The 72,089-nt window shown below is 37.6% G+C and overlaps 4 protein-coding genes and 3 pseudogenes across 4 annotated transcripts; 1 reads left to right on the top strand and 6 right to left on the bottom strand.

The window, feature by feature from the left end:
• The first annotated feature begins 12,848 nt into the window (after positions 1–12,848).
• LOC129653770 (olfactory receptor 8D1-like) lies at positions 12,849–13,787 on the top strand. Its single transcript, XM_055583463.1, has one exon. It carries the CDS (start codon positions 12,849–12,851, stop codon positions 13,785–13,787), a length of 939 nt encoding a protein of 312 aa, XP_055439438.1.
• An 11,146-nt stretch (positions 13,788–24,933) lies between these two features.
• On the bottom strand, positions 24,934–44,232 carry LOC129652558 (olfactory receptor 8B3-like; annotated as a pseudogene).
• On the bottom strand, positions 36,358–37,841 carry LOC129652559 (olfactory receptor 8B3-like; annotated as a pseudogene).
• On the bottom strand, positions 42,393–44,252 carry LOC129652557 (olfactory receptor 8B3-like). Its single transcript, XM_055581284.1, has 2 exons — positions 44,119–44,252; positions 42,393–43,341 (listed from the first exon to the last, which is right to left on the bottom strand). The coding sequence occupies exon 2, from the start codon at positions 43,323–43,325 to the stop codon at positions 42,393–42,395; it is 933 nt and encodes a 310-aa protein (XP_055437259.1). The 5' UTR covers positions 43,326–43,341; positions 44,119–44,252.
• A 5,391-nt stretch (positions 44,253–49,643) lies between these two features.
• LOC129654185 (olfactory receptor 8B8-like) lies at positions 49,644–50,629 on the bottom strand (annotated as a pseudogene).
• Positions 50,630–52,524: 1,895 nt separating this feature from the next.
• On the bottom strand, positions 52,525–53,451 carry LOC129653769 (olfactory receptor 8B3-like). The gene has a single exon (XM_055583462.1). It carries the CDS (start codon positions 53,449–53,451, stop codon positions 52,525–52,527), a length of 927 nt encoding a protein of 308 aa, XP_055439437.1.
• Positions 53,452–66,577: 13,126 nt separating this feature from the next.
• On the bottom strand, positions 66,578–67,513 carry LOC129653768 (olfactory receptor 143-like). The gene has a single exon (XM_055583461.1). The coding sequence runs from the start codon at positions 67,508–67,510 to the stop codon at positions 66,578–66,580; it is 933 nt and encodes a 310-aa protein (XP_055439436.1). The 5' UTR covers positions 67,511–67,513.
• Positions 67,514–72,089: the final 4,576 nt, after the last annotated feature.

The raw sequence follows: 72,089 nt of genomic DNA, 5'->3' as shown, positions 1-72,089 counted from the left end.
CCTGAGCCTTTGCAGTAGCTTTGGTTCCAACATCCTAGAAAACCAGAGAATTAACCCTAGGGAGTATGAAATAGTGACAACTCACATACAGGAAACCACTTGAATATAAGACATGGCATCACCCAACTACCAGTAGCACCCTGAGCAAATTGCCTCATCTAAACAAGAAACAAAAGAAAAATACAGCCCAAGCATCAGCAGACAGGATTACCATCTCATTCAGCCTTGTACATCAGAGGAAAAACAAACAAACAAAAACTCAGCGCACATCTCACCAAGCTTACAGAAACCACTGGACAAACCTTAGGAGGGCAGAAAGGAAAAGGAAGAAAGAATTCTACCTAGAAACCTGAGAAAAGGACACCTCAAGCAAAATAAGTTAAATAAATAATGAAAAGGCAAAGAAATACTACACAAATGAAGGAACAAAGTAGAAACACAGAAGTCCAAGCAAATGAGGAGGAAATAGGCAACTACCTGAAAAAGAATTCAGAATAATGATAGTAAAGATGATTTTTTTTTTAAAATCTTGAAATAAAATGGAGAAAATGCAAGAATAAATTAACAAAGACCTAGAACAACTAAAGAATAAACATACAGAGACAAACAACACAGTTACTGATCAAAAATACTTTAGAAGGAATCAATAGAATATCTGAAGCAGACGAATGAATCAGTTAGCTGGAAGATTAAATGGTGGGAATAATTTCTGAAGATTAGAATAAAGTAAAAAGAATGAAAAGAACTGAGAATAGTCTCAAGGATTCTGGGACAATATCAAACACACCAACATTTGAATTATAAAGGTCCCAGAAGAAGAAGAAGAAAAAAAAAAAAAAAAGGGTACGAGAAAACTTTTGAAAAGATTATAGTTGAAAATTTGTCCAACATGGAAAAGGCAACAGTCAATCAAGTCCAAGAGGCACAAAGAGTCCCATACATGATAAATCCAAGGAGAAATATGACAAGACACATACTAATCAAACTAACAAAGACTGAACACAAAGAAAGAATATTAAAAGCAGAGAGGGAAAAGCAACAAGTAACATCAAGGAAATCCCATACTTTTTTTTTTTTTTTAAGTTTCTTTTTTTTTAATTTAATTTAATTTAATTTTTTTTATTTTTATTTTTTTAAATTTTATTTTATTTTTAAACTTTACATAATTGTATTATTTTTGCCAAATATCAAAATGAATCCGATACTTTTAACAGCTGGTCTTTTAGCCAAAACTTTACAGGCCAGAAGGGAATGGCAGGATATATTTAAAGAACTGAAAGGGAAAAGTCTACAACCAAGATTACTGTACACAGCAAGTATCTCATTCAAAATTGATGGATAAATCAAAATTTTTCAGACAAACAAAATTTAAGAGAATTCAGTACTACCAAACAAGCTTTATAAGAAGTGTTAAAGGGAATTATACAGTCAAGGAATACAAGAGTGGAAAAGGTCTACAAAATCAACCCCAAACAATTAAGAAAATAGCAATATGAGTGTCAGTCAGTTCAGTTCAGTAGCTCAGTCGTGTCCGACTCTTTGCGACCCCATGAATTGCAGCACGCCAGGACTCCCTGTCCATCACCAACTCAGGGAGTTCACTCAAACTCACATCCATCGAGTCGGTGATGCCATCCAGCCATCTCATTCTCTGTCATCCCCTTCTCCTGCCCCCAATCCCTCCAGCATCAGAGTCTTTTCCAATAAGTCAACTCTTCACATCAGGTGGCCAAAGTATTGGAGTTTCAGCTTCAGCATCTTTCCTTCCAAAGAACACCCAGGACTGATCTCCTTTAGAATGGACTGGTTGGATCTCCCTGCAGTACAAGGGACTCTCAAGAGTCTTCTCCAACACCACAGTTCAAAAGCATCAATTCTTCGGCACTCAGCTTGCTTCACAGTCCAACTCTCACATCCATACATGACTACTGGAAAAACCATAGCCTTGACTAGATGGACCTTTGTTGACAAAGTTATGTCTCTGCTTTTGAATATGCTATCTAGGTTGGTCATAACTTTCCTTCCAAGTAGTAAGCATACTTTAATTTCATGGGTGCAATCACCATCTGCAGTGATTTTCGAGCCCAAAAAAATAAAGTCTGACACTGTTTCCACTGTTTCCCCATCTATTTGCCATGAAGTGATGGGACCAGATGCCATGATCTTAGTTTTCTGAATGTTGAGCTTTAAGCCAACTTTTTCACTCTCCACTTTCACTTTCATCAAGAGGCTTTTGAGTTCCTCTTCACTTTCTGCCATAAGGGTGGTGTCATCTGCATATCTAAGGTTATTGACATTTCTCCTGGCATTCTTGATTCCAGCTTGTGCTTCTTCCAGCCCAGCATCTCTCATGATGTACTCTGCATATAAGTTAAATGAGCAGGGTGACAATATACAGCCTTGACATACTCCTTTTCCTATTTGGAACCAGTCTGTTGTTCCATGTCCAGTTCTAACTGTTGCTTGGTGACCTGCATATAGGTTTCTCAAGAGGCAGGTCAGGTGGTCTGGTATTCCCAACTCTTTCAGAATTTTCCACAGTTTATTGTGATCCACACAGTCAAAAGCTTTGGCATAGTCAATAATATATCAATAATTATTTTAAAAGTAATTGGATTAAATGCTCCAACCACAAGACACAGACTGGCTGTATGAATACACAAACAAGAACCATATTTATGCTGTCTACAAGAGACCCACTTCAGACCTAAAGACACATATAAACTGAAAGTGAGAGGATGTAAAAACATATTCCATGCAAATGGGAAGCAAAAGAAAGCTGGAGTAGCAATCCTCGTATCAGACAAAATAGACTTTAAAATAAAGAAGATTGCAAGAGATAAGGAAGAACACTGCATAATGATTAATCCAAGAGGAAGACATAGCAATTGTAAATATCCATGCACTCAACACAGGAGAACCTCAATACATAGGACAAACACTAACAGATATAGGGGAGAAATTGACAGTGATAGAAAAGTGTTTGAAGACCTTGACACCCCACTCACACTAATGGACCGATCATCAAAACAGAAAATGAATAAGGAAACATAAGTCTTAAATGATACATTAAATGAGATGGATCTCATTGGTATCTTCAGGACATGTCATGCAAATGTAGAAGAATACACCTTCTTCTAAAATGCACATGAAACATTCTCCAGGATAGACCACATCTTGGGTCACAAATCAAACCTCAATAAATTTAAGAAAATTGAAATAGTATCAAGCATCTTCTTGGATCACAACTCATGAAACTAGATATCAATTACAAGAAGAAAACTGTAAGAAACACAAACACATGGAGATAAAGCAACATGTTCCTAAATAACCAACAGGTTACTGAAGGAATCAAAAGGGAAATAAAAAATTTCTAGAAACAAATGACAATGACAACATGACAACTCAAAACTGCAAAAGCAGTTCTAAGAGGGAAGTTTATAGCAATACAATCCTACCTCAAGAAAACATTGACTAGACAACCTAAATTTATACCTAAAACAAGAACAAAAAGACCCCAAAGAAAAGAAGAAAAAATCCCCCAAAATTTGTAGAAGAAAAGAAATTATAAAAATATGAGCAGAAATAAATGAAAAAGAAATGAAATAAACAGTAGTAACAGCCATGAAATTAAAAGACGCTTACTCCTTGGAAGGAAAGTTATGACCAACCTAGATAGCATATTCAAAAGCAGAGACATTACTTTGCCAACCATAGTTTGTCTAGTCAAGGCTATGGTTTCTCCTGTGGTCATGTATGGATGTGAGAGTTGGACTGTGAAGAAGGCTGAGCACCGAAGAATTGATGCTTTTTTTAATTTTTTTTAATTTTATTTTTAAACTTTACATAATTGTATTAGTTTTGCCAAATATCAAAATGAATCCGCCACAGGTATACATGTAGAATTGATGCTTTTAAACTGTGGTGTTGGAGAAGACTCTTGAGAGTCCCTTGGACTGCAAGGAGATCCCACCAGTCCATTCTGAAGGAGATCAGCCCTGGGATTTCTTTGGAAGGAATGATGCTAAAGCTGAAACTCCAGTACTTTGGCCACCTCATGCAAAGAGTTGACTCATTGGAAAAGACTCTGATGCTGGGAGGGATTGGGGGCAGGAGGAGAAGGGGACGACAAAGGATGAGATGGCTGGATGGCATCGCTGACTCGATGGACGTGAGTCTGAGTGAACTCCGGGAGTTGGTGATGGACAGGGAGGCCTGGCGTGCTGCGATTCATGGGGTCGCAAAGAGTCGGACACGACTGAGCGACTGAACTGAACTGAAGTGAAAGATTAATAAAAATAAAAGCTGGTTCTTTGAGAAGATAAATAAAATTGACAAACCTTTAGCCAGTCTCATCAAGAAAAAAACAATGAAGAATCAAATCAACAAAATTAGAAATGAAAAAGGAGGTGTTACAACAGACAGTGGAGAAATACAAAGGATTATAAGAGACTATTATGAATGACTATATGGCAATAAACTGGATAAACTGAAAGAAACAGACAAATTCTTAGAAAAGTTCAATCTTCCAAAACTGAACCAGGAAGAAATGGAAATCATGAACAATCCAATTATAAGCACTGAAATTGAAGCTGTGATCAAAAATCTGCCAAAAAGCAAAAGCCTAGAATCAGGTGGCTTCACAGGAGAATTCTATCAAACATGTAGAGAATAGCTAATGCATATCCTTCTAAAACTCTTCCAAAAAATTACAGAGGAAGGAACACTTCCAAACTCATTCTATGAGACCACCATTACCATGATACCAAAACCAGGCAAAGACAACACACACACAAAAAAAACTACAGGCGAATATAACTGATGATCATAGATGCAAAAATCCTCAACAAAATTTTAGCAAACAGAATTCAGCAACACATCAAAAGGCTCATATACCATGATCAAGTTGGATTTATTCCAGGGATGCAAGGATTCCCCAGTAAAGGAAAATCAACCATTGTGATAAAGCATATTAACAAATTGAAAGATAAAAACCATATGATCATCTCAATAGGTGAAGAAAAAGCCTTTGACAAAATTCAGCACCCATTTATGATTAAAACTCTTCAAAAAATGGGCATAGAAGGAACTTATGTCAACATAATGAAGGCTATATCTGATTGGCCTACAGTAAATATTATTCTCAATGGTGAAAAACAGAAAACATTCCCACTAAAATCAGGAACAAGGCAATGGTGTCCACTTTCCCCACCATTATTCAGCATAGTTCTGGAAGTCCTAGCTACAGGAATCAGAGAAGAAAAAGAAGAAGAAAAAAAAAAGGAATCCAGATCAGAAAAGAAGAAATAAAATCCTGACTGTTTGCAGTTGACATGATATTGTACAGAGAAAACCTGAAAGATAGTGTCAGAAAAATATTAGAGCTAATCAGTGAATTTAGCAAAGTTACAGGATACAAAAATCAACACACAGAAATCACTTGCATTTCTATATAGTAAGAATGAAAATCTGAACGTGAAATTAAGGAATCAATTCCATTCACCATTGCAACAAAAAGAATTAAGTATCTAAGAATAAACTTACCTAAGGAGATAAAAGAACTGTACACAGAAAATTATAAGATGCTAATGCAAGAAATCAGAGATGACATAAACAAATGGAGAGATATTCCATGTTCCTGGGTAGGAAGCATTAATATTGTGAAAATGACTCTACTACCAAACACAATCTACAGATTCAATGTGATCCCTATCAAATTACCAAAGACAATTTTCACAGAACTAAAACAAAAAATTTCACAACCGACTCTTAGCGACCCTATGGACTGCAGCCTACCAGGCTCCGCCATCCATGGGATTTTCCAGGCAAGAGTACTGGAGTGGGGTGCCACTGCCTTCTCTGATATGGAAACATAAAAGACCCCAAATAGCCAAAGCAGTCTTGAGAAAGAAGAGCGGAGCTGGAGGAATCAAGCTTTCTGACTTCAGATTGTACTTCAAAGCTTCAGTCTTTAAGACAGTATGGTACTTGCACAAAAAGAGAAATATAGACCAATGGAAAAAGAAAGAAAGCCCAGAAATAAACCCATACACCTCAGTTCAGTTCAGTCACTCAGTAGTGTCGGACTATTTGCGAACCCATGGACTGCAGCAGGCCAGGCTTTCCTGTCCATCATCAACTCCCAGAGCTTATTCAACTCATGTCCATAGAGTCGGTCATGCCATCCAACCATCTCATCTTCTGTCGTCCACTTCACCACTCACCTTCAATCTTTCCCAGCATCAGGGTCTTTTCCAATGAGTCAGTTCTTCACACCAGGTGGCCAAAGTATTGGGGTTTCAGCTTCAGCATCAGTCCTTCCAATGAATATTCAGGACTGATCTCCTTTAGGATGGACTGGTTGGATCTCCTTGCAGTCCAAGGGACTCTCAAGAGTCTTCTCCAACACCACAATTCAAAAGCATCAATTCTTCGGTGCTCAACTTTCTTTATAGTCCAGCTCTCACATCCATTCTCACATCATTCACTATAAATAAACTAAAATTAAATTCCAAAAAATATCAAGTAAACCATAGGAGGTCAAGAAAGGGAATCAGAGGAAATAGGAAAAAATAAAACATAATAAAGTGGCAGACTTAGTCCTTTACATGCCAATAATCAATTTAATTACAAATGGTCTAATTCATGAATCACCTACTGAATCACTAAAAGAGCAACTCTGTCTGCAAGAAATCTTTTCAAACAGAGTGACATAAGCAGGTGAAAGTAGAAAGATAAAAATTATATGTCATGGAAACATTCTATTTAAAAATAAGGAGTGGATTTATTAATATCAGGTCAAATAGACTTCCAAGCAATAGACAAATTATCAACAAAAAACTAATAAAGTTCATCTAGCCCAGAAAGTAAGAAGTAAAACTTCTTAATAGCATGTGATAGTCTATGTAGAAAACCTAACGGAATCTATAAGAAGAGCTACTATAAATAGCAATCGACTTTAGTCAGATTGTAGGAAACAAAATCAACAAACAAAAATTTATTATTTTCAATACACTCTCAAAAAACAATAGAAAACCTAATTTCAAAACTACCATTTGCAAAAGCACAAATCTTATCAAATCCTTAGTTATAAAGTTGGCAAAGTATATGTAAGATCTTTATAAGCAAAACCTTGTTGAGAGAAATTAACGGAGACCTGAATATACTATGTTCCTGTAGCAGGAGACACATTATTAAGATGTCAGTTTTTCTCAAGTTTATTTACATATTCAATATAATCTCATTCAAAACCCCAGCAGGCATTTTGTGAAGAATAATAAGCTATTTATAAACTTCATAAGAAAATGCAAAAGTCCTAGAAAAAAAAAAAGCTTTGATAAAGAATGATGCTAGAGGATTTGTTATAAACTTCAAAATGCATTATGAAGTTACAAGTAACAATACAGTGTGATACAGGCATCAAGATAGATAAACAGATCAATGAAGAAGAATAAAAAATTCAAAAATAGACTCACACATAGTTGGCCAATTGATCTCAATAAATTTACAAGACAAGGCCATCGAATGGTGCTAGAAAAGCTGGACATATGATTCAAAACAAATAAAAAATGAAAAGAGAAGAAAAGAAACTATGGATACACACAAAGAAACCATGAGTGAATCTCAAAATAATTATGCTGAATAAAAGAAGTCAAGGTAAGAGTGTATACTAAATAGTTCTATAGGTTTAAAGTTCTTGAAAAGGCAAACTAATCTACAGTAACAGAAAGTGGATCCATGGTTACCTGGGAATGAATGGACGAAGGTTGGGGGGGAGAGATTACGAAGGATGGGGTGAATATGTTCATTCTCTTAATTTTGGTGATGATCTCATGGGTAAACATGTTGCGTTTAGCTAATTATACACTTTAAATGTGCAATTTATTGTATGTCAATTATACCTTGATAAAGCTGCTAACATTTTGAAAATGAAATCAACAGACAATTTATGGGAGCTTCTATTGGCTAAAAGACACATATTTGAAATCAGGACTGACCTAGGAAAGTGTATGTACATATGCTTTCCACAGACATGTGATATATAAGGAAAGGTCTTGGAGACCAGGTGACACCTTTTTAAATTATAGAAAAAAAAAATTCACCTATTTTTTTTCTCCATGTGTAATCCTTGAAAACATCTAGAAGAGTTAAGAACAATAAGATTTTTCTATGTTCAGAGATAATGGAATGAGTTTGACTGGATTATAGAAAGTTTTAAATGATAAGGAAAAATTTGATATTGTGTGGTTTTAATAAAGCAATGTAATTTTAACATGATTTCCAAAGTTTGATATTTGCTATCTGTTGTTGTTCAGTCACTCCACTGTGTCCGACTCTTTGCAACTCCATCCACTGCAGCACTCCAGGCTTCCCTATCCTTCACCATCTCCCAGAGCTTGCTCAAACTCATGTCCTTTGAGTTAGTGATGCCATCCAACCACATTATATTTGCTATGGAATCACTATTAATTTTCTTACCACTCATGGAAAAAAAGTTTGATGTTTGTTTTAAACATTCCAGAAATAGGAATGCCACTATACTGCCAACAAACGGGTACTTTTTAATTGCTTCTTCCCTATAGAGTCCATCCACTGGGATGACAATGCCCTAAGGGAAATTTACGCTTACATCATCTCCTTAAGGTCCATGTAGATGCAAATAAAATTTTTCTTCAATAACAGAGGACTGAAAGTCAGTAGGATTACTTTTCTTGCTCTGCTTAATTGGTTTTAAGCTGTTACTCGTTGATAACATTTCTTGAATCCTTATGTAACACCAATTCCATGGCTTTTCCAGATTCAGCAAGATTTGGAGCCATAAATGTTTGGTTGTAAAATTATCTTGTGTGTGTGTGTATGTGAGTGAGTGTGCACATACATGTACTATGTGAGACCAAAGTTAAAACTTATCATATGGGACCAACAATACTTTACCTATTGGTAATATTCAGGTAAGTCATGAAATTCTATCTACCTTTCTTTCACTTTCTTTCTTTAACAAGATATTGTAGTTGAAAACTAAATAATAATAATAAAATAATAATAAAAAATAAGATATTGTAGTTGAAATCAAATTTTGGAAGGCAGTTAAAAATTCTTATCACTGATGCTAATGGGTAAGACTAAACAGGCAGTTGTTGTCTGCTTCTTGACAGGTAGGCATGAAGCGTGTAACACATAGAGACCATTTCTCCTCTCACTTTTTCCATACCTGTTCTTCTGACTTCAAACTCTTGACTTCCCGAGTGCTGTCATATTAATAATATCTCTTATTTATATGCAACTTTGAAGTTTATAGAGAATTTTCACATGCATTAATAATGTAACATCACAAGATTTAGTCAGGTCAGGAATTCCTTTTACTAGAAGGCCACTGACATTAACCAATTGATATTATCCAACATCTCTGAGTTAACAATGGGTCAATTGATAAATAAAAATTCAAGCTCCTGACACTCAGTGTAATTCATAGACTGCTACATTAAGGGTGAAAAATCATGCCGTTCTCCACTCTCTGCTTTCCAACAGTGGATTCACAAAGCTAACCTTCAAAATGAAAGACAGGAAATCCTAGCTTTGTTTCTGACACCTCTATTCATTTATTCTGTCTGCTTATCTCTCCTGGTTACAATACTAAAATGAGAAACATATCCCAGAACTTAAATTAAGTTAGATGTTTCTAATTTAAAAAAAGACTCTTTCAAGGCTTAAACATCCCAATCTTCAAAAATTTTCAAACAACCCTATGCCTCAGAGACAGAATCACCCAATAATTCCTATTGTATTAGAAGATGTTAAAGGACTTTTGTATCTAATACTTGGTCAAGGAAAGAAATTTTGAACTATCTTTTGTTAATGTCACAATCCATACAGGTATATATGTTTTTAATATTTATCTGAAGTGTATCCAGTTTCTAACAACAGCACTGAATTAAATCTTATCCGAGTCTTGGTACTCCTTATTCAGATTTTTCTAAGAAAAGAGAGTAATGCAAAGAATGTAAATGTAACCAAAGAAATTTTTTAAAAAAGAAAGAAAACCTAGGTAACTTTCATGTAAATATAGGCTACTGTCTGAGAGTACTGCTTTATTTGAAGACTGAAAAAAAAAATTAGGGGTAGAAAGTTTGCCAAGGTCGCCGTGTTGGTAGAATTTGAAGGAAGAGAGAAAAGTGAACAGTTAAGTGCAGATCTCTGCTAGGTCCTAGGGTCTGTGTTGAATGTCTACAGAGCAACACTGTTGCTCTGTTGGAATACTGCTCTGGGTGAATTGCTGTAGGGAGTAGTCAAGAAGAGGTGATAAGAAATAGAAAAATAATGGAGAAAAGGCACTAAAAATTCTTAATGTCTAGTTCAAAATATCAGATATAACAATAAAAATGACCAAACCAAACTTTACTGATAACTTTTCACATACCAGGAACTGCTTTAAGGTGTTTGTACGCATCATACCTGATTGATCTCATCCAGTCCCTTGGCTTTTAATGTCATACATGCACTGATGATTCAGAAAATAGCATCCTAGGCAGACCTCGCCTCTGAACTCCAAACTCATATCTTCAGTTTCCTACTCAATATAGCCATTTGGTAATATAATAAGACATCCAAATTAAAATATTGAAAACAGAAAACTGCCTCTTAAACCTACTCTCTACCATGACCATTTTTTTTTCTTTTTTTATTTATTTATTTTTTTTAAATTTTATTTTATTTTTAAACTTTACATAACTGTATTAGTTTTGCCAAATATCAAAATGAATCCGCCACAGGTATACATGTGTTCCCCATCCTGAACCCTCCTCCCTCCTCCCTCCCCATTCCATCCCTCTGGGTCGTCCCAGTGCACCAGCCCCAAGCATCCAGTATCGTGCGTCGAACCTGGACTGGCAACTCTACCATGACCATTGATCCAACCTCAGGCCCATATCCTCCATCTTCTTTCTGCCACTCTTTCTCAGATGCCTGTATCCAACTTGTAATCCAGCCACAATTTTTCTGACTACTTCTCAATATCCCCATCATTACTAGTCTGGCCCAAGCTATCATCTCTCAACAGCACATTTTGTCTCCTATCTGATTTCCCTGAATCACTTTGTTCACTCTTCAGTGACCATTCTTGACATAGCAAACAGAGCCTGAAGGATCCTTTTAAAAATACATCAGAGCACAGAACACTCTGCCTTCTGCAAAGTCTCCAGCATTGCCCCATCATAGATGAGATGAGATTCACAGGTTTTACCAATACCTGTAGCCGGTGCATAGCTACATTTACAGCCTCCACTTGTCTTTCAGGCTCTGTATAGTCCAGCCTTCCTGGCCTCCTAGCGTTCCTCCAACACCCCAAGCATGCTCTCTGTCAGAGTCTTTACTCTGGGTATTCTCTCTGCACAGAACAATGTTTGGCTTCCAGATTTATCTAGACATACTTGACATATAACACTGTATAAGTTTTAGGTATACAATATGATGATCAATATATGTATATACTACAAAATTATCACACTAAGTTTAGTTAACACCTACCATTTCACCTAGTTACAATTTTTTCTTGTAATGAGAACTTTAAGATCCAGTCTATTAGCAACTTTCAAATGTACAATATAGTATTGTGAACTGTAGTCCACCATGCTGTATATCATATCCTCAGGGCTTTTATCTTATAATTGGAAGTTTGTATCTTCTGATGCCTTTAATTCATTTCACTCAGGATAATTTGTATTTAAATTTTTAATTTATTTTTAGCTGAAGGGTTATTGCTTTACAATATTGTATTGGTTTCTGCCATACATCAACATGAAGCAGCCATAAGTATACATATGTCCCCTCCCTCCTCTCCCTACCTCCCACCCCCACTCCATCCCAACCTATCCCACCACTCTTAGCTGTTATCCAGATACTGACATGGCTGCCCCACTTTGGCTCCCATTCATAGAGGGCAAAGAAAGACTGAAAAAAGAGTCAGGTCACTGCGGATTTGTAGGTGGCAGGTTTAATAAATGAAGGAACTTGTGAGGCTTGTCTCTGGTGGCCATATGGCAGTAGAGCTCCACACCTGCCCCCCAGAATCTTAAAGGTTTATTTAATGGAATAAGCTGTGAAAATATTATAGCTTTCAAATTGTGTGATTTAATGAAAATGTTTTCTTAACCTCTTTCTCAGTCTCTCAGTCAAGCAAAAGCAAAGAAAAAGTCAAGATATCTTGGAGGAAATAAGCACTTTGCAACTGGAATCAGAGAAGACCAAATTAAAGATGTTAAAGATGACAAAGCCAAGAGGAGAAATGCAAGAGATACCAGCAAGAGACCAGTTATACTCCGCCTTGAGACATTGGAAGAGAGAATAGATTGTTGCAGACTGGACATCAACAAAACAGGGTGGTAACACTGTAATGTTTCTCTAAAGGTGTCTGAATTACAGAAAGGCAGTTTTCCATTAATTGTTGTTGTTCAGTCACCCAGTTGTAACTGTCTCTTTGTGACCCCATAGACTGCAGCATGCCAGGCCTTCCTGTCCCTCAACATCTCCCAAAATTTTCCCAAGTTCATGTCCATTGCATCGGTGATGCCATCCATCCATCCATCCATTAATAGGGGAATCTAAAATTCCATTTGTAAAAACAAAATGGTTTTCACCCCTAAATGTCACTTGAGAGTAGTAAAAACTGAAACCAAATAAAGCACCAACATCTTGATAAAGTCTTCGATCAAGAGTAGATTTTAGTCTCTTGTTTCCTGAAATTCTGGGTCAGTTAGACACTATATCATTCATCAGATCTTGGATTGTTAAATCCTATCAGATGACAATATTTGGCCAATGAGACTCTCTCTCCCAAACCAACTGGGAGAAGAATGGATACAGGCAATCATTCTTTGGTAACTGAGTTCATCCTTGAGGGGTTAACAGACCAGCCAGGACTCCAGGTCCCTCTCTTCTTCCTGTTTCTATTGATCTACATGGTCTCCATGGTGAGCAACCTGGGCTTGGTCATTTTAATCAAGATCAGTTCTCAGCTTCACATGCCCATGTATTATTTTCTCAGTAATTTGTCCTTCATAGATCTCTGCTACTCCTCAGTCATAATTCCAAAGATGCTGGTGAACTTCATGTCAGAGAAGAACTTCACTTCCTTCCCTGAGTGCATGGTCCAGCTCTTTTTCTTCTGCTTCTTCGGTATTAATGACTCCTACATGCTGACAGCCATGGCATATGATCGTTATGTTGCCATCTGTAACCCCTTGCTCTACACTGTTAGCATGTCCCACAGAGTCTGTTTCCTACTGGTCACTGGTGTGTATATAGTGGGGGCTGTTGGAGCCTCGATTCACACCAGCTTCATATCTAGTCGCTCCTTCTGTGGCACTAATGTCATCCACCATTACTTCTGTGACATCCTTCCTCTTCTGAATATATCTTGCTCAAGAGACTACAAGGAACTTTCAGTGATGATTTTGGTTGGATTCAATGTCTTTGCATGTGCTGTAGCCATCTTCATCTCTCATGCTTTCATCCTTCCCAGCATCTTGCGCATCCACTCAGCTGAAGGCAGATCTAAGGCTTTCAGTACCTGCAGCTCCCACCTTGCAGCTGTTGGGGTTTTCTATGGCTCCATCATCTTCATGTATTTTAAACCATCTACCAGTGACACAGTGCAGGAGAAGGTGGCCTCTGTGTTTTATACCACAGTGATTCCCATGCTTAACCCCCTTATCTACAGCCTTAGGAACAAGGATGTCAAAGAATCCATTAAAAAAGTCCTGAAGGGTGGGATAGTTCCCAGGTCTGTGTAGAAAACAGGACTTTTGAAAAGAAATAGCACAAATAGACCTTGTGTTTTCTTTTAGCTTGTTTTTAGCACTAATTATTTTCACATCAAGAGCCATTTTAAATTAAAAGGTCCAAATAACTTATTTTCAATTACTCTTTAGGTGCCCTTATTCCCAAGTGTCTTTTCAGTTCAGTTCAGTTCAGTCACTCAGTCATTTCCGACTCTTTGCAACCCCATGAATCCCAGCATGCCAGGCCTCCCTGTCCATCACCAACTCCCGGAGTTCACTCAGACTCACGTCCATCGAGTTGGTGATGCCATCCAGTCATCTCATCCTAACTGTCCTTAGTTTCCTACCTACTCAAGAAACAATCTCTTACCTACATTTCACGCTTTGGTATAAGCTTATAGGTATCTCAGAACTCTCTTTTTGTAATTTTTCTTGCTAAACTGAAAACTCCTGACCAAACTTTTTAAAGTTGTAATATCAAATGATGACTAAATATGTAAATCCCCTTAGGTATTTGCATTTTTAATACACAACAGAGTTATAGAGGCAATATACATTTTTTTTTTGGTAAAACTTTTTAAGGAAATCTGTGAATGCTAAGTTGCTAAGTTGCTGCAGTCATGTCTGGCTCTTTGCAACAGTATGTAGTTTCTAGTAAATAAGAAGAAATAGTATTTTCCTAAGATTTCTAGCCATTGTTATAACCATCAAAAATAAGATCCGTCTTGTGGCAGTCTCAAGCAGGGTGGAGATTGGGATGAGCATGGAATAAAAGAACAAAATTATTTTAAATTTTCACTCTAATTTTAACTTACATATTTTCTTTCCAGCTTATTATGAATTTTAAATTGGATCTTAATAAGACTTTCTTCTGGATGACTTCTTTAGTTATTCCCTACTTATTTTCTCACTGTTCATAGTAATTCCTGTGCCCCACGATAGCATTATATCTCACTCTTCCAGTCAATCAATCAGTTTTTGATGGACAACCATGTGCCAGACAGGCAAAATCCCTACCCTTTTAGGGAACAAATAATGAAAAAGAAAACATATACATTGCATATAAGGAGGAGAAATTTTTAAAGTGTGCTGTAAACAGGGAATACAAGTGTCAGAGTAATGGTAGGTGACAAAGGGATGGTGGGGAAGGAAGACAAATATCTGTAGGGCTTTATGGGAAGGTTTGAAAGTTTTGACTGTCCTTCTAAGTGAAATGGGAAGTCACTGAGGGTGTGAACAGAAAAAGACCTGATCTGATATATAGGTGACTCTTGCTCTTTCTGCTGAATGGGCCTAAAAGCAATGAAATCCAAGTAACAAAGATCATACCTATCATCTAATGATATTTGGGTTCTAACTATGACACTCCACTAAAGGAAACCAAGACTTAATGGAGAAGTGGCAGATTTCAAGGTAGGATATCTAAAATTCAGGATGAGTCTAGAGCATCTCAGTATTTCATAGAGGAAGAAAGTGCCCAATAATTATGGAAATGTATCAAAAGGAAGGAGCCCATACTGGACAAATTTAGAGCAATTTAAATATCAGAATGGATGGCTTATGTGATTCTATGAGTCCTTCCTGATATAAAAATAATAACAATGACAATAATAAAATTAAAATAATAGAAAAGGAAAAGTACTTCTTTATAGAATGCTGTCAACTAATGACAGAATAATATCATTCTATATCTAAATAAATCTGTATCTGATATAAATTTATATATAAACATTATATATAAACATATATTTATTAATTACATAATCATTATAATTATATATATGTTTATAAATATAAATTCAGATATAAATCTATATCTGAATTATATAATTAGAAACTTATCAAGTTGTAATAACCATACTAATAATTGAATTAGCTAAGAATCATCAATCGAAACCAAAATCAATAGGTTGAAAGTACCTCCCTCTTAAGGGAATAAGAAAAACACAGACATACAATCTTAAGTTGTCATGTCACAGATTCCTCATTCATAATAAAGTAAAGGGAATACCTCTACAATAGTAAATTTTAATTGAAACCTTTTTTAACCCAATGATTAAATTTAACATTAGCAATAATGGAACAAATTGATGTCTCATTCCTTCTGTGATTTTCTGAAAGAAATAACACAATGTCACCTAAAGTAGACATCTGAGCCAAAGATGTTTAACCTGAATTTAATCACAAGGAATTAGACAAGTGAAAACTGAAAGATCATCAAACATAATGAATCATGTTCTTTTTATTTTATTTTTTATTTATTTATTTATTTTTTTTTACCATGTTCTTTTTAAATGCCAATGTCATAAAAGACTGAAAAAGGCTGGAAAAAAGACTTTAAATTATGTATACTAAAGAGAAATGTCAATTAAATATTATGCTTAGTTAGCTCTTTGATAAAAAACAAAACAAAAAAAATCTGTAACACACATTATTGGGGACAACTGAGAATTAAATGTGGGTTATATGTTCATCAGTAAAAGTGAATCAATGTTAAGTTTTCTGAGTGTTAATAGTTGCATTGTGGTTGTATAGGAGGACATCTCCTTTCCTAGGGGACTTATGCCAAACTGTTTAAGGATAAAGTGTCATGATAGGTTGTGGATAGTCATCTCTCAAATGAGATAGCATTGTGTTTGTGTGTGTGTGTGTTCCCAAATTAAACACAATTCAGTTTTATGGTGACAACGGCCATGTTTTTCTTGTGTGCCTTTGTATCTCTAATACCTAGGGTAACAAATGACACACAGTTGTTCAAACAAAACTCACTGAATGACTCAGTGAATCTCTGTGAATAAAAGTGATAAGCAGGAATTACATAAATGAAAAATAAGTAGAGGTAATGCATGAAGTCAAACTCCTAGATGCAGATATTTCTCTCCTCTGGGAATAAACCTGTCTAAAATCAAAATAGAATTTTGATTTTTAATTATGTCTGTTTTTCTACTCTATGATTTGTTTCTTTATATATTTTCTCTGATGCTTTTTCTGCTTTATTAATTTCTTTCTCAATTTTGGAATTAAGAACTTAACTTATATTCTAGTGTTTATTTTTTTCCATTTTATTTATTTATTTTTATTTTTAAACTTTACAATATTGTATTGGTTTTGCCATATATCAAAATGAATCCATCACAGGTATACATGTGTTCCCTATCCTGAACCCTCCTCCCTCGTCCCTCCCCATACCATCCCTCTGGGTCGTCCCAGTGCACCAGCCCCAAGCATCCAGTATCGTGCATCGAACCTGGACTGGCGACTCGTTTCATATATGATATTATACATGTTTCAATGCCATTCTCCCGAGTCACCCCACCCTCTCCCTCTCCCACCGAGACCAAAAGACTGTTCTATACATCAGTGTCTCTTTTGCTGTCTCGTACACAGGGTTATTGTTACCATCTTTCTAAATTCCATATATATGCGTTAGTATACTGTATTGGTGTTTTTCTTTCTGGCTTACTTCACTCTGTATAATAGGCTCCAGTTTCATCCACCTCATTAGAACTGATTCAAATGTATTCTTTTTAATGGCTGAGTAATACTCCATTGTGTATATGTACTACAGCTTTCTTAGCCATTCATCTGCTGATGGACATCTAGGTTGCTTCCATGTCCTGGCTATTATAAACAGTGCTGCGATGAACATTGGGGTACACGTGTTTCTTTCTCTTCTGGTTTCCTCAGTGTGTATGCCCAGCAGTGGGATTGCTGGATCATAAGGCAGTTCTATTTCCAGTTTTTTAGGGAATCTCCACACTGTTCTCCATAGTGGCTGTACTAGTTTGCATTCCCACCAACAGTGTAAGAGGGTTCCCTTTTCTCCACACCCTCTCCAGCATTTATTGCTTGTAGACTTTTGGATCACAGCCATTCTGACTGGCGTGAAATATTATTTCCATGCAGTGAAATGAGTAGATATCAAGTAAGCAGATGGATCAGTTTAAAAAATGAACACCGTGTGTAGCCTATACCCCCCCAAAATGTAAAATACTTCCATAACTGAGAATGTTCCTTCTTGCCCATTGCTAATCAACATCCACACCTCCAAATCACTACTATTTATTATTTTTTAACCATAGATGAGTTTTGCCTGTGGTTGATCTTCATATGAATTTTGGTGACAAGTTTTTCTCTCTGAGATAATTTCCAGTAATCTTAGCTCATCCATGCTCTCTTCTGTTGGTATAAAAGCATGAAATATAATATATTATGTGCTCAGTCGTGTCTGACTCTCTGTGCACCATGGTCTGTAGCCTACAAGGCTCCTGTGTCCATATAATTTTCCAGACAAGAATACTGGATGGGTTGCCATTTTCTTTTTCAAGGAATCTTCCTGACTCAGGGATCAAACCCATGTCTCTTGCATCTCCTACATTGGCAGGCAGATTTTTTTACCACTGAGCCACCTGGGAAGCCCAGTACAAAAGCATACTGGCTCTTTAATGGATGTCTTTTTTTTTTTTTTTTTTAGGACCTTGTGTCTCCTCCCTCATCTTCCTCCTTTGCACCCTCTTCCTCCCTTCCCCCTCCCCTCCAATTCCTCTCCCTTTCCCCTCCTCTCCTTATTCTCCTTATCTTTCTTCTTCTCAAGATTTTACATTTACCCACTCACTTTTCTTTTCCTCTTTCAATACAGATTCAAAAAGTTTCCTCTTCCTTCACTTAATTCTCTTTCCCTAAAGTGTTGCCTTTCTAAGGTTGCATCTTTGAGTCTTATGTGAACTCTCTTTACTTCTTTCCTATAGTCAATATTCTAGTCTACGAATACATTTTTTTTGATATTTATTGCATTTAAGTCATATCATTTAATTCTAAGAGTTCAATACTTTTTTTTAAATTTAAATTTATTTATTTTAATTGGAGGCTAATTGGGGGTTTCAGGATGGGGAACACGAGTTCAATACTTCTGCTAGAACATAGAGTCATATTTCTACATATAGGTAGATTGAACTTAGTAGTGCTCTCTTTATATAGCTGTGCTGAAGGTGCAGTGATTATGCAGTTTCACTTGTTCTTCTAGTTGATCTATACAACTTTCAGGAGAATGTATGGAGAGATTTCAATGTGCACAGGTGCCATCACCTCAGTTACCTCCAAAGTTCTCAACAAAATATTTGAAATTTTTAAAAGTACAACCAAATAGCCGAATAATAAACAATTAGTCTACATGATTGGATATCAAGGGATTGCATACAATGAGACATTATGACATTACACCAAAAAGGTTACAATTTAAGAGACTCACAGTACTAGGTTTTGGCAAGAATCTGCAGTAGCTGGAAGTCCCAGGCATCACTAGTGGCAGTACAGCATTACCAACTGAGTTGTAATACAGTTTGGCATTATTTTCTAATACTAAATATTAATCCTCTTTATAATCCAGTAGGCATATATTTAACAATGGGTATATAACCTAGAGAAATGAGGATGTACATCAATTAAAAGATTGGTAAAATAACATACATAAAAGATATAATAGTTCCAAAATGAACATGTTCTTAAGCATTGATCAAACAGGAGAATGAATAATTAAGTGTGTCATATTTATACAATGGAGAGTACACAAGCATGTCACAACACAAAGATGTCTTACAGACAAATTTTTGAGTGATACAAGCTACGCACAGAAGAGTATATACTGTGTGATTCCACTTATATGCAGTCCAGAAAAGGTAAAACTTCCCAAATGTACACTACTTCTCCTTGGAACATGATAAAGCCTTATGATGTGATGCTAATGTTCTATTTATATTTTTATCTGATTAGTCATGAAATGGGTATGAACATAATAAAAAAATGCAAAGAGCTGTATTCTTAGTACATTTTGTATACATAGATATGTAAAAATTCATTGAGATACAGTGGAAGTATGTCTTGAAAGATGCTTGGAATAGAAGGTAAAACTCCTTCAATTCCTCTGCACTCAACATAGACACATAGAAAATTACTTTAAAATCATCTCTATAACAATGTTCTCATTTATATGCAGGCTATTTAATTATTGCAGCTGGAAAAGAGGAAAAAAAATGTTAGTGCACTTTGAAATTTTCATCCTGTTGAATCATGTATATGAGTGCCATTTGCAAGCAGATCTTTTAAAATTTCTATTTATCTTGAATATATTCACTGTCATGAAGTATAATTTTATAAAATTATTTTAATGACTACTTTTTATTCTATTGTACATCTCTACCACATTTTACTTAAGCGTATATTTTTGAGGGACATTTATTTAAATTATTTTTTCAATTATCAGTAGCACTTTATGTTTGCAGCTTTATCTTTGCCAGTATTATTTATTAAATATGAATGACTGGAAATTGAATAACTTGGTAAAAGTTCATATAGAATTTGCAATACAGTGTATTTAATATATGTTGTTAAACTGTCTTACAGAAATTAATATAGATATTTGAGTATGTATATCACTATTGTTTTATTTAAATTTGTGTTTCTAACAGAGTTGGCAAAGTTTAATGTGCTAATTTGCATTTATATTATTTTTGATATTTGTCTATTGAGTGATTTTGGCTTAATTTTCTATAGGCCATCCATTTTTGTATTAATTTATAAGGATCTTTATATATTTTTATTTTGGTCAATGAAAGTCCTCTTGCTCTTTTAACGTCATTCTGACTTTTCTTTCTGGAATCAAAACAGAATAATCCTAATAAGTTTACTAATAAGTGTTTTAACCATAAAGAGGGTTTTGTGTCACTTTGCCTAAATCTTACTTAGAATTTCTCAGTTATAATTTCAATTTTGAGTCTTTTCTATTTCTTAATTCTATTTTTATCCATCATAGACTTGCATAAATTGATTGAAATCTGTCTTTTCTAAATTCTAGGTGTGCATGAAAGATGAATGAAACAGCTCTTTCTCATCCCCAATATTCCTTTCATGTAGAGGAACATTAATTACTTCACTCTGGACCCTGTTTTACACCCTTATTCACATCTGGGAAGGTAGAATGACTTATCTGATAGGTGAGCTTCAAATAAGAAGCTATTCTTTTATTGTTTATTTTCTTTCTGAGAGTAAGCATATTTTCAGAAAGAACATATTCTCATATATTTCCCGTGCATTTCTCCCTGTTCTGGTAGAGACCAGCAGGAATCTAGCACTTCCTGTGATTAGAGTAGTGGGTTGCCTAACTCAGGGCTTGGATTTAGGTATACCTTGTCCAACAATAAAGATGTAATAAAGATACTTTGTTCTTCACTTGACAGATTGTTTATTTGCTTTTCTATTGGTCTAGAACAAAGGCTCTGTATTTGACTTCCTCAAAAGTACCTTGTGCATTGGATCAGGGTTATAAAGAAGTCAAAGAGAGAAGATTTGGAAACAAAAAGGTCGCTAAGGGTTTTGGGCTTTTGATGGGGAGATGGAAATTTTACTTCAGTGGCATGAATTGATACTTATTTTGATGTTTTTATTCTTTATGGCTTATGCATAACTTTTCACTAACCAGGTCTCTGCAGGTGGCTATGAGTCTAAACTTCTGACCGTGTGGGATTTTCACCTTCACAGGTGCCTGGTAGTGCAGATTTGTTTAAAGGTGAGTGAATAATTTTATATGGGCACACATTCATTTTTATCCAGAGGCTGTACCACTAGTGCTGGCTCTTAAAAAAAGGCAAATGTCTCAATAGAGGCTCTACTCCTTGAAACACGTGAACTAAGTAAGCGTCCACACGGTCCTGTGTCTACGGTCCATGATAAATGTGGGTTGGGTAAATTGAGCCAATCTTAGTGATTGCACAAGCAAGTATTGCTGCAGCTTAAACCTGAACATAGAGACAAAGCTTTTCCCAAGCAGCGATTTGATTATAATGAAAAGAGAAACGTTCATATAAGTATTGTTCGGAAAATAGGGGGTAGAACAATCATTTGTTGTTTCCAGTCAGTTTTCAGCCCTGTTTTCGAAAAATATGAATTCTAAGACTAGTAGAGCAGGGTGGTTTGGGCTGCTGTACATTGTGACATTGTTTTTTCATTTTAAATTGCCTTTATGATCCATACATGGGACTGTGGAGAGCCTAACTGAATTACTATGGGTTGTGCACAGGCTCAAGAAGTAGCTCCTGCCCAGTGGGTGCCACTTGTCCCTTGATTTGTTAAATAAGTAAGCTCAGAGCTTACAGGGCTTTGAATTTCCATCTTCTAATATGTTGTTGTTCAACATATGTTGTTGTTCAACAAGTCAGTCATGTCTGACTCTTAGAGATCCTGTGGACTGCAGCTTGCCAGGCTTCCCTGTCCTTCACAATCTCCTGGAGCTTCCTCAAATTCATGTTCATTGATTCAGTGATGCCATTCAACTACTATCTCATCCTCTGTTATCCCCTTCTCCTCCTGGCTTCAATCTTTCCCAGGATCAGGGTCTTTTCTAATGAGTCAACTCTTCTCATCAGGCGGCCGAAGTGTTGGAGCTTCAGCTTCAGCGTCAGTCCTTCCAGTGAATACTCAGGACTGATTTCCTTTAGGATTGACAGGTTTGATCTCCTTGCAGTCCAAGCGACTCTCAAGAGTCTTCTCCAATACCATAGTTCAGAAGCATCAATTCTTCGGTGCTCAGCCTTATTTATGGTCCAACTCTCACATCCATACATGACTACTGGAAAAACTATAGTTGTTTTTTTTTTCTTTTTTATTTTATTTTTAAACCTGAAACACTGTATTAGTTTTGCCAAACATCAAAATGAATCCGCCACAGGTATACATGTGCTCCCCATCCTGAACCCTCCTCCCTCCTCCCTCCCCACACCATCCCTCTGGGTCGTCCCAGTGCACCAGCCCCAAGCATCCAGTATCGTGCATCGAACCTGGACTGGCAACTCGTTTCATACATGATATTACACATGTTTCAATGCCATTCTCCAAAATCTTCCCACCCTCTCCCTCTCCAACAGAGTCCATAAGACTGTTTTATACATCAGTGTCTCTTTTGCTGTCTTGTACACAGGGTTATTGTTACCATCTTCCTAAATTCCATATATATGCGTTAGTATACTGTATTGGTGTTTTTCTTTCTGGCTTACTTCACTCTGTATAATATAGTTTTGAATAGATGGACCTTTGTTGGTAAAGTAATCTTCTAATAAGGTAAGGAGCTTCACTTACATGGATGGTAGATTTCATTAATGAACCAATAAAAATGGGAAGAGGGCTTACCATAAAAATAATAGTATCTTTTATACTGAGAAAGAGAAACAGCTCAGAGAAATTATTTCTAACCTAACAACTGAGAAGATAGATTAGAAATCTTGATTTGGAGCACTCTGTTTCTAGGAATTAAGGCTGCTTAGGAAATCAAGTGATTTAGAAATGTTGCCTCAGTCTTATAATATGCAGTAGAAAAAGGAGAGCAAACTAAAGTAAAACAAGTTAATTAAACTGGAATGAGAAAGAGAATGAGAGAATGGACGTCAGTTATAAATCTGTGTATTAGACAATGGTAATTTGAAAGCCAGGAACCAGTTCCAGGAAACTATTCACTGAAATATTAAAGTCACTGAAAAAGAGTAAGTAGTATACATTCTCCTTAAAGATGGAAAAAGCTTAAGGAATGGTATTGCCTGAGAAGGCAGTTATTATTACCTAGACCCTGAGAAAACATAAAAAAGAAATATATGGAGAAGAAAAGATATATTTAAAGGACAGGTAGGCACAGCTGTGAAAAAAGTCCAGGACCTGGTTTAACAAACTCAAAAGAATAACAAGGGAAAATGAACAAAACAGCATATTTTACTTGGAACCGTTTATTTTTCCCATTTATAAAACCCCAAAGCCAAGAATCACTTCTTCACCAAAACCTTCCAAAATGCTTTCTTCACATCTTTGTTCCTGAGACTGTATATTAAAGGGTTCAGCATGGGGATCACTGTGGAATAAAACACTGAGGACACCTTCAGTTCAGTTCAGTTCAGTTGCTCAGTCGTGTCTTACTCTTTGTGACCCCATGAATCGCAGCACGCCAGGCCTCCCAGTCCATCACCAGCTCCCTGAGTTCACCCAGACTTATGTCTATTGAGTCAGTGATGCCATCCAGCCATCTCATCCTCTGCCGTCCCCTTCTCCTCCTGCCCCCAATCCCTCCCAGCATCAGAGTCTTTTCCAATGAGTCAACTCTTCTCATGAAGTGGCCAAAGTACTGGAGTTTCAGCTTTAGCATCACTCCTTCCAAAGAAATCCCAGGGCTGATCTCCTTCAGAATGGACTGGTTGGATCTCCTTGCAGTTCAAGGGACTCTCAAGAGTCTTCTCCAACACCACACTTCAAAAGCATCAATTCTTCGGCGCTCAGCCTTCTTTATAGTCTAACTCTCACATCCATACATGACCACAGGAAAAACCATAGCCTTGACTAGACGAACCTTTGTTGGCAAAGTAGGCTGCAGTCCACGAGGTCGCTAAGAGTCGGACACAACTGAGCGACTTCACTTTCACTTTTCACTTTCATGCATTGGAGAACGAAATGGCAACCCACTCCAGTGTTCTTGCCTGGAAAATCCCAGGGATGAGGAAGCTGGATGGGCTACCGTCTATGGGATCACACAGAGTTGGACACGACTGAAGCGACTTAGCAGCAGCAGCAGCAGCAGCAGCAGTGATACTATGTAGCTCGGCTGGTAAAGAATCCACCTGCAATGCGGGAGACCTGGGTTTGATCCCTGGGTTGGGAAGATGCCCTGGATAAGGGAAAGTCTAACCACTCCACTATCCTGGCCTGGAGAATTCCATGGACTGTATAGTCCATGGTGTCACAAAGAGTTGGACATGACTGAGTGACTTTAACTTTCACTTTCAGTGACACTATGCCACCCTCATATTCCCTGATTTCATCATCTGTAAACCAGCCTCCTATTTCCAGAGGGGAAAAAAGTTCAAATGCTAAAGAAAAACACCAAGAGATTAAAAAAAAATTTCATAAAAGTCACAGTAAGAGACCGTGAGGAAAGGAAATTATGCAAATAGTAAGGAAAGATAGAAGATCTACTCTACAAGAAGTGGAAACAAATTAACAGGAGATTCAAATTTCTTTCAACATGGTGAGAAAGAAATAAGATAAGAAGATTGTCAATAAAATTGTTATTATTAAAACCAGAACCTTCCTACTTTGTGATTAACTACAGAGACAGTATTTCTAATCAAAGCTACCTACAACTCAGAATTTTTCTCACAGCGAATTTCACATCTTTATTTCTCAAGCTATAGATTAAGGGGTTCATCATGGCAACCACATTGGTATAAAAGACAGAGGAAATTTTTCTCTCATCCAGAGACCCAACAGAAGATGGTTTGAGATACATAAATGCACATGATCCAAAGAAAAGAGAAATAGCAATGATGTGGGAACTGCAGGTGCTAAAGGCCTTGGACCTGCCCTCTGTGGACTTGATGTGGAGGATACTAGAGAGGATGAAGCCATAAGAGACAAATATGGTGAGACTGGGCACAATGATGTTGATGCCTCCCACAATGAAAACTACCAGCTCATTGATGTAGGTACTTGTGCAGGAGAGCTGGAGCAGAGGGAGGATGTCACAGAAATAATGGTTAATGGTGTTTGCACCACAGAAGGTCAGTCTCAGCATGCATCCAGTGTGAGCCATGGCACCAGAAAATGCCATCAAGTAGGAACCAAGCATAAGGTTGGAACACACTTTAGGGGACATAACAACATTATACAAAAGTGGGTTACAGATGGCCACATAGCGGTCATAGGCCATTGATGTCAGCACATAGCATTCAGAAATGACAAAAAAAACAGAAAAAGTAGAGCTGGGTCATGCACCCCATGTAAGAAATAATATTCTTCTTTGATGTGAAGTTAATCAGCATTTTGGGTGTAAACACAGAAGAATAACAGAGGTCTATGAAGGACAAGTTAAAGAGGAAAAAATACATGGGGGAATGTAGATGTGAATTTAGAACAATTAGATTTAGCAATCCCAAATTTCCCATCACAGTCACCATGTACATTCCTAGAAAGAAGATGAACAGGGGGAGATGGAGATCTGGTTGGTCTGTTAATCCCAACAGAATGAATTCAGTCACAAAAGAGTCATTTCCAGGAGCCATTCTTCTCTAAGGGAATCTGTGGACACAGGAGAAAGGGTTCCATTAGAGAACAACTCAGCCCTTGCCACAGTGTCTCATCTATGAGGGAGGGTAAACACTGGGAATGGCAGAGACTAGTCCTACCTGGTCCCACAGAATCTGCCGTATCTTTATCAGGACACAGAGTTTTGCAGACTTGTATAAGCTAAACATAGCAAAGGAAATCACACACTTCAGAGTTAAGGCCAGTGCTGTTATATGCAAATATAACTGCTGGAAAAACAAAGGGCAAGAAGGATAGATCAAGACAGAACCACCACATGTCTATAAGCATTCTGTGATGACCCTCTAACAGATTTCTCTGCCAATTTCACCTGTGTCTCAGATCTGCACAAAATGAGAAAGAATGGGCATGTATTCGGTCCTTATACTTTCATCTAAACAGGGAATAAGTTTATAAATTAAATTCAGAAACTCACCCTCCTTAGTTCAGAAAACCTCAGGGCTGGCTCCCTTAGCCTTGGTTTTTACCCAGTTGGGATTGGAAATGCAATTTCAGGTTCCTGAGCCTTGAGTTCTTTGATTCTGAGAGAAGCTGGCCAAGACATATGTCTGAGAAGCCTTTCTGAACTATTATAACTTCTGATAATTATTTCAGTCCTTTCAAGCAGCAGAGAAAATAAAGCCTTTTATTATCATACTTGCTACTTGATTAGACACAGAAAATTTAATGTGAGAGTCCTGATGTAATACACTTGGTTAAAAACAGGCTAGAAGCTTGCTGACTCTTTTCCCCAGGGTATAGATTTGTATAAAAGGGAATAAGGAAATTATATATCTTGGATTGTGATCAGTCTTTAGTTCCTCAGGGACTCAATCTTTCACTCCTTTTCATTTTAGGTATTATACATCCCTCAATGTAGATCCAAAGTAAATTCCCATCTCCTCATTACATCTACCTCTGAAGGGAAAGCTACTACATTGTTTTATTCCATTTCATTTCCCAAATGGATATACTTTCTGTAAGGTTCCTATTTCTAGGTTTCCTTATTTCTTTATCTGAAATTTTTCAAGAGTTTCAGTAGCTCATTTCAGTTCTTCTCTCTCTTAAATATCTCTAAAAAAAAATTGCAATGTGGTATATTCCTTCACCGAGAAGGCAAAGGCACCCCACTCCAGTACTCTTGCCTGGAAGATCCCATGGATGGAGGAGCCTGGTAGGCTGCAGTCCATGGGGTCGCTAAGAGTCGGACACGACTGAGAGACTTCACTTTCACTTTTCACTTTCATGCATTGGAGAAGGAAATGGCAACCCACTCCAGTGTTCTTGCCTGGAGAATCCCAGGGGCAGGGGAGCCTGGTAGGCTACCGTCTATGGGGTCACACAGAGTCAAGACATGACTGAAGTGACTTAGCATAGCATAGCATATTCCTTCTATGAGGCTTTCCCAGTGGCTCATGGTAAAGAATTCACCTGCTAATGCAAGAGATACAGATTTGATCCCTTGGTCAGAATGATACCCTGGAGAAGGAATGGCAAACCACTTCAGTATTTTTTGCCTGGAAATCTCATGGACAGAGGAGCTGGTGGGGAGAGTCCATGGTGTTGCAAAGAGTTACAGACTTAGCGACTAAGCAACAACATGTTCCTTCTTTAATTTATACTTTTTAAAAATTTACTTGAAATTTCTACTTGATTCTCCTGCTGAGCCATTTTCTGTAACATTTCAGTAACCGAGGTTATCAATTTATTCTTGTCATAGAAAAGAGTAGGAGCTATGGAGTTAGAGAATTGTGAATATTAATTTCCTACTTACAAACTATAATTCTATGGACAAGTTACTTAATTTTTCTGTTCAATGTGGGAAAATAGGGGTGGTAAAATAGCATCTCTTTCTTTGGGATACTGTGTTAATCAAATGAAAAAATCCTAAGTAAACTGGTTGAGAAAGTGCCTTTCATATGGTAAGTAGTTAAAAATTGTCAGCTGTCATTTATGTTCTCATAAATTAAACTAGACTCTCCACCATAACACTCATCAGAGCTTTCCCCCCCTGATTACCTGTATTCTTCTATAAATCATAAGCTCTATAAAGAAAAACATCTCTTCTATTTTGTTTACTGTTTGGCTTCTGGATCTAAGAACAGTGTAGAGTACATAGACAGAACTCAATAAATATTTCTGAAAATCATGTTATTTTTCTCAAAGAGCATTCAGAATATATTCAACATTTCTCTTACACCAAACACAGCCTCTACAACCACAGTGACCTCAACCCATGTCTGTCAACCACCACACAACTTATGGCTTTTGATGTTTAAGCTGAACTACTGTAATATTGAACTTTTAGCAGCTTCTAATGATTATTTTAGCATTTCCCAACATACTCACTCTTATTTAGCCATAAACATTGTTAAACTCACTCTTATTTAGCAATAGACACTGAAATATGGTCATTGCTCTATCCCACCCTAGTTCAAGTACTTCAGTGTGTCTCCATTACTCAGTTGAAAATTCAAGCAATATAATAAAAATATGCTTCTCAAAATTACATCTTGCTTAAAACTAAATAATAAATTGAGTCAGAGTTATCTTTGATGAGAAACCATGAAAGGACCAGTTTGATTTATGAAGCATTTTGTGCAGGTTAGCTATTGTACAAACTTTTAACCTTCTCAAAAACCTAAAAAAGAAAATTGGAGAATGTGTACTTTTCTGGGACAATGCAATTGCCTTGGAAAGTTCAACTTATTTTAGAAATATATATGTGTTTGTACATGAAAAATAAACATATATAATTATATTTATACACACATTACTTATATTTAGTGGAATGAAGGGAAGATTACTTTACAATGTAAGAGGCTTCTATGATTAGTAGAAAAGCATCAAGCTGTCAAAAAAAGTCTTCAATGTGCTAAAAAAAAGTTTCTCCACACACAAAATGGTAACTTGTGCTACCAAAGTTAGGTGATTTATTTATTTTTTACATAACAACTCCTAATAAAGAGAGATGGAAAAGACCAACAGGCCCTGAATTTCTAATGAATCAAACTTAAGGTTATGCCATTTGAAACTATTGTGTTTTTTGAAACTTTTTCATAGCTCCCTATCTCTTGCTTAGAATCATTCTAATATACTGTATAATATTTAAATCTACTAGTATAATTTAGGTAAGAGAAGGTATGATATAGCATTTTGGAAAATAATTCAATGTAAAGAAAAATTAATAATTTTATATTAATTATATGAACAGAGATTAGAAATACCACAGGAAATTTCATAAATGCTTATGATATTGATATTAAATAAGAGACACTAGGCTCTCTTCAGGGAAATCCTTGAATCAGTCCTGGCTCTCCATCTCAAAGAAAGTCTGATTATACACAATAAAGATTCAAGTGGAAGTTATGATGTACTAAAAGCTGACTGTGTTTCTGAGACCCTTCAGTTCATTTCGGATCTCAGCCATGCCCGACTCTTTGTGACTACGTGGCCTGCAGCACACCAGGCTTCCCTGTCTGTCACGAACTCCCGGAGTGTGCTCAAACTCATGTCCATGGAGTCAGGGATGCCATCCAATCTTCTCATCCTCTGCTGTCCCCTTCTCCTTCTGCCTTCACTCTTTCCCAACATCAGGGTCTTTTCCGATGAGTCAGTTCTTCATATAAGGTGGCCAAAGTATTGGAATTTTAGCCTCAGCATCAGTCCTTCAGTGAATATTCAGGACTGCTTTCTTTTAGAATTAACTGGTTTGATCTTCTTTCAGTCCGAGGGACTCTCAAGAGTCTTCTCCAACACCATAATTCAAAAACATAAATTATTCAGTGCTCAGCTTTCTTTATAGTCCAACTCTCATATCCATACATGATTACTGGAAAAAACATAGATTTGACTAGATGGACCTTTGTTGGCAAACTAATGTCTCTGCTTTTGAATATGCTATCTAGGTTAGTCATAGCTTTTCTTCCAAGGAGGAAGTGTCTTTTAATTTCATGGCTGCAGTCACTATCTTCAGTGATTTTGGAGCCCAAGAAAATAAAGTCTCTCACTGTTTCCATTGTTTCCCCATCTATTTGCCATGAAGTAATGGGACTGGATGCCATGATCTTAGTTTGTTGAATGTTGAGTTTTAAACCAATTTTTTCACTCCCCTCTTTTATTTTCATCAAGAGGTTCTTTCATTATTCTTTTCATTCTGCCAGCAGGGTGGTATCATCTGTATATCTGAAGTTATTGATATTTTTCCTGGCAATCTTGATTCCAGCTTGTGCTTCATCCAGCCTGGCATTTTGCATGATGTACTTTGCATATAAGTTAAATGGGCAGGGTGACAATATAGAGCTTTGACGTACTCCTTTTCCTATTTCAAACCAGTCTGTTGTTCCATGTGCAGTTCTAACTGTTGCTTCCTGACCTCCATACAGGTTTCTCAAGAGGCAGGTCAGGCGATCTGATATTTCCATCTCTTTCAGAATTTTCCACAGTTTGTTTTGATCCACACAATCAAAGGCTTTGGCATTGTCAATAAGGCAGAAGCAGATGTTTTTCTGGAACTCTCTTGCTTTTTCAATGATCCATTGATGTTGGCAATTTGATCTCTGGTTCCTCTGCCTTTTCTAAATCCAGATGAACATCTGGAAGTTCACAGTTCATGTACTGTTGAAACCTGGCTTGGAGAACTTTGAGAATTACTTTGCTAGCATGTGAAATAAGTGTAATTGTGCAGTAGTTTGAACATTCTTTGGCATTGCCTTTCTTTGGGATTGGAATGAAACCTGACGTTTTCCAGTCCTGCGGCCACTGCTGAGTTTTCCAAATTTGCTGGCATATTGAGTGCAGCTCTTTCACAGCATCATCTTTTAGGATTTGAAATAGCTCAACTGGAATTCCATCACCTCCACTAACTTTGTTGATATTTATGCTTCCTAAGGCCTAATTAAAGATAATGAAAAGTAAAGTCCCTAAGTAAAGTTAATGAAGCAGAAAGAGGAGCTGCCAATCCATGATTCATGTGGTCAGTACTCAGTTTTCATGTCCTCTTCAGAACCAAGTGGCCATATTTGAGTGTCCTTTCATTTCCTCAAAAACTTCCTTAACCAGAAATTTCATAGAAATGAAAGAATGAAAAGTAGGATGCAGAAATGTGTCTTAACAAGTCCCACAGTGTAAAATTTCATGCATTATTTGAAGACATTGAGCAATCTGTGGTTCACTCTACTTATGGTACCAGCTATCCTATCAATGAACCACTTACAGGAAAAAATTCTTGCCTCTGAGATTTATTAGTTCATAATTTCCCCATACAGTCTACAACATAATAGATGATAGATGAGAAAAAAGAACATTGGGTCTAAAGGTCTTTTTCCTAAAGGAGAAAAGAAAGCCTTCTTACAAATTTCATCCTGAAAGTAATAATACTCTTCTGAATCAAAACTATCACAGTGTGAAAAATCAATCTCTGATAACTCTCCCTGTTATTAAGGAAGAACGCTCTTTGTCTCTGAGTAGGTCTTTGTCAGAGAATGGGGATTTTATCATTTGGTAATGTTTAGGAAACACTTTAAAATGTTTTCAAGATGATCTGAATAATCAGCTCCCATTGGCAGGAATTTTAAGTCTTGGATAAGATTTGAAATAATTAAAAGCAAAAAGATGCTTTAAGGAATTTCCCAAATGATGGCTATTATGAAAAACTTTAAAAATCAGATTAAGATCCTCGAAATATATGTCTAATATTTTTAATTGCAGAAAACTTTATAATCCTATGGGAGAACAAATCGGTAATTATTTTGCAATATACTATTACCTCCTCTTATCTCGCTCTGAGACTTTGAGTTCTTTGGAGGAATGTTAATAGGTAAGGAAAGCAGTTCTTTTTTAAATTTTAAACTTTTTTATTTTCTATTGGGGTATAGCTCATTAACAATAGTATGATAGTTTCAGTTGACAGTGAAAGGACTCGGCCACATACATACATGTATCCATCCCCAAACTCCTCTCCCATCCAAGCTGTCACATACATTAAGTAGAGTTCCCTGTGGTATACCATACAACCTTGTTGGTTATCCATTTTTGACTGTATATATGAGACAGCAAAAGAGACACAGACATAAAGATCAGACTTTTGGACTCTGAGGGAGAAGGCGAGGGTGGGATGATTTGAGAGAATAGCATTGAAACATGTATATTACCATATGTGAAATAGATTGTCAGTCCAAGTTTGATGCATGAGACAGGGTGCTCAGGGCTGGTGTACTGGGATGACTCTGAGGGATGGGATGGAGAGGGAGGTGAAAGGGCGGTTCAAGATGGAGAACGCATGTGCACCTTGGCTGATTCATGTCAATGTATGGCAAAAACCACTACAATATGGTAAAGTAATTAGCCTCCAACTAAAATAAAATAAATAAATATACAAATAAATATAGCAGTGTGTATATGTCCATTACAAACTCCCTAACAATTTCTTCTTCTCATCCTTCCCCCTGGCAACCATAAGTTGTGACTGTGAGTCTCTTTATGTTTTGTAAGTTTATTTGTATTATTACTTTTCAGAATCCAAATATAAGGGATGTCAAATAGAATCCAAATATAAGGGGATATCTCCCCTTCTCTGTCTGACATACTTCACTCAGTATGACAAACTCTAGGTCCTTCTGTGTTTCTGGTTTAATTCTTTTTAATGGCTGAGTAATATTCCACTGTACATAGGCACCACAACTTCCTCATCCATTCCTCTGTCAATGGATATTTAGATTGCTTCCATATCTTGGCTACTGTGCTGGCTATAGTTCTACAATGAACATTGGGGTGCTTGTTTATCCTTTTGAATCATGTTTTTCTCCAGATATATGCTCTGGGATGGGATTGCAGAGTCATAAGGTACCTCTATTTTTAGTCTTTTAAAGAACCACTATACTGTTCTCCATAGTGGCTGTATAAATTTACATTCCCACCAGCAGTGTAGGAGGGTTCCCTTCTCTCAACACCCTCTCCAAAATTTATTCTTAGTGGATTTTTTGATGATAGCCATTCTGGTAGGTGTGAAGTAGTACTTAACCTAAAGTGAGTAGAAGTAAAGAAATCATAAAGATCAGAGAAGAAATAAATGCAGTAGACAAAGAAAACAATTGCAAAGTTCAATGAAAGGAAAAGATTGTTCTTTGAAAAGATAAACAAAATGGATAAACCTTTAGCCAAACTTATCTAGAAAAAAGGGAGAGGACTCAAATTAATAAAATTAAAAACAAAAAAAATGTTACAAAAAACTCCACAGAAATACAAAGGACCAAAAGAGACTACTATGAGCAACTGTATGCCAACAAAATGGACAACCTGAAGAAATGGACAAATACTTAGAAAGGCACAGTCTCCAAATACTGAGCCAGGAAAAAATAGATATATGATCAGACAAATCACAAGCACTGAAATTGAAGTTGTGATTTAAAAACTCCCAATAAACAAAAGCCCAGGACCTGATGATTTCACAGGTAAATTCTATCAATTTAGAGAAGAGTTAATATATATCCTCCTGAAACTGTTCCCAAGAATTGCAGAGGAAGGAAAACTTTCAAACTCATTCTATGAGGCCACCAGGACCTGATACCAAAGCCAGACAAAGATAGCACAAAAAAGAAAATTATAGACCAATAACATTGATGAAAAACAGATGCAAAAATCCTCAACAAAATCCTAGCAATCTGAATCCAACAATACTTTAAGAAGATCATACACCATGATCAAGTGGGATTAACCCCAGAAATGCAAGGATTTTTCGATAGTTGCAAGTCAATCAGTGTCATACACCACATCAAACTGAAGAACAAAAACAATATGATCATCTAAATAGATGTACAATAAACTTTTGACAAAATTCAGCACCAATTTATGATAATAACTCTCTAGAAAGTGAGCATAGAGGGTGTATGTGCATGTGTGCTAGGTCTCTTCAGGCATGTCCAACTCTTTGTGACACTATATGAACCATAGCCCGCCAGGCTTCTTGGTCCATGGGATTCTCCTGGCAAGAATACTGGAGTGGGCTGCCATTTCCTTCTTCAGGGGATCTTTCCAACCCAAGGGTCAGAATTAGGTCTTCTGCATTGCAGACAGATTCCTTACCACTGTGCCACCAGGGAAGCCCATAGTAATCAGTGACTAACAGAGACCCTTAGGCTTCTGAAAGTCTGTTTATGCCTCGTTTTGAACCAGGGACCTTTGGCATGTGAGGCGAAAGTGATAACTACCACACTACAGAAACAAGGCCTAGAGGGTGTATCTCAATATAATAAAGGCTATGTACAGCAAACCTATGGCAACCCACTCCAGTAGCCTTGCCTGGAAAATTCCATGGGCAAAGGAGTCTAGTGGGCTACAGTCCATGGGGTCACAAAGAGTAGGACACAACTGAGTGACTCTGCATAAGAGTCATTTAAGCATTTTAGAGTATCTGTTTCTCCATATTTTCTCAAAAGGAAAGTAATCCAATGTCCTGTTTGAGAAAAGTCATAACTTGAGTTAGTCACCAAATGTATTTTTCAAACTATTATTCTCTAACAGCAATTTGAAGATTTTATACCTTAAAATCCAAGAGGAAGTAGCCCACAAAAGGAGAAGTGATTTAGTCTTGCCCAGGTTAAACACAGTGTTGGAGGTTGGTTCATTTAATTATCAAATAAGTTTTCATCCTACCCATAGAAATCCTGTGATCTTCATAGTTCTAGGTCTTCCAGAAAAAAAGAGGAGAATCATAAAAAATAGGCTTTTATTTTCAAAAATGTATTTCCTAGATTCCTTATCCCTAATTTGTTTTAATCACTAACAGTTATTTTATCTTCAGAAAAAAAAATGTTCTCTAATTTTCTCCTCACGTGTAACCACTCTTCTACCTTCATTTCAAACAACACTACTATCGTATAGTCACTCTGTATCATAAGTTTATGAAACCTTTATGGACTAAATATTTAATGTTCTAGATAGAATAGGTTAAAATAAAATATATTTAAAGGCAGTTCCTAAGCCTCATGAGAAATCACCACAAAAACCTCCTATTTATTGACGATGTGGCTTGTTGAACCTTGGCCTCATGCCAGGATTCTGGACTCTTTAATCTCCCAAGCCCTTTCCCTTGAAGTGCAAATACCTGCAAACGTTCCTTTTTTTTTTTTTTTTTTTCCCCTTTAATTTTTTGGAAGAAATAATATCCTTACTTAAGCCAGTCATCTCCCTAGTGTTCAGGTCCATAGGGCCTCCGATTTCCCAACAACAACAAAAACAAAATACTTATTTTCATAAACTAAAAATAAAACTAAAAATAAATACCCATTCTGAGAAAATTCATGTACCACCCAGGCACAAAGCACAGTCAAATTTTAAATTAGAATATGTTCTTCTTTTCCATATTTATTGAAACAAAAATAATGAGATAAAGTAGAAGCAAGTATACTGAGAATAGCAGACTTTAAATCATAATACTGAATTTAGTCTAGAAGTTTTCATTAAAAGATCAGATCAGATCAGTCGCTCAGTTGTGTCTGACACTTTGCGACCCCATGAATCTCAGCACTCCAGGCCTCCCTGTCCATCACCAACTCCCGGAGTTCACCCAGACTCACGTCCATCGAGTCAGTGATGCCATCCAGCCATCTCATCCTCTGCCGTCCCCTTCTCCTCCTGCCCCCAATCCCTCCCAGCATCAGAGTCTTTTCCAATGAGTCAACTCTTCGCATGAGGTGGCCAAAGTACTGGAGTTTCAGCTTTAGCATCATTCCTTCCAAAGAAATCCCAGGGCTGATCTCCTTCAGAATGGACTGGTTGGATCTCCTTGCAGTCCAAGGGACTCTCAAGAGTCTTCTTCAACACCACATTAAAAGATATGCAACTGTAAATAAAGCAATAACTACTCTGAGCTATACTTTCCCATCCAGGCAGTATATGTTTATAATCTATTATGTGCAGGACTAGCTGTGAAAAGTAAGAAAAATCTTTGTCAAGAAAGCAAAATGTGCATTATTAACAAAAGCACAATTATTTATAGTGAACAATCTTTATGTAACCTTATATTCTCAAGAATTAAATGAAATATATTCTTGCTCAAGGAAGACTGGAAGGAAGAGAAGAGAAAACATTGTCTGATTCATGCTTCCAATGGCAGATGTCAGATAAGACAACCATAAAAACACCACGTCAACCTATTGTTCCCCAATTTGATCATCAGTAGACCAGTCTTCTATTTCAACAAGGAAAAAAAGTTCAAGCTGATTAAAAAAGAAACATATTTAATAAAATTTTCTGAAGAGTATTAATAAATGGGAGAAAGTGAAGAAAGGAAATTGTGTTAGTGGTAAGAAAAGAGAGACCGATTCTAAAAAAGTGGAAATAAATTGTGAGATTATTCAGATACCCTTCCACATGGTGAAAAAGAAATAAGAAGATTGCCAATAAAGTTACTATGATTAAACACAGGAACTTTCCTGTGCCCAACTGCACAGACAGATACTCTATGTATTCAAAATTATTTCCTACTCAGGGTTTTTCTAAGAGCAGTTTTCACATCTTTGTTTCTCAAACTATAGATTAAAGGGTTCATCACAGAAACCACATTGGTGTAAAAGACAGAAGAGATTTTTTCCTCATCCATAGACCCAGCAGCAGATGGTTTGAGATACATAAATACACTTGATCCAAAGAACAGAGAAATAGCAATGATGTGGGAACTGCAGGTGCTGAGGGCTTTGGACCTGCCCTCTGTGGACTTGATATGGAGGATGTTGGTGAGGATGAGACCATAAGAGACAAAGATTGTGAAACTGGGCACAATGATGTTGATGCCCACCACAATGAAAACTACAAGCTCATTGACATAGGTACTTGTGCAGGAGAGCTCGAGCAGAGGGAGGATGTCACAGAAATAATGGTTGATGGAGTTTGCATCACAGAAGGTCAGTCTTAGCATGCATCCAGTGTGAGCCATGGCACCAGAAAATGCCATCAAGTAGGAAGCAAGTACAAGGCTGGAACACACTTTAGGGGACATGGCAACATTATACAAAAGTGGGTTACAGATGGCCACATGGCGGTCATAGGCCATTGATGTCAGCACATAGATTTCAGAAATGACAAAAAAACAGAAGAAGTAGAGGTGAGCCATGCACCCCATGTAAGAAATAATATTCTTCTTTGATGTGAAGTTAATCAGCATTTTGGGTGTAAACACAGAAGAATAACAGAGGTCTATGAAGGACAAGTTAAAGAGGAAAAGTACATGGGAGTATGCAGATGTGAATTCAGTGCAATTAGGATTATCAATCCCAAATTTCCTAGCACAGTGACCATATATATTCCTAGAAACAGGAAGAACAGAGGGAGTTGAAGATCAGGTTGGTCTGTTAATCCCAACAGAATGAATTCAGTCACGAAAGAGTTATTTCCAGGAGTCATTCTTCTCTAAGGGAATCTATGGATAGAAGAGAAAAGGGTTCCATTAGAGAACAACCCAGCTCTTCCACAGTGTCTCATCTATAAAAGAGCTCAGTTGTTTTTCTTGTTTAGTCACTAAGTTGTGTCCAACTCTTTTAGGACCCCATGGACTGTAGCCCACAAGGTTCCTCTGTCTATGGAATTTCCCAGGCAAGAATACTGGAGCGGATTGCCATTTCATTTACCAGAGGTTCTTCCCAACCCAGGGATAGAACCATATCTCCTGCATTAGCAGGAGTGTTCTTTACCACTGAGCCCCAGGGAAGCCCAGCACAAGACTATACCCACTGGGAATGTCTGAGACTATACCAGCCTTGTCACATAGAATCTGACTTTACCATTATCACGATACAGAGTGATGTGAACCTGCCCTTTCTTAGAGCTGTTATAAGCTAAATATAGAAAAATACATCACAAACAGTCTACAGAGGGAAAGCCAGTCCTGTCATATGCAAGCATTCCTGCTGGAAAATCCAAGGGGAAGAGAGATGGATTAGGATACAACTGTCCTATTGTCATCTCTACATTTCCTCATTTGAACTCTTCCCTCACCACTATAACTGGAGGCAGTGATCCTAGCAACCTGGCACTGGCTTCTAACACAGATTAGCTGTGACATGATCCAAATAAAAAACATGCTTTCTAATCCAAAATGAAGGGGCCAGAATCTACGAGTTAAGTTACTCCACTTGTCACAGAGTAAAAAGCCATAAAGGTAGAAGAGTGAGAGTTGCACCTATTTAAAAGAAACTTCCTGACTGATATGTCCTTTGAGCCCCCTTAGTGTCTCTGAACGTTCTCTGACCCCTCTCCAATAGATTCATTCACTAGTTTCACTTGACTCCCAGAACTACACAGAAGGAGAAACAATGGACCCTGGATTTTCATCTCAGAACAAGGAATAAGTATTGTAAATGGAATTTGGCATGTAAGATGAATTCAGAAACCCACCCTCCTTAGGGCAGAAAACCTTGGGGCTGGCTCCCTTATCATTAGTCCTTACCTTGTTGGTACTGGAAATGTAATGTCAGGTTCTTGAGGCTTGATTCCTTTGACTCTAAAATGAGACAGTGTTGACGTATACCCTCAAAAACTTTATGAACTACCATAATTTCTGGTTATTTTCAGTCCCCTTAAGAGGTAGAGGAAAATAAAGCATTTTGTTATCACACTCACAACTTGATTAAACACAGAAGATTTAATATGAGTGTAATGATGTAATGCACATGGTTAAAAATAGACTAGAGGTTTGGTCCAACAATTCCCCAGGGAGCAGATAGTATATTAAAAAAAAAAAAAAGAAGGAATGTATATACATGGTTCATTAACTGTCTTTAGCTCCTTAGGGACTCACTCTTTTAACCATTTTCACTTTACTCTATGGACTGAACATCCCTCAGGTGGATCAAAGTAAAATCCCGTCTCCCTCATTATCTTCACATCCGAAGGGAAAGCTACTCCATTGCTTCATTCCCTGTTTTGACCATTTCTTAAGTGAATGTGTTTTCTCCAAGGGTCCTACTTTCAAGTTTCCTTATTTCTTTATCTAATTTTTTTCAAATGTTGAAATAACTCATTTCAGTTCTCTCTGTAGGATATCTCTGAAATAATTGCCAATACTCCATGTCCCTTCTATGGGGACTTCCCTTATAGCTCAGTTGGTAAAGAGTCTGCCTGCAATGCAGAAGACACTGGAGAAGGGAATGGCAACTCACTTCAGTATTCTTGCCTGGAGAATGCCATGGGCAGAGGAGCCTGGTGGGCTACAGTCTATAAGGTTGCAAGAGTTGGACACAACTAAGCATACAGCACAGATGTCCCTTCTAAGTTTTATATCTTTAATAAACACCTGAAATTTCTACCTGTCTCTCCTGTTGGGTCAATTTCTGTAAAATTTCAGTAACTGAAGTTATCAGTTTCTTATCATAGAAAATAGTAGGAGCTATTGAGCTAGACTGTTGTGAATCTTGCTTTCCTTATTCCACCATCACAAACTATAACACTTGTGTTCTTTAGTTGCTCAGTCATTTTTTCTGCAATATTCTGACAGAATGACATCTAATATGAAAGAGCATTTACTTTTTCTAAAAATGAAACAAATTTAACTTCTATTTTGAGGTTTCTCAAATGGAAGACTTGTGGGCAGCTGTAACACATTTATGGCACCTCAAATAATGGTAAAATTCAGAACAGATTTGATCCACTTCTGCAGTGCGTGTAACAGTTCCCAAATAGTGTAATTATTATTTACTTCTTTAGATACACTTCTTTATCAATAAGGAAGACAAGCTTATAAAAGGGATAATATGTAAATGAGAAAAAATATCTAACTAGATCAACTATTTTGTATACCTATAGACCTTGGCATGTGAAAATTATATATGTTTGTATTGAGATCAGGGGCTGTGGTATGAGTGGTCATTTAAAACCATAAGTCAAGAATACAGCAAGGAGAAAAAGAAAAAAGTAAGTCAATGCTGAACATCTAAAAATGCAAACAAGCAAACATACCAGTGTTGCTAAATTCACAATATCTAACTCTTGAAAGAAGATTAGAAAACATGTAAAATCAAAAGTATTATTAAAATTACCTTTAAAAGTGTTGAAATTATCACAATTAAGGTTTATGAATTTTAGACTAACCATTTTCCATATTTTCTCAAAAAAAATACAATAACCTATTCCAGAAAACACATTATTACAACTTGAGTTATCCACCAAATATTTCTTTCAAATTATTATAGTTCTAACTGCCAATTGATTTATGGTTTTATACCTTAAAATTCATAAGGAAATAGCATATAGAAGCCAACAAAAGCAGGAGTGATTTTATTGTGCCAACTTTACACCAAAGGAACAGAGATTTGTGAGTTTAGCTTTTTTTTAATATAAAAAGTTTCTGTTTTTATCCTATCCAGATAAATCCCATGATCTCTATAATATTTCTAGGGCTGTCCAGAAAAAGGAGGAGACTCATAAGTATAAGTTTAGTTTTCTATCATATTTTCTAGATTCCTTCTAATTTGAGCTTTAATTACTACTCACCATTTTATGTCATGAAAAATTGTCTTATTTCTACCTGTTTTTCCCCAGTTCTGATCATAGCTTATTCACCTTTGTTCACCTAATTCTACTACTGTATGGCCACTGTGCACTATAAGTTTAGAAAAAACCTTATGGACTGGATATATTTATTTCACCAAATGGAACAGAATAAACTTCCAAATTAAAATGCAGGACCCAAGCCCCACAACCACGCTCCACAGGGGACGTCTTATTTATTGTGTTTGTTGATGTCCAGACTCAGGAGAGGTTTCTGGGCTCCTTTCTCTCCCATGCCCTGTTCTCTGCATTGCAAACACTTGCAAGCATTCCAAATCTATTTTGTTTTTTTAAATTTTGTAAAAGAAGGAATGTTCTTACTTGACCAATCATCTCCCCAGTATACTGGCCCAAAAGGTATTATCTTTCCAATAAATAACTACAACAAAAAATGCCCTGACAAACTCTTCTTAAAAAAAAACAATAAAATAAAAGAGCAATACTCACCCTGAGAGAAATTCATGTACCACCGTGAAACAAAGCACAGTCAGCTTACAAGCTAGATAGTTTTTTCTGTGCCATGTTTACTTAAACAAAATTAATGAAATAAAATAGAAGCAAATGATACTAAGGAGATTAGAAACTTGAAATCAGAAACCTAAATTTATTCTAGACTTTTTCATTAAAAACATATATGAATGTAAATAAATCATTGACTACTCTGAGCTTTATCGCACTGTCCATATAATAAATCAATTTTGACAAACCGTTGTGTGCAGGTAAAAAAAAAAAAAACTTTGTCAAAGGAAGTATAATGCAATGTTTAAAGATGCAAAGTGTGTTATACTTAACAGTCTCCTGAGATCTTCCACTTTAGGAATTAAAGGTGTTATAGTCTGGGGTCCCAAAGCATCAGACAAGACTGAGTGACTGACCTGAACTGAACTGAGTCTTGCTAAATGAAGCCTGGAAAGATAGAAAGAAGAAAAATTCTGAGATTCATGCTTCCAATGGCAATTGGCAGATAAGACATCCCCAGTGACATTACGTCACATTAATGTTCCCTGATTTGACCACTTAATGGCCAATCTTATACTGTCAGAGGGAAACGGAAGTTCAAACTTATGGAGAAAAATGCTTTCTAGAAAACAATATAAAAAACAAATAAAATGTATTATAATAAATAGTAACGTGTGCAAGCTCATTCACTACGTCATATGTGTTTGTGACCTCATAGACAGTAGCCCTCCAGGGTCCTTTGTCCATGGGATGTCCAAAGCAAGAATGTAGGAGTGGGTTGCTGTTTCCTCCTCCAGAGGATCTTCCTGACCCAGGGATTGAAAATGCATCTCCTGCAATCTCAGGCGTATTCTTTACCAATGAGCCAACTGGGAAGCCCATAAATAGTAAGTTCAGTTCAGTTTAGTCACTCAGTCATGTCCGACTCTTTGCGACTCCAGGGACTGCAGCATGCCAGGCTTCCTTGTCCATCACCAAGTCCCGGAGTTTACTCAAACTCATGTCCATTAAGTCTGTGATGCCAGCCAACCACCTCATCCTCTATCATCCCCTTCTTCTCCCGCTTTCCATCTTTCCCAACATCAGAGTCTTTTTGAATGAGTCAGCTCTTTGCATCAGGTGGCCAAAGTATTGGAATTTCAGCTTCAACATCAGTCCTTCCAATGAAAACTCAGGACTGATCTCCTTTAGGATGGACTGGTTGGATCTCCTTGCAGTCCAAGGGACTCTCAAGAGTCTTCTCTAACACCACAGTTATAAATAGCAAATAAGATAGTAAATTTCTTTTTAATAGTACTAATGAATTGGAATGTGTGAGAAAAGGAAATTATGCAAATGATGAATAAGGAGAGAAGTGCTCCTGTATGATAAGTATAAATAAGTTAAGTCTCAAATTTCTGGAATATGATAAAAATGAAATAACATAAGAAGATACTAATAAAATTATTATAATTGAAAAGAGAATCTTCCTATACTTTGAATATCTGCACAAAAAGACACTGTTTCTAATCAAAACTGAATTCCACTTACAGTTTTTCTCAGAGCTGTTTTCACATCTTTATTTCTAAAGCTGTAGATTAAGGGGTTCATCATAGCAACCACATTGGTGTAAAAGACAGAAGAGATTCTTCTATCATCCATAGACCCAGCAGAAGATGGTTTGAGATACATAAATGACATTGACCCAAAGAACAGAGAAACAGCAATTATGTGAGAACTGCAGGTGCTTAGGGCTTTGGACCTGCCTTCCATGGAGCTGATATGAAAGATGTTGGAGAAAATGAGACCATAAGAGACAAAGATGGCAATACTGGGCACAATTATATTGATGCCTGCCACGAAGAAAACTACAAGCTGATTGATGAAGGTACTCGTGCAGGAGAGCTGGAGCAGAGGGAGGATGTCACAGAAATAATGGTTGATGGTGTTTGCATCACAGAAGGTCAGTCTCAGCATGCATCCAGTGTGAGCCATGGCACCAGAAAATGCCATCAAATAGGAACCAAGCATAAGGCTGGAACACACTTTAGGGGACATAACAATATTATACAAGAGTGGGTTACAGATGGCCACATAGCGGTCATAAGCCATTGATGTCAGCACATAGCATTCAGAAATGACAAAAAAACAGAAGAAGTAGAGCTGAGCCATGCACCCCATGTAAGAAATAATATTCTTCTTTGATGTGAAGTTAATCAGCATTTTGGGTGCAAACACAGAAGAATAACAGAGGTCTATGAAGGACAAGTTAAAGAGGAAAAAGTACATGGGGGTGTGTAGGTGTGAATTTAGCAAAATTAAGATTATCAAACCCAAATTCCCCATCACAGTGACTGTATACATTCCTAGGAACAGGAAGAACAAGGGGAGCTGGAGATCTGGTTGGTCTGTTAATCCCATCAAAATGAACTGAGTCACAAAAGACCTATTTCCAGGAGCCATTCTTCTCTAAAGGAATCTGTGGATACAAGAAAGGGTTCCATTAGAGAACAACTCAGTTCATCCAGTGTCCCATTCTACAAAACAGAATACACACTGTGAACACCTGACACTATCCTGACCTGGTCCCATACAATCTGCCTTTTCCATAATCAAGATATAGAGTGATGTGGACTCCTAATTAGAGTTTTTATAAGCTAAATATAGCAAAAGATATCCCAATCATACTAGAGAGGGAAGGCAAGAGCTGCCATATGCAAATATACCTTCTGGAAAAACCCAGGGAAAAGAAGGATGGACATGGATGCAACTCTTCTACTCTCTTCTCAACATTCCCTCATTCCCCTGAACTCTTCCCTCACCAGTACAACTGGAGGCAGCGACCCTAGCAACCTAGCACTGGCTTCTCATGCAGATAGACCTTATGTGGCAGGAACCAAGAGCACTGTTTCTAAACCAAGATGAGGGGACCCGAGTCTAGGAGAATTGTTACCAACCTTGTCACAAAGTAAAAATCATAAAGGAAGAAGATTTAGAGATCAACCTATTTAGAGAGGAAACTTCCTGACTCATATGTCTCTGAGCCCCTCTAATATTCTCTGATTCCTCTCCAATAGGTGCTTCCAATAGTTTTACTTGAGTCTCAGCTGTACAAAATGAGAAAGAATGGACATATAATATAGGTCCCTGGACTTTGATCACAAAACAAGGAATAAGTATTGTAAATTAAATTCAGAAACTCACCCAACCTTTATCTTAAAACTGCAGGACTGTCTCCCTTACCCTATGTCTTTACCTTGTTGATTCTGAAAATGTTATTTCACATTCTCCAGGCTTGATCCATTTGATTTCAGGGAAGAGGAGCTAGACATTAATTCACCTATGCCCTGGAAGCATTCTGAGCTTCTATAATTTCTGATATTTTCAGTGTTCTCATGTGACAGAAGAAAGATAATCCTTTTATTATCATCCCTGCTACTTGATTAGACACAGATTAAATGTGAGTGTAATGATGTAATGCACTTGGTGAAAAACAGGTTAGAAGCGTGCTTGGTCTCCTCCCTAGGGTGTAGATTATAGGTACAATATGAAATAAGAAAATTATGGATCCTGGTTCTTGATCTGTCTTTAGCTCCTTAAGGACTCATTCTTAGTCATTTTTGCTTTACTCTGGGGACTATGCATCCCTCAGGTAGATAAAAGTGAATTCCCATCTCCTCATTATCTACACCTCTGAGGGGAAAGCTACTACATTGTCAAATTCCATCTTTATTCACATTTAGTAAATGGACATATTTCCAGAAAAGACCTACTTTCAGGTTTATTTCTTTATCTGAATACATCAAATGTTGCAGCAACTCATTACAGTTGTTACCTTTCTGAGATGTCTGTGAAATAATATGCAATATAGTATATCCCTTCTATAGTTTATACTTCTAACATATTCCTGAAATTTCTACCAGACTCTCCTGCTGCCTAATTTTCTGTAACATTTCAGTAACTGAAGTTCTCAATTCTTCTCATCATAGAAAAGTGTATAGGTTATAGAGTTAGAGTGCTGTGAATCCTACCTTCCTTCTTCCACTTTTACACACTATAACACTTTGCACAAGTTATTGAATCTCTTGGTTCTCCTATGTAAAACAAGGAATGTAAAAATAGCTTCTCTTTCATTAAGATGTTGTGTTAATCAAATGAGAAAAAAAAAAAAACTAAGTAAAATGGTTGGACCAGTATTGGCATATGAGAGTCAATAAACATCAGCTGTTATTACTAATTTTCTCATAAATTTCAGTAGATTCTCTTTCATAATACTCATTAGACTTTTCCTCTTTATTTTGTGCTTTTCTATAAACTGTATATTCTATAAAGATACACATTTATTCTATCTTGTTAACTATTTGGATCCTGAAACTAAAAACAATACCAAGTACACAGAAAGAATTCAATGAATACTTCTGAAACTCATCGTATTTCTATCTAAGAGCTTTCAGAATACATTCAAAACTTCTCTTGTGCTAAACCACAACATCTACAACCACAGTGACCTGCACCCACCTGTCCCCAGCCACCACACAACTTCTGGCTTATGATTAAACTGAACCAGTGTAATGTTGAGCTATTGAGGCTCCTAACGATTATGTTCACATTTTGCCACATATTCACTCTTATTTGGTCATGAATAATGCTGCTAGAATAAAGTCTGAAATCGCAGCTGTCTCCCTCCCTAGTTCAAGAACTTTCAGTGCTTCTCCATTACCCACTTGGAAATTGAAGCAGTGTAGCAAAAACATAATTCTCAAAACTATGATTAAGGCTTGGTTAAAATTAAAGAAGAAATTGAGTCAGAGTTAACTTTGATGAGAAGCCATGAAAGTACCATTCTGATTGATCGAAGTATCTGGCACACTTTATTTTTTGTTGTTGTTGTTCTTTTAATTTTATTTTTTAACTTTACAATATTGTATTGGTTTTGCCATATATCAACCTGAATCCGCCACAGGTATACATGTGTTCCCCATCCTGAACCCTCCTCCCACCTCCCTTCCCGTACTATCCCTCTGGGTCGTCCCAGTGCACCAGCCCCAAGCATCCAGTATCATGCATCGAACCTGGACTGGTGACTCGTTTCATATATGGTACAAAACTTTAACTTTCTCAAAAACATATAAAAGAAAGTAAGAGAATGTTTACTTTTCAAAGACCACTCAATTGTCTTGGGAGATTCAACCCATTTTAGAAATATTTGTGTTTTTGTGTGAAAAATAAACCTACTTGGGTCTATCTTTAAACACACTACTTATATTGAGTTGAAGGAGGGAGAAGAATATCATTCTATGATAATAGAGTGTTCTCTTATTGATAGAAAAGCATCAGATACTCAAAAATATGCCTTCAAAATGCCCCCCAAAAAGAGGTCATCCACAAACAAAATAATGACTTGTGCAGCTACCACAATTATATAATTTGTTTGTTTGTTTATAGTTGGGTAAAACTTAAAATGGAGATGGAAACTGCTAAACACTGAATTTCTGATGAATGAAAATTAAAATAATGCCATGTGAAATTTAAAATGTAGGCTTCTTTGAAACATCTTCGTAGCTCTCTAGCTCTTGTTTAGAATCTTCCCAATATATTGTATAATATTTAAAATCACTAGTCCAGCTAATTATTTAAGAAAATGTATATTCATGATGCAACCTTTTGGAAAAGAATCCAATTCCATACTAATTTAGAAAGAGCTCTGTCCTGGTTGATGGGCATAGGAGAAACCCAGGGCTTACAAGTTTGACTCCAAGATTGAACACCTTTGGCAGAACTGTAACTTTCCTCAAAACCTGTCGGTGCCAATCACATAACTCAAGAAAGGAAGAAATACAAGGATATCAAACCGGTCAATCCTAAAGGAACTCAGTCCTGAATTTTCACTGGGAGGACTGATGCTGAAGCTGAAGCGCCAACACTGGCCACCTGATGAGAAGAAATTAGTCATTAGAAAAGACGCTGATGCTGGGAAAGACTGAAGGCAGGAGCAGAAGGGGACGACAGAGGATGTGAGGTTGGATGGCATCACCAAATAGATGCACATGATTTGGAACAAGCTCCCGGAGTTGGTGATGGGCAGGGAAGCTTGGTGTGCTGCAGCCCATGGGATTGCAAAGGGTCAGACACTACTGAGTGACTGAACTGAGCATTTAAGATATTCTGGCTTGATTCCCCCTCTACTTAAAAGAAGTGATGAATATTATTAACAATATCTTAGGAAATGATTACAGCATCACTGATAACAGCATATTGAAGATTTTTAAAGTAGCACATCTTTGCTTTCAAAAAATAATCTAACATTCTTGTTGTAACTTGCTTTATTCTCCAAATATTTCTTCCACATTGTCATTATTCTCCCAGCTGTAATTTGATATTTCTGTACCTAAAATTCCACATGAATGTAGCACACAGAAGCCAACAAAACCAGAAATAACCTACTTGTTCAAAGGTCATCTAGTCCTGTTGGTTTAACATTTTAAATCATAAATAACTTAAGCTTTCATCTGATATAGAGAAATTCTAAGATCTCAATAGTATCTAGGTTCTTGAACAAGGAGTGAGTCTGTAGGTAAAGGTTTTCATTATCCAACAGTTTTTTGGGTAAATTACTTCTTCCTTTCTTAATGCAATTACTCCTCACAATTTATCTCCTGTAACTGATGCCTTCTCTCTATTCACTTCCCCAAATGAAATCACAGCTCTTCCACTTTCATTCTCCAAAACACTAACCAAGTGTGCTCATTATGCAAATAGTTTTATCAAAGATTTATGAATAGTGAAATATGCAAAACAGGAAACAGTTTCAGAGTGAAAGTGAAAGTTACTCAGTCATGTCTGATTCTTTGTGACCCCAGGGACTATACAATGCATGGAATTCTCCAGGCCAGAACTGTGGAGTGGGTTCCCTACTCCAGGGTATCTTCCCAACCCAGGGATCAACCCAGATCTCCTGCATTGCAGGCAGATTCTTTACCAACTCAGCCACAAGAGAAGCCTGAGTCTCTAAATCTCATGACCACATCCCACACTGGGACATCTTATTTATTGACCATATGCCTCCTTGAGTCCTGACATAATTACATGCTTCTGAGCATCCTTACTGCTCATGTCCTGCTCTCTGAAGTACAAACACTTGCAAGCATTCCAAATTCATGTTTTTAATTTTGCAAAAATAGTAATTTCCCTTTTTGAGCAAATCATCTCTATAATATATGAGCTTAAAAGGCTTTCTGACAACAACAGCAAAAGACAATCAAACTGTTTTGCTAAAAAGAAAAGAAAGTAATACCGAGTTTGAGAAAGATTCATATGTCATTCTGAGACAGCGGAGAGTCAACTTTACATCAGGAATGCTTTCTTATATTTCATGCTGACTGAAATACAATACCATAATCAAGAATATGTAGAGTATACTGAAGAATAATACACTTGAAGTCAGAATGATAACAAGTTAGTTTACAATTTTTTTTTCTATACCCGTGGCGGATGCATGTTGATGTATGGCAAAACCAATACAATATTGCAAAGTAAAAATATATATATATATAATAATAATAAAATTAAAAAACCCACCTAAAAAAAATAAATAAAGTTGTGTGACTTTAAGTAAATCATTATCCAGTCTTGGCTTCACTTTCCCACCCATGCAAAACATTAATTTTGATGATTGGCTATGTGTCAATTGGACTTACAAAGGTGAAAAATAAACTCTTTCCCAAAAGAAGCTTAACACTAAATGTTTAGAGATGGGAAATGGATATCTTTGAGACTCTTAGAATCAACAATCTAAAGAAGGTATTTAAAGAGGATATATTATTGCCATGTGAAATATGGAAGATAAGAGTAGAAAGAGTATCTTATTTATCATTCTTATTGTAAGTTGATAAATAAAAACAACCCTAGTGATATGTTTTCAACCTAGTGTTATGCAATTCCTTATTTGGAGAATATTCATCTTTTCCCAGTGTAAAAATAAATTCAAAATGATAATGAAAAGAGATAATATATTCATTATTTAGTATTATTACTATTCAAGAAAAAGAGATGATATGTATTTTGAAAACAGTGAGAGAAATATATAAAAATGGAAATAAATTATTCAAACATGACTCAAATTTCTTTTTTTCTAAATATAAATTTATTTATTTTAACTGGAGGTTAATTACTTTACAGTATTGTATTGGTTTTGCCATACATCAACATGAACCCACCACAGGTATGCACATGTTCCCCATCCTGAACCCCCCTCCCTCCTCCCTCCCAGTACCATCCCTCTGGGTCATCCCAGTGCACCAGCCCCAAACATCCAGTATCATGCATCTAACCTGGATTGGCGATTTGTTTCATATATGATATTATACATGTTTCAATGCCATTCTCCCAAATCATCCCACCCTCTCCCTCTCCCACAGAGTCCAAAAGACTGTTCTATACATCTGTGTCTCTTTTGCTGTCTCACATACAGGGTTAGTGTTACCATCTTTCTAAATTCCATATATATACATTAGTATACTGTATTGGTGTTTTTCTTTCTGGCTTACTTCACTCTGTATAATCAGCTCCAGTTTCATCCACCTCATTAGAACTGATTCAAATGCATTTTTTTTAATGGCTGAGTAATACTCCATTGTGTATATGTACCAGAGCTTTCTTATCCATTGATGGGCTGATGGACATCTAGGTTGCTTCCATGTCCTGGCTCAAATTTCTCTAAGATACTAGATATAAAAAGATAATAAAAAATATGGCAAGAAGGTTGTCACTAAAATTAAACACTCAACATCTCACTGTCCTATAATTCATGCACACAGACAGTTCTAATCGAAACTGTCTCCTACTTAGGGTTTTTCTCAGAGTAAGTTTTAACATATTTGTTCCTCAGGCTATCGATTAATGGGTTCATCATGGGAATCTTATTGGTATAAAAGACAGAAGAGATTTTCCCTTCATCCACAGACACAGCAGAAGGTGGTTTGAGATACATAAATGCCCCTGATCCAAAGAAGCGAGAAACAGCAAAGACGTGTGAACTGCAGGTGCTGAAGGCTTTGGACCTGCCCTCTGTGGAGCCAATGTAGAAGATGTTGGTGAGGATGAGACCATAATAGACAAAGATGGTGAGACTCGGCACAATGATATTGATGCCTCCCATAATGAACACTTCCAGCTCACTGACATAGGTACTTGTACAGGAGATCCTGAGCACAGAGGATGTCACAGAAATAATGGTAGATGGTGTTTGCAATCATAGAAGGTCAGTCTCGGCATGCATCCAGTGTAAGCCATGGCACCAGAAAATGCCATCAAGTAGGAACCAAGCATAAGGCTGGAACACACTTTAGGGGACATAACAACATTATGCAAAAGTGACTTACAGATGGCCACATAGTGGTCATAGGCCATTGATGTCAGCACATAGCACTCAGAGGTGACAAAAAAAACAAAGAAGTAGAGCTGTGTCATGCACCCCATATAAGAAATAATATTCTTCTTTGATAAAAAAAAAAAAAGTTAATCAGCATTTTGGGTATAAATACAGAAGAATAACAGAGGTCTATGAAAGACAAATTAAATAGGAAAAAGCACATGGGGGTGTGTAGGTGTGAATTCAGTGCAATTAGGATTATCAATCCCAAATTTCCCAGCACAGTGACCATGTACATTCCTAGGAACAGGAAGAATAGAGGGAGCTGGGGATCCGATTGGTTTGTTAATCCCAACAGAATGAATTTGGTCACAAAAGAGCCATTTCTAGGAGCCATTCCTCTCTAAGGTGATCTGTGAGCACAGAAGAAAACGGTTACATAGAGAACAATGACTCAATTTTCACACAGTATCTCCTCTCACAAGTGTGGTGTTTGGGCTGGAAATATCTGAGAGTAGCCCAACCTGGACTCACAGAATTGTCTTACCTACTATCTCATGGAACTGTGTTACCATTATCATGAAATGGAATTTTTGCTTTTTTCACTTCTGATGTGATCACCAACCTAGAGAAAGACATCCTGAAATGCAAAGTCAAGCGGGCCTTAGGAAGCAGCACTATGAACAAAGCTAGTAGAGGTGATGGAATTCCAGTTGAGCTATTTCAAATCCCAAAAGATGACGCTGTGAAAGTGCTGCACTCAATATGCCAGCAAATTTGGAAAACTCAGCAGTGGCCATAGGACTGGAAAAGGTCAGTTTTCATTCCAATCCCAAAGAAAGGCAATGCCAAAGAATGCCCAAACTACTGCACAATTGCACTTATCTCACATGCTAGTAAAGTAATGCTCAAAATTCTCCAAGCCAGGCTTCAGCAATACGTGAACTGCGAAGTTCCAGATGCTCAAGCTGGTTTTAGAAAAGGCAGAGGAACCAGAGATCAAATTGCCAACACCCACTGGATCATTGAAAAAGCAAGAGAGTTCCAGAAAAACATCTATTTCTGCTTTATTGACTATGCCAAAGCCTTTGACTCTGTGGATCACAATAAACTGGAAAATTCTGAAAGAGATGGGAATGCCAGACCACTGGACCTGCCTCTTGAGAAACCTATATGCAGGTTAGGAAGCAACAGTTAGAACTGGACATGGAACAACAGACTGGTTCCAAATAGGAAAAGGAGTACGTCAAGGCTGTATACTGTCACCCTGCTTATTTAACTTATATGCAGAATACATCATGAGAAATGCTGGACTGGAGAAGCACAAGCTGGAATCAAGATTGCTGGGAGAAATGTCAATAACCTCAGATATGCAGATGACACCACACTTATGGCAGAAAATGGAGAGGAACTAAAAAGCCTCTTGATGAAAATGAAAGAGGATAGTGAAAAAGTTGGCTTAAAGCTCAATATTCAGAAAACAAAGATCATGGATCTGGTCCCATCACTTCATGGGAAATAGATGGGGAAACAGTGGAAACAGTCTCAGACTTATTTATTTATTTATTTATTTGCTCCAAGATCACTGCAGATGGTGGCTGCAGCCATGAAATTAAAAGACGCTTACTCCTTGGAAGGAAAGTTATGACCAACCTAGATAGCATATTCAAAAGCAGAGATATTACTTTGCCAGCAAAGGTCCATCTAGTCAAGGCTATGGTTTTCCTGTGGTCATGTATGGATGTGAGAGTCGGACTCTGAAGAAAGCTGAGTGCCAAAGAACTGATGCTTTTGAACTGTGGTGTTGGAGAAGACTCTTGAGAGTCCCTTGGACTGCAAGGAGATCCAACCAGTTCATTCTGAAAGAAATCAGCCCTGGGATTTCTTTGGAAGGGATGATGCTAAAGCTGAAACTCCAGTACTTTGGCCACCTCATGCGAAGAGTTGATTCATTGGAAAAGACTCTGATGCTGGGAGGGATTGAGAGCAGGAGGAAAAGGGGACGACAGAGGATGAGATGGCTGGATGGCATCACCGACTTGATGGATGTTGGTTTGGGTGAACTCCGGGAGTTGGTGATGGACAGGGACGCCTGGCGTGCTGCAATTCATGGGGTCACAAAGAGTCAAATACGACTGAGAGAATGAACTGAACTGAACTGAAAGACTCAAATTTCCTTTACCAGGTTAAGGAAAAAATAGGATCAGAAAGCTGCAACAAATAATATATAATTGAAGCACAGAATCTCATTGTCATATAACCCACTGCACAGACAGATACTTTTGATCAAAATTATCTCTTATTCAGGGTTTTTTTCAGAGCAAGCTTAACATCTTTGTTCCTCAAGCTATAAATTAAAGGGTTCAGCAAGGGAACGGTATTAGTATAAAAGACAGAAGAAATTTTCCCCTCATCCTTGGACCCAGCAGAAGATGGTTTGAGATACACAAATGCACCTGACCCAAAGAACAAGGAAACAGCAATTATGTGGGAAGTGCAGGTGCTAAGGGCTTTGGATCTTCCTTCCATTGTTTTGATGTGGAGGATGCTGGAAAAGATGAGACCATAAGAGACAAAGATGGTGAGACTGGGCACAATGATATTGATGCCCACCACAATGAAAATTACCAGTTCATTGACGTGGGTACTTGTGCATGAGAGTTGGAGAAGAGGGAGCATGTCACAGAAAAAATGGTTGATGATGTTTGCATCACAGAAAGTCAGTGTCAACATGTTTCCAGTGTGAGCCATGGCACCAGAAAATGCCATCAAATAAGATCCAAGGACAAGGCTGGAACACACTTTAGGGGATATGACAACATTATACAAAAGTGGGTTACAGATGGCCACATAGCGATCATAGGCCATTGATGTCAGCACATAGATTTCAGAAATAGCAAAAAAGCACAAAAAGTAAAGCTGGGTCATGCACCCCACATAAGAAATAATATTACTCTTTGATATAAAGGCAACCAGCATTTTTGGTGTAAACACAGAAGAATAACAGAAATCTATAAAGGATAAGTTAAAGAGGAAAAAGTACATGGGGGTGTGTAGATGTGAATTCATCCCAATTAAAGTTGTCATGCCCAAGTTTCCCAACACAGTGACTGTATATATTACTAGGAACAGTAAGAACAAGGGGAGTTGGAGATCTGGTCGGTCTGTTAATCCCAACAGAAGGAATTCAGTCACAAATGAACCATTTCCAGAAGCCATTCTTCTCTAAGAGAATCTGTGGACAGAAGAGAAAGAATTATACAGAGAAAAATTCAACTTCCCCACAACATCTGTTCTCCAAAGAATGTTGTATGCATTGGCAAGATCTGAGACCTGACCAATGTGGACCATAGTCTATTTTACCATTATCATGAAACTGAGTGACTTGGGCATTCTTTCATTAGTCTTTATAAGCTGTATGAGTAAAAACTATCAGAACTTAGCCTGTAGCATGAAGCACTTTGGTTCCATATGCAAACATGACTGCTGTAAAAACCACAGGATTGTGGAGAAGTTTGGACCAGGACATAGTCACCCTTCTCTCTTTCATCAATTCTTCTTTCACATGACCCTTTTCTTCACAGTAAAATTGGAGGCAGCAACCCCATCAACCTGGTACTGACCAACACAGATTAGACTTGGTGGAGTAAGAATCAAGTAGATTTTCTAAACCAAAACTAAGGGACCAGAATCTAGGAGGGATTAAGTTACTGGTGCATGTCACAAAATAAAAAACACAAATATAGAAGAGTGAGATATCCTTTGATGGAACTGATTGAGATAACACATTCTCTGAACGAAATAATGTCTTTAAACTTTCCCGACACCCTTCCTTTAACATATTCTTCTGCCAGTTTAACTGAATCCCAGGGCTACAAAAATAAAAGTCATCTGTCTTAGCTCCCTGAACATCCATCACAAAAGGAGGGCATTAATATCAGTGGATTCAGATACTCACCTTTCTTAGGCCATCAACCTTGCTATTTCCTTAATCTGATTTCTTACCCCCATGTCTTGGAAGAGCAACTTCAGGCTCTGAGGCTTTATTTCCTTTGTTTCTAAGAGGATGCAGCCTACACTTAATGTCTGATATGCCCCATAAATTTTTCAGAACTACAGCTCATAATTTTTGAGCAAAATGAGTTTTATAATTATCATCTTTGCCACTTGGTAAGTCACAGAAGATTTAATGTGAGTGTAATGATGTCATATACTCAGTTATCCCAGGGCAGAAGCTTGCTCAGACACTTCCCCAAGGAAACATTCTAAATGTAATAGGGACCTGAGGGGATTTTATTTACAAATATGACCATTTTGTGTCTTTAATTCCTTCGGGATTCAAAAGTTTACTCAAGTTTTCCCTTCACTATAGGGATTGTTGTCTTCCCTGGCAGTACAGTGGTTAATACTCAGCTTCCAATGCAGGGGATTGAGTTCAAACCCTGGTCGATGAACTAAGATCCCACATGCCACGTGGTGCAGCCAAAATACATTTTGGGCTTCCCTGGTGGCTTAGCTGGTAAAGAATGTGCCTGCAATACAAGAGGCCTGGGTTCTATTCCTAGGTTGTGAAGATCCCCTGGAGAAGGGAATGGCTACCCATTCCAGTATTCTCACCTGGATAATTCCATGGACTTCATAGTCCATGGGGTTGCAAAAGTTGGACACGACTGAGCAACTTTCACTTTCATAGAGATTATACATTTCCCAAGGAAAAGCTGAAAATAAACTCCTGTTTCCTATTCAGCAAGATGACTTAAAAGGAAGCCCTAGAACCACCTACCTCCCATGAATACACTGATTCAGAAACATTTCAGGTACAGATTTCCTTTAAGAAATCCAGAGACCAAAAATGGTCCAGCTCCTAGTAATGTGTGAAATTAGTTATACAGAAAGTGTTAGGGAAATTCAGGAAATCCTCTTTCCATAATACTTATTCTTCCAAAGAACCTTCAGGTTGGGACCAACTCCCCAGTTCTAGCTTCTCCTTGTGGAAGGAAAGGTATGAAATGTGTGGCCAAAGCCCCAACTTTTCTTCAGGCTGTCCAGGAGACTGGCTTCAAGACAGCCTGTGTGTCAGAAAGCATAGGGGACCCAGGATACAGAATTCTGTAGCTATCAAGGATGAGAGAGAACCAAGATGATGGATTGTGCTGGAAGCCACTATAGCTCCCCCTCACTGGATCAACAGAGAACAAAGTACTGAAAACCCCTCTCTTACAGCTTTCCCTGGAGAGGAAGGAAGTGCACCATACATCTCAGGACACAGCATATCTGGGGGCTGCATGTGGACTTGGCTTCGGTCTTGCTTGTTTTAGACCACTGAGGGGATGAAGCATACTTGGAATACCTGGAAGCCCACTAAGAACAAAGAGATAAGGCTGAACTAACACAAAGGTTGAGCAGTCAACACTGGCCAGGCTTATTAGTGATTTCTCCAGCACAAGGCTAGACCATGAAAATTAGGACAGACGGGTGTTTTGTGTAATGTGCAGACACCAAAGCAGAGAGTCAATGAAAATGAAGACAAGTTGAAATATTTTCTAAAAAAGATTAAAATAAAGCACTGAAAACGGACTTTAATGGAACGGATATGTATATTACCTAAACAGAAATCATAAAGCTGAAGAATAGAATAGAGAGAACATAGAATGTCACTCAGTCATGTCCAACTCTTTGCGACCCCGTGGACTATAGTCCACCATGCTCCTCTGTCCATGGAATTCTCCAGGCAAGAATACTGGAAAAGGTTGCTCCTTCTCCAAGGTATCTTCCCAACCTAGGGATTGAACCTGAACCTCTTTCACTGCAGGAGGATTCTTTACTGTCTGAGCCATCAGGGAAGCCTAAAGAATACATAAATATGTATTTATTTAAACACACACACAGACATATTTAGTAGGGCTTCCCTAGTGGCTTAGTGGTAAAGAATCCTACTGCAAAGGAGACTTGGCTTCAATCCCTGGGTCCGGAAGATACACTGGAGAAGAAACTGTCAACCCACTCCAGCATTCTTTCCTGGGAAATCCCATGGACAGAGGAGTCTGCTGGCCTAGAGTCCATGGAGTCACAGAAGAGTCAGACAAAGCCTAGACAAATTACCAACATTTAGTAGGGAAAAAACAGAGACGGCATTGGAACCCCACTCCAGTACTCTTGCCTGGAAAATCCCATGATGGAGGAACCTGATAGGCTGCAGTCCATTGGGTCGCTGAGGGTCGGACACGACTGAGTGATTTCACTTTCACTTTTCACTTTCATGCATGGGAGAAGGAAATGGCAACCCACTCCAGTGTTCTTGCCTGGAGAATGCTGGTGACGGGGGAGCCTGGTGGGCTGCCATCTATGGGGTCGCACAGAGTAGGACACGACTGAAGTGACTTAGCAACAGCAGCAGTAGGGAAAAACAGTATCATTTTAACCTATATAGCAGGGTCCCCTTAGTAGTAAAAGAAAGTACCAGACTATGAAATTTTTTTGTCAAACTGCACAGAATAAGAAGTGGTCACAATTCAAAACCCAGAACAATGACTTGTGCTACCACAAATATGGGAATTTTTTTTTGCAAGGCAACTCTAAAGGGAGAAATATTGAAAAGATTAAAAGACATTGTATGATTCCATTTTGGCTGCTACAATAAAATCTGGGGCTTCCCTGGTGGCTCAGATGTGAAAGTGCCTACAATGCAGGACACCCAGGTTTGATCCCTGGGTTGGGAAGATACCCTGGAGAAAGGAATGTCAACCCACTCCAGTATTCTTGCCTGGAGAATTCCATGGGAATTCAGGATAAAAAAGCCTGGAGGGTTCCAGCCCATAGGGTGGCAGAGAACTAACACAGAAACACACACACAGTAAAATGTACAGATTGAGGGCCTTATAAAAAACCAAAGTTTATTTCTCAAAGTTCTGGATCCAAGGAAGTCCAAGATCAAGGCATTGGAAGATTCAGTGTCTGGTGAAGTCCCTCTTCTTGGTTCAGAGCCTGCCATTTCTTGCTATATCCTCTCAGGACCAAAGAGAAAGGAGAACTCTCTGCTGTCTCTTTTATATAAAAAAAAAAAAAACAAACAACTGATCCCACTCATGAGAGTTCTATCCTTTTGATCTAATCAGCTATCACAATTCTCACCTCCTAAGGCCATCTCACCTCCTAAGGCTTAGAGCGGGCGGCTGCGACGGCGCACTTAGTGAGGCTGAGAAGAGCTACCCCACGTCGGAGGTCAAGGGCAGAAGATGGGAGGACCCCATGCCCTAGGGGTGGCGGCCAAGAAAAGCTACCCCATGCCTGAGGCCAGGGGCGGTGGCTGGGAGGAGCAAACGCAGGTCCAAGGAGAGGTGGCTGCACGGGTGCAGGAGGGCCTCGAGGTCAGGCGGGGCTGTGGTGAGGAGATACCCCACGCCCAAGGTAAGAGAAACCCAAGTAAGACGGTAGGTATTGCAAGAGGGTATCAGAAGGCAGAGACACTGAAACCATATTCACAGAAAACTAGTTAATCTAATCACACTAGGACCACAGCTGTGTCTAACTCAATGAAACTAAGCCATGCCTGTGGGGCCACACAAGACGGGCGAGTCATGGTGGAGAGGTCTGACAGAATGTGGTCCACTGGAGAAGGGAATGGCAAACCATTTCAGTATTCTTGCCTTGAGAACCCCATGAACAGTATGAAAAGGCAAAATAATAGGATACTGAAAGAGGAACTCCCCAGGTCAGTAGGTGCCCAATATGCTACTGGAGATCAGTGGAGAAATAACTCCAGAAAGAATGAAGGGATGGAGCCAAAGCAAAAACAATACTCAGTTGTGGATGTGACTGGTGATAGAAGCAAGGTCTGATGATGTAAAGAGCAATATTGCATAGGAACCTGGAATGTCAGGTCCAGGAATCAAGGCAAATTGGAAGTGGTCAAACAAGAGATGGCAAGAGTGAACGTCGACATTCTAGGAATCAGTGAACTAAAATGGACTGGAATGGGTTAATTTAACTCAGATGACCATTATATCCACTACTGCGGGCAGGAATCCCTCAGAAGAAATGGAGTAGCCATCATGGTCAACAAAAGAGTCCAAAATGCAGTACTTGGATATAATCTCAGAAATGACAGAATTATCTCTGTTCGTTTCCAAGGGAAACCATTCAATATCACAGTAATCAAAGACTATGCCCCAGCCAATAACGCTGAAGAAGCTGAAGTTGAATGGTTCTATGAAGACCTAAAAGACCTTTTAGAACTAACACTCAAAAAAGATGTCATTTTCATTATAGGGGACTGGAATGCAAAAGTAGGAAGTCAAGAAACACCTGGAGTAACAGGCAAATTTGGCCTTGGAATATGGAATGAAGCAGGGCAAAGACTAATAGAGTTTTGCCAAGAAAATGCACTGGTCATAACAAACACCCTCTTCCAACAACACAAGAGAAGACTCTATACATGGACATCACCAGATGGCCAACACCGAAATCAGATTGATTATATTCTTTGCAGCCAAAGATGGAGAAGCTCTATACAGTCAACAAAAACAAGACCAGGAGCTGACTGTGGCTCAGACCATGAACTCCTTATTACCAAATTCAGATTTAACTGAAGGAATTAGGGAAAACCACTAGACCATTCAGGTATGACCTAAATCAAATCCCTTATGATTATACAGTGGAAGTGAGAAATGGAGTTAAGGGACTAGATCTGATAGATATAGTGCCTGATGAACTATGGATGGAGGTTCATGACATTGTACAGGAGACAGGGATCAAGACCATCCCCATGGAAAAGAAATGCAAAAAAGCAAAATGGCTGTCTGGGGAGGCCTTACAAATAGCTGTGAAAAGAAGAGAAGCAAAAAGGAAAGGAGAAAAGGAAATATATGAGCATCTGATTGCAGTTTTCCAAAGAATAGCATGAAGAGATAAGAAAGCCTTCCTCAGCAATCAATGCAAAGAAATAGAAGAAAGCAACAGAATGGGAAAGACTAGAGATCTCTTCAAGAAAATTAGAGATACCAAGGGAACATTTCATGCAAAAAAGGGCTCGATAAAGGACAGAAATGGTATGAACCTAACAGAAGCAGAAGATATTAAGAAGAGGTGGCAAGAATACACAGAAGAACTGTACAAAAAAGATCTTCAAGACCCAGATAATCACGATGGTGTGATCACTCACATAGAGCCAGACATTTTGGAATATGAAGTCAAGTGGGCCTTAAAGAGCAAAGCTACGAGCAAAGCTAGTGGAGGTGATGGAATTCCAGTTGAGCTATTTCAAATCCTGAAAGATGATGCTGTGAAAGTGCTGCACTCTATATGCCAGCAAATTTGGAAAACTCAGCAGTAGCCGCAGGACTGGAAAAGGTCAGTTTTCATTCCAATCCCAAAGAAAGGCAATGCCAAAGAATGCTCAAACTACCACACAATTGCACTCATCTCACACACTAGTAAAGTAATGCTCAAAATTCTCCAAGCCAGGCTTCAGCAATACATGAACTGTGAACTTCATGATGTTCAAGCTGGTTATAGAAAAGGCAGAGGAACCAGAGATCAAATTGCCAACATCCTCTGGATCATGGAAAAAGCAAGAGAGAGTTCCAGAAAAACATCTATTTCTGCTTTATTGACTATGCCAAAGCCTTTGACTGTGTGGATCACAAGAAACTGTGGAAAATTCTGAAAGAGATGGGAATACCAGACCACCTCATCTGTCTCTTGAGAAATTTGTATGCAGGTCAGGAAGCACCAGTTAGAACTTGACATGGAACAACAGACTGGTTCCAAATAGGAAAAGGAGGACGTGAAAGCTGTATATTGTCACCCTGCTTATTTAACTCTTATGCAGAGTATATCATGAGAAACGCTGGGCTGGAAGAAGCACAAGCTGGACTCAAGATTGCTGGGAGAAATATCAATAACCTCAGATATGTAGATGACACCACCCTTATGGCAGAAATTGAAGAGGAACAAAAAAGCCTCTGATGAAAGTGGAGAGTGAAAAAGTTGGCTTAAAGCTCAACATTCAGAAAACAAAGATCATGGATCTGGTCCCATCACTTCATGGGAAATAGATGGGGATTCAGTGGAAACAGTGTCAGACTTTATTTTGGGGGGCTCCAAAATCACTGCAGATGGTGACTGCAGCCATGCAATTAAAAGATGCTTACTCCTTGGAAGAAAAGTTATGACCAACCTAGATAGCATATTCAAAAGCAGAGACATTACTTTGCCAACTAAGGTCCATCTAGTCAAGGCTATGGTTTTTCCAGTGATCATGTATGGATATGAGAGTTGGACTGTGAAGAAGGCTGAGCACCGAAGAATTGATGCTTTTGAACTGTGCTGTTGGAGAAGACTCTTGAGAGTCCCTTGGACTGCAAGGAGATCCCACCAGTCCATTCTGAAGGAGATCAGCCCTAGGATTTCTCTGGAGGATTGATGCTAAAGCTGAAACTCCAGTACTTTGGCCACCTCATGCAAAGAGTTGACTCATTGGAAAAAACTATGCTGCTGGGAGGGATTGGGGGCAGGAGGACAAGGGGGAGACAGAGGAGATGGCTGGATCGCATCACTGACTCGATGAACATGAGTCTGAGTGAACTCCAGGAGTTGGTGATGGACAGGGAGGCCTTGCGTGCTGCAATTCATGGGGTTGCAAAGAGTCGGACACGACTGAGCAACTGAGCTGAACTGAACTGAACTGAAGGCCATCACATCGAGGATTAGGTTTCAACATATGAATTACAGGAGGACACAAACATTCAGTCTGTAGTAATCTTTACTCAAAGATTGTATATTTTTACATTTTAATTTTAGGTTTCACTTTGAAAGTTTTCCTTCATTCTTTGTATCTACAACCTAAGATCTATGTTTAGGATCAATTCAGTATATCACATTGGATTTTGAAAATGCTATATTCACAGAATTAGGTAGAATGGGGAAATTCATGATGTAGCATTTTGGAAAAGAATCAAAATAAATAGAAAATTATTAATTATGTGAATTGTGACTAGATATCCTGCTAAGAAACTCCAGAAATGTTTGTGATATTAAAAAGAGACACCAACATACAGAAATCCCTTGCATTCCTATACACTAATAATGAGAAAATATAAAGAGAAATTAAGGAAACTATTCCATTCACCATTGCAATGAAAAGAATAAAATACTTAGGAATAAATCTACCTAAAGAAACTAAAGACCTATATATAGAAAACTATAAAACACTGGTGAAAGAAATCAAAGAGGACACTAATAGATGGAGAAATATACCGTGTTCATGGACTGGAAGAATCAATATAGTGAAAATGAGTATACTACCCAAAGCAATCTATAGGTTCAATGCAATCCCTATCAAGATACCAACGGTATTTTTCACAGAGCTAGAACAAATAATTTCACAATTTGTATGGAAATACAAAAAACTTCGAATAGCCAGAGCAATCTTGAGAAAGAAGAATGGAACTGGAGGAATCAACCTGCCTGACTTCAGGATCTACTACAAAGCCACAGTCATCAAGACAGTATGGTACTGGCACAAAGACCGAAATATTGGTCAATGGAACAAAATAGAAAGCCCAGAGATAAATCCATGCACTTATGGACACCTTATCTATGACAAAGGAGGCAAGAATATACAATGGAGAAAAGACAATCTCTTTAACGTGTGGTGCTGGGAAACTGGTCACCCACTTGTAAAAGAATGAAACTAGAACACTTTCTAACATCATGCACAAAAATAAACTCAAAATGGATTAAAGATCTAAACGTAAAACCAGAAAGTATAAAACTCCTAGAGGAGAACATAGGCAAAACACTCTCTGACATAAATCACAGCAGGATCCTTCTTTGGAGAGATGTATGTTTAGTTCTTTGGACCATTTTTTGATTGGGTCGTTTATTTTTCTGGAATTGAGCTGCAGGATTTGCTTGTATATTTTTGAGATTAATTCTTTGTCAGTTGCTTCATTTGCTATTATTTTCTCCCATTCTGAAGGCTCTTTTCACCTTGCTTATAGTTTCCTTTGTTGTGCAGAAGCTTTTAATTTTAATTAGGTCCCATTTGTTTATTTTTGCTTTTATTTCCATTACTCGGGGAGGTGGGTCATAGAGGATCCTGCTGTGATGTATGCCGGAGAGTGTTTTGCCTATGTTCTCCTCTAGGAGTTTTATAGTTTGTGGTATTAACGTTTAGATCTTTAATCCATTTTTAGTGTATTTTTGTGCATGGTGTTAGAAAGTGTTCTAGTTTCATTTTTTTACAAGTGGGTGACCAGTTTTCCCAGCACCACACGTTAAAGAGATTGCCTTTTCTCCTTTGTATATTCTTGCCTCCTTTGTCATAGATAAGGTGTCCATAAGTGCATGGATTTATCTCTGGGCTTTCTATTTTGTTCCATTGACCAATATTTCGGTCTTTGTGCCAGTACCATACTGTCTTGATGACTGTGGCTTTGTAGTAGATCCTGAAGTCAGGCAGGTTGATTCCTCCAGTTCCATTCTTCTTTCTCAAGATTGCTCTGGCTATTCGAAGTTTTTTGTATTTCCATACAAATTGTGAAATTATTTGTTCTAGCTCTGTGAAAAATACCGTTGGCATCTTGATAGGGATTGCATTGAACCTATAGATTGCTTTGGGTAGTATACTCATTTTCACTATATTGATTCTTCCAGTCCATGAACACGGTATATTTCTCCATCTATTAGTGTCCTCTTTGATTTCTTTCACCAGTGTTTTATAGTTTTCTATATATAGGTCTTTAGTTTCTTTAGGTAGATTTATTCCTAAGTATTTTATTCTTTTCATTGCAATGGTGAATGGAATAGTTTCCTTAATTTCTCTTTATATTTTCTCATTATTAGTGTATAGGAATACAAGGGATTTCTGTGTGTTGATTTTATATCCTGCAACTTTAGTATATTAATTCGTAGAAGGAAAGAAACCTTAAAAATTAGGGCAGAAATAAATGCAAAAGTAACAAAAGAGACCATAGCAAAAACCAACAAAGCCAAAAGCTGGTTCTTTGAGAGGATAAATAAAATTGACAAACCATTAGCCAGACTCATCAAGAAACAAAGGGAGAAAAATCAAATCAATAAAATTAGAAATGAAAATGGAGAGATCACAACAGACAACACAGAAACACAAAGGACCATAAGAGACTATCAGCAATTATATGCTAATAAAATGGACAACTTGGGAGAAATGGACAAATTCTTAGAAAAGTACAACTTTCCAAAACCTAACCAGGGAGAAATAGAAAATCTTAACAGACCCATCACAAGCACGGAGAATTAAACTGTAATCAGAAACCTTCCAGCAAACAAAAGCCCAGGTCCAGAAGGCTTCACAGCTGAATTCTATCAAAAATTTAGAGAAGAGCTAACACCTCTCCTACTCAAACTCTTCCAGAAAATTGCAGAGGAAGGTAAACTTCCAAACTCATTCTATGAGTCCACCATCACCCTAATACCAAAACCTGACAAAGATGACACAAAAAAAGAAAATTACAGGCCAATATCACTGATGAACATAGATGCAAAAATCCTTAACAAAATTCTATCAATCAAAATCCAACAATGCATTAAAAAGATCGTACATCATGACCAAGTGGGCTTTATCCCAGGGATGCAAGGATTCTCCAATATCCACAAATCAATCAATGTAATACATCACATTAACAAATTGAAAAATAAAAGCCATATGATTATCTCAATAGATGCAGAGAAAACCTTTGACAAAATTCAACATACATTTATGAAAAAAACTCTCCAGAAAGCAGGAATAGAAGGAACATACCTCAACATAATCAAAGCTATATATGACACACCCACAGCAAACATTATCCTCAATGGTGAAAAATTGAAAGCATTTCCCCTAAAGTCAGGAACAAGACAATGGTGTCCACTTTCACCACTACTCTTCAACATAGTTTTGGAAGTTTTGGCCATAGCAATCAGAGCAGAAAAAGAAATAAAAGGAATCCAAATTGGAAAAGAAGAAGTAAAACTCTCACTGTTTGCAGATGACATGATCCTCTACATAGAAAACCCTAAAAACTCCACCAGAAAATTACTAAATAAGCTATTTTAAAACTTATCTATCTCACGTCATTTAGCTAGATTTTTGAGGACAAATACACATGGGGGGAAAATATAGCTATAAGTACTGAATAAACTATGTTGGAAACATGTCATGACCTTTCTAGATATTAATTTAAATTTTAAATTATTTATTAAACCATAAATGAATGTTCAGTGAGCATTCTAGCATGCCAGTCATGTTTGTTGATAAAGTAAGAAAAATAGGTATTTTCAACCTTTATCATATTAACATAAATTATCTAAAACTGAAAATGTTCTTATATTTAAAGCTGTATTGTGATGATTTTATCTACTAGATAACATTTCCAAATAAATCTTAAAAATCCTAATGTAAATGTGTACTTGTTTCTGGAATGTAATTTTTCCATCAGTTATATGAATGAAATATCAATTACTCAGAAACTCTTTTTTTATTTATTTTATTGTTGTTGATGTACAATATTATATGAGTTACAATTGTACAATATAGTGATTCACAATTCTTAGAGGTTATTTTCCATTTAGTTATTATAAATATCCTGGCTATATCTCCTGTGTTATACAACATATCCTTATAGCTTATTTTATGCATAATAGTTTATACCTCTTCCAACTTCCGTTTCCCCACAGGTAAACATAAATTTGTTCTCTACATCAGTGAGTCTGTGTTTTTTTTTTTTCTTTTTGCTATATTCAGTAATTTTTTACAGTTTTCTGATTTCACATATAAGTGATATCATCTTTGTCTTTTTTTCCCTGACTTACTCCACTTAGCATAATACCCTCCAAGTCCATCCACTTTGCTGTAAATGGGAAATTTTCATGCTTTTGATGGATGAGTAATACTCCATTGTATATATTTACCACATCTTATCTATTCATCTGTTGAACATTTATCAGTTGCTCCCATATCTTGGCAATGATTGATAATGCTGCTATGAACATTGAAGTACAGAGATCTTTTTGAAATAGCATATACATATTTTTCAGATATATACCCAGGAGTGGAACTGCTGGGATATATTGTATTTCTATTTTTAGTTTTTTGAGATACATTCATAATGGAAAATTCCCATTTTTAAGCTCTTTCAGAAACAACTCTCCAGATGGTCTCACTGTCCCTTCACAGCTTTTCTTTCCTTCCATGTTTTCATGAGGTGAACAGTGGGTTAAAAACTGGTCTCTGCATTTTTAGCTGTGTGATTCTGAGCAAGTAAGACAACTATTTACTCAGCCTCCCCCCGCCCCCCCAAAAAAAGGAAAAAAAATGAGACTTGTATTTTAAGACCATTTATAAAATTCTGACACACATTAACTACAGATTTCATTTCTCATCTAACAGACAAAAGGAATGAGTGAAATTTTAAAATTAATAGAATACATCACAATAGAACAAGGTTTCTGCCAGATATTTTTGCTTTGCTTTGGAAAGTGGGAAATACATCTTTCTTTGCAAAGGGGAGGCCTCCTTGCACAGTGAGACAGCAAATTCTGACCAAACACTTTGATAACATATTCTGTAGCCAAAAATATCACTGTGTAAGTTTAATCACAATTACAACCCACAGATAAATGGACAAGTTGATGACAATTTCAATTATATTTATGACAACATATCAATTGACCAATACAATAAAAAGAGGCATATGTTATTGGTCTGGACTGAGAGAGGTGAATAAAATACTGTAGCTTATTCATTTTCAAGTATCTTCAAGAATAAAAGAAATAACTATGGATGGTTCAACAAACTATTCAATTTCTTTACCTATGTTGCATATAAAATATAAAACAGGAGATATTACTAAAAGAATCCTGAAATTTGGGGGAAATTTTTACAACTTTACCATGTCCACATTTTTGTCATTACATTTCTGTTTGAATGCAATGGTAAGTAAAGATACTATTGAAATAGCAAAGGGCTCAGTGTAAGGAAAGCAAGAAAGAAAAGAATTGGTTAGACTGAACAGACACCCATAGCTTACCTTGGATGAGAATGACACATAAGGAAAATAAGAGTTTTATCGTTAGATGGGAAAGGTTATTGGTCACTTGTCTGCAAGTAGTATTGGATCACTTAGGGCTGAGGATGATTCTTCAGGCAAAGAATAGGTTCACAGAGTTACATTATGTGGCAAGAGAAGAAAAGACATCAGACATTAGAGATAAAGTTCTGTCAAGAAGACATTAGAAAGACAAATGATATGAAAAAAGAATGGGAGAAACAGGATAGAGTAGAGCAGAGAAAAGAAAAAAGGCAAAGAAATATAAATGATTTGGTTCAGTTTGTAATTCTCTTCAGGATTTTCTTCACAGCAATTTTGACATCCTTGTTCCTGAGGCTATAAATGAGAGGGTTCAGCATGGGTACCACATTGGTGGAAAACACTGTGAAAAACTTTCCCTGCTCCACAAACCTAGAAGATGGTAGCTTGACATGAGTGAGCAGCCCAAATCCATAGAATAGACTAACTGTTGTAATGTGGGAACCACAGGTGCTCAAGGCTTTGGACCAACCTTTAGATGATGGTATATGAAGGATATTTAAAAAAATCAAAGCATAAGAAATAAAGATAATGAGGCTAGATACTATGATAACTGTTCCCACAACAGCAGAAACCATAATCTCATTGGCATACGTGCTGCTGCAGGACAGCTGGAGCAGTGGGAAGATGTCACACAGGTAATGGTTAATGATATTGGAATCACAAAATATCAGCCTCATCATAGATCCTGTGTGGACTATGGCTCCAGCAAAACCCATCACATATGAACCAGACATCAGCTGAGAACACACCTGAGGGGACATGGCCACTGTATACAGCAAGGGCTTACAGATGGCCACATAGCGATCATAGGCCATGGCTGTCAACACATAGCACTCAGAGTTGACAAAAAAGCAGAAGAAAAACAGCTGAGACATACATCCTGTAAAGGAGATGACATTCCTGTCGGAAATAAAGCTAATTAGCATTTTAGGAGTAAAGACAGATGAGTAACAGAGATCAATGAAGGACAGATTGAAGAGATAAAAGTACATGGGTGTGTGCAGGTGTGAATTTAGACAAATTAGAATCATCAAGAATAAATTGCCCACCACAATGACCAGGTAGTTCAGCAGAAACAGAGAAAACAGGGATATCTGGGGTTTAGGTTGGTCTGTCAATCCCATAAGGATAAACTCACTCACAGAGGAGGCATTTTCCATAGTCATTTACTCCACAGTCGTGGTCTAGAGGAACAGGAGCAGAAAGTAAGATTAACAAGGAAACTTAATGGATCTTCCCTCTTTGTCTCCAGAGTGAGAGCTGGATCTCTTGGTTTATAACCCCAGGGTTGTCTAAACACTCAGCAAAGCATTCAAAATACAAGACTTCTGATGATTATTACTACAGATTTCTCATTTTCTTCTTTCTGCCCTTACTCCTTTTGTTTGTCTCTGTGCTGAACAAATGCAGATAGACTCTCAGTGTCTCTGCACAACGTTCCTGCCTCTCTCCATGCTCTGTTCAAGATAAGGGCTGAAAGCAGCAATAAACAGGCAGTGTTCCCCAAAACCCTTCATTTATATAGTTTGAGGTTTGAGGGGAATTGAGACAAAGGCAATTCAACATTCACCTGCTTTTTCCTCGATGGTTCACTGCCACTGAACCTTAAGGCTCCTTCTGCCCTACAGTCCATGAGGTTCAAAGGTTCTGACAATGAATGAGGCAGTATCCATCGCTGTGGTCCTCAGTCTTTGACATGCTACAGAACAGGCCATAAATTTGAGAATTTTCCCAGAAGGTCTTCTTCATTTGCAAAGAGGAAAGCAACCTTATAGGATCTCCAAAACAATCAGGTGATGCAAATAAGAATCTATCCCATTCCTTGTCATTCTGGGAAAGTTGAGTAGAAAAACAGAAAAGTATTCTCTCCCTTGAGATTTCCTTTCAAGTTAAATGAGCCCCCTGAGGGTGGAAATTAATGAGTCTGTGTTTCCACCCTGTGCCATTGATCTTTTGGGACACAATGTTCTACTCAATTTACAGTTTCACAATAAGAATTCTTAGTTCCCAAAGAAGATGAGTGTGTGAGCTAATATTCACTTCTTCATCATCTCCTGGAACTTATGCCCAGTTCTCAAAAGGAACATCTGGGTCATGATTACTTACCATGGTTAGTACTTTTCTAGCGTCTCTGGGATTGCATTAGTATATCATAGCTTTAGCATTTTCTTGCTAAATGCTAGCAGAGCATTTATGCTAGCAGAGCAGAGCATGGATTTCATCTCTGTAAAGAGGTGCAGCAAAATTGTTATGAGACTACTAGTGTGCCCCTAAAGTTTAATTCTTGAAGTTAAACTTCTTAATTGTGAGACTATAGACAATGATATAATCTGTCTGATCCTTGCATATATATAGATAGATAGATGTATATCTATAAAATGAGACTTGCAAGTGAGCTATCTTATAGGACCATTTTGAGGGTTAAATGAGTTATGTCACACAAAGTATTAGGAACATAGCTAACATGTAATAATAGATTGAGAAATGTTGGTACTTCTCCCCAACTGTATTCATAATATCAGGATTTCTCAACTTGGCTCAAATGAAATCTGGCACTACTGACATTTTGGTCTAGATAATTTTGGCGCGATGATCCTGTGTATTACAGGATGCAAAGCATCCCTTTCTGAAACCCATTAGTGTCTCCCCATCACCAATTGTGAAAATGAAAATGTTCTCCAGACACTGTCATATGTTCCCTCAATAGCAAAAACCTGTATTTAAGACTTGTTGACTGATGTTTACTTATACCTGGTCTTCTAACATAATGGCCTTTGGGACAATTCTCTCTTATTTCTACTTGTGTCCCTCCAGCTCAATGTGCCCCAAATTGAATTCAGCATTTTCTTACAGTTTCCACTGCTGGTCTTCTGGGTTATACTTTTCAAAGCTATCTTCACCAGTCTCCAAACAGTGAATCCATGAATGAAGCATAAGCAATTCTCACTCATCATTTTCATCTAGTCTTCAAGAACCCAGATAATCCATCTCCTTGAAATTTTTAGCCTTTCTTCTCACTTACATAGCTTCTGCAGTGTCTCTTCATCTCAAATTTCAATTGCTCTAAGAGTTTTCTAATGTGGATCCCTATGGAATTTGACAATAGGCACCACTGTCACCTGCTCATCATCACTGTACAGATGCTCACTGAAACAAACACACACACACAAATACACACAAATATCCCTCTTTCTCGCCTGTTCTCCATCCCTAATTCATACCTGTACGATTTTCAACATAGATTAAGTGAGATCAATATTCTTGAGGTACGTTATTAATACCATTTAAGCACTAATCATAGTGAATCCATCTTGCTAATGATTGCTTTTATTTCCATATTCTTTCTTGTTTTTCTTTTTATTCCAAAGACTTTCCCAGATTTTCTTCTGACTTCTCCAGCCTCGGTAAATTCTCCTCTGTATGTTCAACAGTCTCTAAGAGGTGGAAGAAGGTTAATGATGTTAACATTCCTTAAATTTCTGCTTTCATGCCTGTTTTTCAGTTTGGTAAAGCCTCCCTCAAATGTGCAGGTAATCGCCTAATTTGGAGAGTGTTTGAGCGTTTTTAAGGAATAAATCTCTAGATTTTACTGGGTGATAATGGCAGCAGTTAACTTACTACATGGAGAAGTAGGAATATCTGAATATCCAGTTACTTCTTTTTTTATTTTACAGAATTTTGTTGTTTCCTGTCAAACTCAACATGGATCAGCCAAAGGGATACATATATCCCCTCCCTTTGGAATATCCCTCCCCATCCCAACCTTCTAGATTGATACAGAGACCCTGTTTGAGTTTCCTGAGTCATTCATCAAATCCCCGTTGGCTATCTATTTCACATATGGTAATGTAAGCTTCCATGTTACTCTTTCCATACATCTCATCCTCTCCTCCTTTCTGCCCATGTCCATAAGTCTATTCTCTATGTCTGTTTCTCCATTGCTTTCCTGTAAATACATTCTTCTGTACCATTTTTCTAGATTCTGTATACATGTGTTACAATATTACATTTATCTTTCTCTTTCTGACTTACTTCACTCTGTATAACAGGCTGTAAGTTAATTCAACTCATTAGAACTGATTCAAATGCATTCCATTTAATGGCTGAGTAATATTCCAATCTGTATATACACCACAACTTCTTTATCCATTCATCTGTCGATGTACATCTAGATTGCTTCCATGTTCTAGCTATTGTAAATAGTGCTGCAATAAACAATGGAATACTTGTGTCTTTTTCAAGTTTGGTTTCCTCAGGGTATATGCCTAGAAGTGGGATTCCTGGGTCATCTGCCTCTTGAGAAATTTGTATGCAGGTCAGGAAGCAACAGTTAGAACTGGACCTGGAACAACAGACTGGTTCCAAATAGGAAAAGGAGGACGTCAAGGCTATATATTGTCACCCTGTTTATTTAACTTATATGCAGAGTACATCATGAGAAACGCTGGGCTGGAAGAAGCACAAGCTGGAATCAAGATTGCCGGGAGAAATATCAATAACCTCAGATATGCAGATGACACCACCCTTATGGCAGAAAGTGAAGAGGAACTAAAAAGCCTCGATGAAATGAAAGTGGAGAGTGAAAAGGTTGGCTTAAAGCTCAACATTCAGAAAACGAAGATCATGGCATCCAGTCCCTTCACTTCATGGGAAATAGATGGGGATTCAGTGGAAACAGTGTCAGACTTTATTTTTTTGGGCTCCAAAATCACTGCAGATGGTGACTGCAGCCATGAAATTAAAAGACGCTTACTCCTTGGAAGGAAAGTTATGACCAACCTAGATAGCATATTCAAAAGCAGAGGCATTACTTTGCCAACAAAGGTTCTTCTAGTTAAGGCTTTGGTTTTTCCTGTGGTCATGTATGGATGTGAGAGTTGGACTGTGAAGAAGGCTGAGCACCAAAGAATTGATGCTTTTGAACTATAGTGTTGGAGAAGACTCTTGAGAGTCCCTTGGACTGCAAGGAGATCCAACCAGTCCATTCTGAAGGAGATCAGCCCTGGGATTTCTTTGGAAGGAATGATGCTAAAGCTGAAACTCCAGTACTTTGGCCACCTCATGTGAAGAGTTGATTCATTGGAAAAGACTCTGATGCTGGGAGAGATTGGGGGCAAGAGGAGAAGGTGATGACAGAGGATGAGATGGCTGGATGGCGTCACTGACTCAATGGACGTGAGTCTGAGTGAACTCTGGGAGTTGGTGATGGACAGGGAGGCCTGGCGTGCTGCGATTCATGGGGTCACAAAGAGTTGGACATGACTGAGCGACTGATCTGAACTGATCTGATCTGATGGTGGTTTTATTCCTAGTTTTTAAAGGAATCTCCATACAGTCTTCCATAGTGGCTATATCAAATTACATTCCCACCAACAGTGCAAGAGCATTCCCTTTTCTCCACACCCTATCCAGCATTTATTGTTTGCACACTCTTTGATGATGGCCATTCTGACTGATCTGAGGTGATATCTCATTGTACTTTTGATTTGTATTTTGCACGTAATGAGCGATGTTGAGCATCTTTTCATGTGTTTGGTAGTCATCTGTATGTCTTTGGAGAAATGTCTGTTTAGGTCTTTTCCCCACTTTTTTATTATTATTATTATTTTCTATCTTGTTCCATTAGTCTATATTCTGTTTTTGTGCCAGTACCATATTGTCTTGATGACTGTAGCTTTTTAATATAATCTGAAGTCAGAAAGGTTGATTCCTCCAGCTTTGTTCTTTCTCAAGACTGCTTTTGCT

Source organism: Bubalus kerabau, chromosome 5, assembly GCF_029407905.1.
Source record: "Bubalus kerabau isolate K-KA32 ecotype Philippines breed swamp buffalo chromosome 5, PCC_UOA_SB_1v2, whole genome shotgun sequence".
Classification (NCBI taxonomy): Eukaryota; Metazoa; Chordata; class Mammalia; order Artiodactyla; family Bovidae; genus Bubalus; species Bubalus kerabau.
The sequence above is the reverse complement of the archived record's forward strand: the minus strand, read 5'-3'. Positions and strand labels throughout refer to the sequence as shown.

Excerpts from the sequence above, each read along its gene's own strand:
- LOC129653770 (XM_055583463.1), top strand. The coding sequence starts at position 12,849 with ATGGATACAGGCAATCATTCTTTGGTAACTGAGTTCATCCTTGAGGGG.
- LOC129652557 (XM_055581284.1), bottom strand. The coding sequence starts at position 43,325 with ATGGCTCCTGGAAATAGGTCTTTTGTGACTCAGTTCATTTTGATGGGA.
- LOC129653769 (XM_055583462.1), bottom strand. The coding sequence starts at position 53,451 with ATGGCTTCTGGAAATGGTTCATTTGTGACTGAATTCCTTCTGTTGGGA.
- LOC129653768 (XM_055583461.1), bottom strand. The coding sequence starts at position 67,510 with ATGACTATGGAAAATGCCTCCTCTGTGAGTGAGTTTATCCTTATGGGA.